Raw genomic sequence first — 72,089 nt, forward strand, 5'->3', positions numbered from 1 at the left:
TACTGTAAGTATCGATGCTACACACTTGCAACGAGAATTCCACTGTTAAATGCAGAGGAGAGAGCAGATAGGTGGAAAGAATACATTGAAAGCCTCTGTGAGGGTGAAGATTTGTCTGATTTGGTAGAAGAAGAAACAGGAGTCGATTTAGAAGAGATAGGGGATCCAGTATTAGAATCGGAATTTAAAAGAGCTTTGGACGACTTACGGTCAAATAAGGCAGAAGGAATAGATAACATTCCATCAGAATTTCTAAAATCATTGGGGGAAGTGGCAACAAAACGACTATTCACGTTGGTGTGTAGAATATATGAGTCTGGCGATATACCATCTGACTTTCGGAAAAGCATCATCCACACAATTCCGAAGACGGCAAGAGCTGACAAGTGCGAGAATTGTCGCACAATCAGCTTAACAGCTCATGCATCGAAGCTGCTTACAAGAATAATATACAGAGGAATGGAAAAGAAAATTGAGAATGCGCTAGGTGACGATCAGTTTGGATTTAGGAAAAGTAAAGGACGAGAGAGGCAATTCTGACGTTACGGCTAATAGTGGAAGCAAGGCTAAAGAAAAATCAAGACACTTTCATAGGATTTGTCGACCTGGAAAAAGCGTTCGACAATATAAAATGGTGCAAACTGTTCGAGATTCTGAAAAAAGTAGGGGTAAGCTATAGGGAGAGACGGGTCATATACAATATGTACAACAACCAAGAGGGAGTAATGAGAGTGGACGATCAAGAACGAAGTGCTCGTATTAAGAAGGGTGTAAGACAAGGCTGTAGCCTTTCGCCCCTACTCTTCAATCTGTACATCGAGGAAGCAATGATGGAAATAAAAGAAAGGTTCAGGAATGGAATTAAAATACAAGGTGAAAGAATTTCAATGATACGATTCGCTGATGACAATGCTATCCTGAGTGAAAGTGAAGAAGAATTAAATGATCTGCTGAACGGAATGAACAGTCTAATGAGTACACAGTATGGTTTGAGAGTAAATCGGAGAAAGACGAAGATAATGAGAAGTAGTCGAAATGAGAACAGTGAGAAACTTAACATCAGGATTGATGGTTACGAAGTCAATGAAGTTATGGAATTCTGCTACCTAGGCAGTAAAATAACCAATAACGGACGGAGCAAGGAGGACATCAAAAGCAGACTCGCTATGGCAAAAAAGGCATTTCTGGCCAAGAGAAGTCTACTAATATCAAATACCGGCCTTAATTTGAGGAAGAAATTTCTGAGGATGTACGTCTGGAGTACAGCATTGTATGGTAGTGAAACATGGACTGTGGGAAAACCGGAACAGAAGAGAATCGAAGCATTTGAGATGTGGTGCTACAGACGAATGTTGAAAATTAGGTGGACTGATAAGGAAAGGAATGAGGAGGTTCTACGCAGAATCGGAGAGGAAAGGAATATGTGGAAAACACTGATAAGGAGAAGGGACAGGACGATAGGACATCTGCTAAGACATGAGGGAATGACTTCCATGGTATTAGAGGGAGCGGTAGAGGGCAAAAACTGTAGAGGAAGACAGAGATTGGAATACGTCAAGCAAATAATTGAGGACGTAGGTTGCAAGTGCTACTCTGAGATGAAGAGGTTAGCACAGGAAAGGAATTCGTGGCGGGCCGCATCAAACCAGTCAGTAGACTGATGACCAAAAAACAAAACAACACTTGATCAGTGTTCTAGGATGAGTCATGTGACTGTAAGCTATCACTTTGTAGACTTACAGCTTGTTCCCGGTATATGCAGACACTAATTTTATGATACACTCATGCTCTTAAATTAAGGATAATTGCAGAATGTGGTGCCAGACAACGTGGTACTACACGAAACTAGCGCTGATAGCATAGGCAAATAGGGAACGTAGACGACACAGACACACTGTAAGTCCACGGTATCGGTGATAAGTTGAGAAAACCGTCCTGAAACACATGTGCTACAAAACGCAACTGTTTCCTGTGCACGTACTCCGACGTGAATATGGGATATGATCACCATGTACACGTCCACAGGCCGCACAACGGGTTGGCGTACTCTGGATCAGGTGGTCGAGTAGCTGCTGGGGTATAGCCTTCCATTCTTGCACCAGTGCCTGTCGGAGTTCCTGAAGTGTCGTAGGGGTTTGAAGACGTGCAGCGATGCGTCGACCGAGAGCATCCCAGACGTGCTCCATGGAGTTTAGGTCTGAAGAACAGGCAGGCCACTCCATTCGCCTGATAACTTCTATTTCAAGGTACTCCTCCATGATGGCAGCTCGGTGGGGCCGTGCGTTATCATTAGGAGGAACGTGGGTCAACTGCACCCCTGAAAAGGCGAACATACTGGTGCAAAATGACGTCCCGATACACCTGACCTGTTACAGTTCCTCTGTCAAAGACATGCAGGGGTGTACGTGCATCAATTATAATCCCACCCCACACCATCAAACCACGATCTCTATATAGGTCCCTTTCAAGGACATTAAGAGGTTGATATCTGGTTCCTGGTTCACGCCAGATAAAAACCCGGCGAGAATCACTATACCTGGACTCGTCGGTGAACATAACCTGGGACCACTGTTCCAATGACCATGTACTGTGTTCTTGACACCAGGCTTTACGGGCTCTCCTGTGACCAGGGGTCAGTGGAATGCACCTTTCAGGTTTCCGGGTGAATAAACCATGTCTGTTCAGTCGTCTGTAGACTGTGTGTCTGGAGACAACTGTTCCAGTGGCTGCAGTAAGGTCTCGAGCAAGGCTATCTGCAGTACTCCGTGGTCGTCTGCGGGCACTGATGATGAGATATCGGTCTTTTCGTCGTGTTGTGCACTGTGGACATCCCGTACTGTAGCGCCTGGACACGTTTCCTGTCTGCTGGAATCGTTGCCATAATCCTGAGATCACACTTTGTGGCACACAGAGGGCCCGTGCTATGACCTGCTATGTTTGACCAGCCTCCAGTCACCCTAGTATTCTAACCCTCGTAACGTCATCAGTATGTGTTCTCTGAGCCATTTTCAACACACAGTCACCCTTAGCACGTCTGAAAAGTCTGCACACTTACTCGCTGCACCGTACTCAGACATGCAGCAACGCCCCTCTGAGTATGTGGACTGCTGCCAGCGCCACCGTGCGACGGCCGCAGGTCAAATGCACCGTATGGTCATACCCCGAGGTGATTTAAACCCTCAAGCCGCCCACCAGAGCGTTGTTTCAGTATGTATCAGCATTATCCTTAATTTATGAGTATGATTGTAGTTACAAGTGGCGGTTTTAAACAAATACCTGTTTCTGCCGATTTTTAATGCAAAGCTGTCAGTGACTAGAGGCACGTTGGTTATGTCACTTGATGATGGATAATGTTAGAGACAGTACTTTGTGGGAATTAGTTCCATTGTTTCATCTAATTTACAGTTTTTATTTCGTTGAAATATCAGCAGGAAAATCTATAAACGGCAGAAGTAGTATGTAAAGTAGATGGTCTACAAATCGTTGTTCGACAGAAATAACATTAGAATTTCTAATTAATCCTCATATTTTAAATTAGTCTCGAAAATACTGGGAAATAGGTTGCGAGGTTCGTAATTGTCTGAAAAAGTGCTCTCGGTAATTTTTGAGCTGTTGTAAGAACTTGTGACAGTATCTTCAGTGTATACTGTCTACATTAAAAGGGTGCATTCATACCGACTCTACTTTCTCGTTGTCAGTAACCACCTATTTAGCGTGAACCAACCACTGTTAATGTTGTAGGATGATGCATAGCATAATTTTTGCTACATACGCTGCAGATAATCCACTTAAACAAGGCTGTGGACAGTCGCAGAGTAATGGTTCTTGCCGAGATACGAGGCATCTGTGCGATCAGGAGATCAGGAAGTAGTGATGTGCTGGCAGCGAGCCTGCTGCCTGAGTATAACAAGCCTTTTGGCGAGCAGCGAGATGCATGGCCATGACTCGTGGATTCTAAAAAGAGACAACTGGTGTTTTTTTATTTTTTTATTTTTTTACATATAACACAAAACTACTATCAAAGAATGACTTCCCTGCCAAGGTAGTGTCGATGAATGGTACAATCAACTGGTTTTGTAAACTATGCAACAAATAATAAAAGAAGGATTTGATCGAGTATATAAAGTTTAGGGATTGTACACTACAATGCTGTGCCAGAGTGTGGCCAACAGAAAAATTATTGTAGGTGCATCTTTGCTCTCCCTTTAGTCTTTACAAAGTACGATAGCGCACGTGGTGTAACGCGACAGGAAGAGGAGCCTGTAACTACTGGAGACAGAGCCACACGTTATTCGAAAGTATTAGCACAACACATGTTGTTGTGGTCTTCAGTAGAGACTGCTTTGATGCAGCTCTCCATGCTACTCTATCCTGTGCAAGGTTCTTCATCTCCCAGTACCTGCTGCAGCCTACATCCTTCTGAATCTGTTTAGTGTATTCATCTCTTGGTCTCCCTCTACGATTTTTACCTTCCACGCTGCCCTCCACTACTAAATTGGTGATCCCTTGATGTCTCAGAATATGTCCTACCAAGCGATCCCTTCTTCTAGTCAAGTTGTGCCACAATCTCCTCTTCTCCCCAATTCTATTCAGTACTTCCTCATTAGTTATGTGATCTACCCATCTAATATTCAGCATTCTTCTGTAGCACCACATTTCGAAAGCTTCTATTCTCTTCTTGTCCAAACTATTTATCGTCCATGTTTCACTTCCATACATGGCTACACTCCATACAAACACTTTCAGAAACGACTTCCTGACACTTAAATCTATACTCGGTATTAACAAATTTCTCTTCTTCAGAAACGCTTTCCTTGCCATTGCCAGTCTACATTTTATATCCTCTCTACTTCGACCATCATCAGTTATTTTGCTCCCCAAATAGCAAAACTTCTTTACTACTTTAAGTGTCTCACTTCCTAATCTAATTCCCGCAGCATCACCCGATTTAATTCGACTACATTCCATTATACTCGTTTTGCTGTTGTTGATGTTCATCTTATATCCTCCTTTCCAGGTCCTTTACTGTCTCTGACAGAATTACAATGTCATCGGCGAACCTCAAAGTATTTATTTCTCCTCCATGGATTTTAATTCCTACTCCGAATTTTTCTTTTGTTTCCTTTACTGCTTGCTCAATATACAGATTGAATAACATCGGGGAGAGGCTACAACCCTGTCTCACTCCCTTCCCAAGCACTGCTTCCCTTTCATGCCCCTCGACTCTTATAACTGCCATCTGGTTTCTGTACAAATTGTAAATAGCCTTTTGCTCCGTGTATTTTATCCCTGCCACCTTCAGAATTCGAAAGAGAGTATTCCAGTCAACATTGTCAAAAGCTTCCTCCAAGTCTACAAATGCTAGAAACGTATGTTTGACTTTCCTTAATCTATTTTCTAAGATAGGTCGTAGGGTCAGTATTACCTTTCGTGTTCCAACATTCCTACGGAATCCAAACTGATGTTCCCCGATGTAGGCTACATACATACCACATTACGCCACTTAAATCCACCTGATGATGGATGTTTAAACCTACGAAACGTGAAAATAGATAAATAGTGACTGGTAACAGTAAACTTTTTGTGTCAGTCCGAAAGAGCTGAATGTACATAGCTACAGTTTTGGAAGCAATGCATATCGAAGCGAACTTCATTTTCAGTCATGGTGTGGTTGGAAAATGTCACTTCAAGATGGTGCCAGTGAAGAAAGAAGTATTGCAGTGTTAAATGTTGCTAGGTATTCTTACTCTGAGTTTTAATGTTTTCCTCATTCACATTATTGTTAAATTGAAAATAACCAATGGTCCTATTTCCAATAGCAAGTTTCTAAATTGGATCAATTCTGGTTCAAAAGAAAATATTTTTTTGAGATTTTACATTTTCAAATGAATTATTTATATGCGTATTTGAATTCGCAGGGGTGAGGCACCATTATCACGTATTATTTTCTAATTTGTCGTATTACGAATTTTCTTAGGTCATCTACTAGATGCGTTCTACTCTGACTTCATATGTTTGGCCGGCCGGAGTGGCCGAGCGGTTCTAGGCACTACAGTCTGGAACCGCGCGACCGCTACGGTCGCAGGTTCGAATTCTGCCTCGGGCATGGATGTGTGTGATGTCCTTAGGTTAGTTAGGTTTAAGTCGTTCTAAGTTCTAGGGGACTGATGACCCCAGAAGTTAAGTCCCATAGTGCTCAGAGCCATTTGAACCATTTTGAATATCAAATGTTTCTTGAGGAAGGAGTTGAAGGTAACGGTGTAATTACGTAAACTTCATGTTGAGGTTTTTCCACATCAGACAACTTTACTTGTGCGACACTTCAGATCAACAGAAAAACATTACAGTACTGTGCGGTCGATACGAAGAGTACATCAGTGGTGCGAATCGATTACTGGAAAATAAAATCCGGGAGAGATCCGGTGTTCCGCGCTCGGTCCAGAAAGCACAGCACAGGCGAGGTCGGCAAACACAAATAAAAGCGTACGGCGCGGCTGCCCCGCGCCCGTGTCCTACGCCGGGTGGTGGCAAACGGAAGTGACGCAGGCCTGGGAACGGCTTGTTGCTCCCCGCCCGGCGGAGGCCACGCCCGAAGGGCAGTCGCACCGTCTCCTCCTATTTGTGTCCGCCGACGTCTCCCCTGCCGCGTTTTTTGAAACGAGTGGGCACTCCGGGTCTGTCCCGGATTTTATTTTCCAGTAATCCCTCCCAGCCGAGCTCTCGCAGAATCACCTTTGTGGTGGTTCATTACGTCACTCTGTCGATGTTTCTTGTATCATCTGAAACAGAAGAAAAGAGAGAGTTTTACCCAGGATTATAACAGATTACAAACAGTCCATAAAAATTGCCAAAAGCCTTTACAATAATCTGAAATATTTATAAAAAGATGACGATGTCGTTTACTGTCTAGTAAAATCTGAAGATCGAAAAGAATTACAAAATGATGTGAAAAAATTGGTAGTTCACCCTGACCAATAAAAGGTGTAAGTTTCTCTACGCTAGTGCGAAACAAATTCTGTTTAAATCGGCTTCCACAAAAAATCAAGAAATATAAAGGTTGTCAGTTCCAGCTAAGAACGTAAGAATTACAGTTAAGTACAATTTTATTTGAAATCACCACATAGAAAATGCTCTGGGGAAGGGGAAACAAGCAGTGTGTTTTACTGACAGAAGACACACTGTCCATCAACTTTAACGTGACCATTTGTCAAAGGTCCGACCAACCACCTTTTGCAGCGTCACTGCGAGACGTTGAGAAAGAGAGTCAGTGAGGTTCTGGAAGGCACCGTCAGGGATGTGCAGCCGTGCCCCGATCCAGGTGACCCCACAGATTCTCGATTGGTTTTAAGTCCGGGGAGACTGGTGGCCAGTGAAGTACAGTAAACTCATTCCCGTGCTCTTCAGACTACGTATGTACACTTTGAGCTGTGACATGTTGCATTGTCGTGCTGATAGATGCCATCATGCTGAGGAAAAGGGGTGGACATCGTCTTGATTGATTGTGTCTTCCAAAATCATGAAACCACCCAGGTGAAGGAGTATATAGAGGGTCTATACAAGGCCGATGTACTTGAGGTCAATATTATGGAAATGGAAGAGGATGCAGATGAAGATGAAATGGGAGATACGATACTGCGCGAAGAGTTTGGCAGAGCACTGAAAGACCTGAGTCGAAACAAGGCCCTGGGAGTAGACAACATTCCATTAGAACTACTGGCGTCCTTGGGACAGCCAGTCATGACAAAACTCTACCATCTGGTGAGCAAGATGTGTGAGACAGGCGAAATACCCTCAGATTTCCAGAAGAATATAATAATTCCAATCCAAAAGAAAGCAGGTGTTGACAAATGTGAAAATCACCGAACTATCAGTTTAATAAGTCAAAGCTGCAAAATACTAACGCGAATTCTTAACAGACGAATGGAAAAACTGATAGAAGCCGACCTCGGGGAAGATCAGTTTGGATTCCGCAGAAATGTTGGAACACGTGAGGCAATACTGACCCTACGACTTATCTTAGAAGAAAGATTAAGGAAAGGCAAACCTACGTTTCTAGCTTTTGTAGACTTAGACAAAGCTTTTGACAATGTTGACTGGAATACTCTTTTTCAAATTCTGAAGGTGGCTGAGGCAAAATACAGGGAGCGAATGGCTATTTACAATTTGTACAGAAAGCAGATGGCAGTTATAAGAGTCGAGGGGTATGAAAGGGAAGCAGTGGTTGGGAAGGAAGTGAGACAGGGTTGTATTCCCGATGCTGTTCAATCTGTATATTGAGCAAGCAGTAAAGGAAACAAAAGGAAAGTACGGAGTAGGTATTAAAATCCACGGAGAAGAAATAAAAACTTTGAGGTTCGCTGATGGCATTGTAATTCTATCAGAGACAGCAAAGGACTTGGAAGAGCAGTTGAACGGAATGGACAGTGTCTTGAGAGGAGGATATAAGATGAACATCAACAAAAGCAAAACGAGGATAATGGAATGTAGTCGAATTAAGTCGGGTGATGCTGAGGGAATTAGATTAGGAAATGAGACACTTAAAGTATTAAAGGAGTTTTGCTATTTGGGGAGCAAAATAACTGATGATGGTCGAAGTAGAGAGGATATAAAATGTAGACTGACAATGGCAAGGAAAGCGTTTCTGAAGAAGACAAATTTGTTAACATCGAGTATAGATTTAAGTGTCAGGAAGTCATTTCTGAAAGTATTTGTATGGAGTGTAGCCATGTATGGAAGTAAACATGGACGGTAAATAGTTTGGACAAGAAGAGAATAGAAGCTTTCGAAATGTAGTGCTACAGAAGAATGCTGAAGATTAGATGGGTAGATCGCGTAACTAATGAGGAAGTATTGAATAGGATTGGGGAGAAGAGAAGTTTGTGGCACAACTTGACCAGAAGAAGGGATCGGTTGGTAGGACATGTTCTGAGGCATCAAGGGATCACCAGTTTAGTATTGGAGGGCAGCGTGGAGGGTAAAAATCGTAGAGGGAGACCAATAGATGAATACACCAAGCAGATTCAGAAGGATGTACTGGGAGATGAAGAAGCTTGCACAGGATAGAGTAGCATGGAGAGCTGCATCAAACCAGTCTCAGGACTGCAGACCACAACAACAACAACAACACCCAGGGCATGCCAAGAAAACATTTCCCAGACGATAACGCTTCCTTCTCCAGCCGGGACCCTCCCGACGATTGTTGCTTTCAGACGCTTCAGGCCGTACACACCAATGGTAATCTGCCGTCTGATAAGGACACCTGTCGCCACTCAGTGGACCGCCGGTTCCGGTACTGGCGCGCAAATTTCAGCCTTCATTGCCAATGAACAGCAATTACACTACTGGCCATTAAAATTGCCGCACCGAGAAGAAAGATAAAGAAGAAGATAAACAGGTGTTCATTGGACAAATATACTATACTAGAACTGACGTGTGATTACGTTTTCACGCAATGTGGGTGCATAGATCCTGAGAAATCATTACCCAGAACAACCACCTATGGCCATAATAACGGCCTTGATACGTTTGCGCATTGAGTCAAACAGAGCTCGGATGGCGTGTACAGGTACAGCTGACCACGCATCTCCAACACAGTTCATCAGGAGTAGTGACTGGCGTATTGTGACGAGCCAGTTGCTCGGCAACCATTGACCAGACGTTTTGAATTGGTGAGATATCTGGAAATGTGCTGGTCAGGGCAGCAGTCGAACATTTATTGTATCCAAAAAGGCCCGTACAGGACCTGCAGCATGCCGTTGTGCATTATCGTGCTGAAATGTAGGGTTCCGCAGGGATCGAATGAAGGGTAGAGCCACGGGTCATAACACATCTGAAATGTAACGTCCACTGTTCAAGGCCCATACGCAGCAACGTTTGCTCAACGCTCGTTGAGAGACATTCTTAGTAGCCCAGTTGGGAGGGTCAGTTGCTTAACAGTCATTTGCCTGTACGCATATCCGCAGCCGCCATTCACCCCTGTCATCTATGGCCTCGATATACTTTAACCGCAGTGACACGCGAACAGTTTACATAATTAGCCGTTTCGGAGACGATTTCACCATTGGTCCTTGTGGACGTCAGATAAATCTCTGTTTCCGCATTACGACCGTGACTGCGCTGTTTTATGGATTCTCCAGCCATGCTTTATATACCGTCCACAGCCAGTGCTGGCACCTGCCGTCTGTGTCGTCTGCTAACAGTCATTTGATCTTGACCAACGCGAGCAGCAATGTCGCGATACGATAAACCGCCATCGCGATAGGCTACAATAGGCGATACTTTACGTCGAACATAGACGATGGTCGCATTAATGTGACTGGATCCTGTAGAATGTATAGCAAACATATTAAAGAGACTACACTTGTGTGTCCTCTTCTGGTGTACTGCTATTGAGGATTGACAGAGGACATCAAAAAAGTTCAAAGAATGATAGATCTTTAAACGGGATAGAGATTGACAAGGATACAATACGAAGTGGTAATCACTGAAACAAAGTGGTTTTTTTTACGCAATTAAATTCATCAACTGTTCCTGAAAATGATAAAATACGAAGATTGTTCTGAAAGTAAGGAACGATTGGTCGTGAAATAGAAACCACAGTGAAAATCGAAACTGTTTTCTTTGTACACCCAGCTACACCTTCCAGGTACTTCTCTACGTAGTCGCCGCTCCGACTTAGACACTTGTATGAGCGCTACACCAAATTACCAACACCATCGTCATAAAAGGCAGCCCCCTGTGCTTGACGATAATTCTCTACGCTGGTCTATAGCGCGTAGCCTGTGCCCAAGTGTTGTCTTCGTATCCAGTGTTTCATGTGAAGAGAGATGATACTCAGGACGAGCCAATTAGGACTGGGTTGTGGGTGATCGAACACTTCCCATCGAAAAGGCTGTAGGAGCGTCTTCACTGCGCCTGCAGAGTGCGGCTGAGAATTGCCATGAAGAAGGAAGTGCGTGGCAGTTGTGTTAGGTGGGCTGCATTAATTAAGGCGAAGCCTCTCAGCGGGTCCTCCTACTTTCTCGGGAGACAGTATTGTTCTAGGCACCTTTACTCGCTCACAGTGCGGTCACAACTGAAAAGAGCATCTTTATGCGATCGACGGACATACTAGAGACACTGCCCAAAATATCTCTGAAAAGTCTCGTCGGATTTTCACAGTGGTTTCCCTTTAGCGACCGATAGTTCCTCACTTTCCAAATGGCCCTCGTATGTAGTAGATAGCCACTTACATGGGCAGGAATGACCATCCTAATGAAATAAAAGACTTTAGAGCTCTAACAGAAAGGTGTTGATTTTTCCCATATGATATTCGAGAGTGGAAAAGTAGAGAAGATGTTTGGAAGTGTTCGCAAGCTCTGCCAAGCACGAATGTGTGAACTGGAGAGCTATCTTGTTGGTGTAGATGTAGATATCACTTTCCCCAAATCAACGCTACTAGTAACCAGTCCTTCCTGAAGCACTCTACGCAGTTGCGACATCATTAACCACGAATGTCAATCACATCGAAATAATGGTACAACAGATACTGTGGAAAGTATTTCAATTAAATGTCCAAGACGGTATTTGAAGACTCAAAATTTCAGAATAATTTTTTACCCTGACAGAATGATTTAGTTTCATTGCAGGGAAAAGAAAGCTGAAGTTTTATGGACATTTTGCATGAATGGGCTACTGACTGTTAATCAAGAATGTCTCCAACGTCATAAACGAAATCCAAGAAACTGAAGTACATCGGCTAGTCGACTCCCGAAGAGGGTGAACATGAAGTCACTTTTAGCCCACTGGCAACAACATGGGTGAAATACAGACAGAAGGTCAGATTTCACAAATTCGTGTCCAAACAGCTAACAGAAAGAAGGCTATAACTAAAGAATACATGGACATTAGGACTTCGACAGACACTCAGTCTTGCAGAAAGAAGAACAAGAAGACTCACGCTTCATCGGATTTTCACTGTCGTTTCCATTTCGCACCCGAAAAGCCGTCGTATCTATGTGTATTCATCTTAAACGTTTCTGTACTACCGTATTTTTCCTGCTGATGAGACCTCAAATTAAGTCACAATATGAAAACACTTTAAGCAATTTAACAAAAAATAACGGCTTGCGGTGGTCTCTGAAAAACCTGTTTATAAATTTTAGCGAGGTCACTCAGTCGAGTAGCAACCAAGATAGTTATAAATTGACGTAGTTGACTTAAGGAATTCCTTTCTATAGGAATCTAAACCGTTGTTTGAAGGGGCTTAAAATGAGCATAAACATGAAATTAGGGTTTTATTTTGGTAGAAATGCTGCGGTACGCTGCACCACATGTTTCTTTCAATATCTTTATCATGAAAAAAATAAATAAAAATGTACATAATGCACAGCACTGCAACGGAATACTTCTGGCTAGCAAACATACACAGATCCGAAGAGTATACTAAGTTTCGAAAGCAACACCTTTAAGACAAGCAATCCGAAAGTCACTCATGAAAAAAAAAGGTGTCAACAATCGAATATCCTTTTAGGACAGATTTTTTATCCTTCCTTGTATGTTATTATCTACAAACTGTCATCAGCCGAGAGACAGAGACAAAGATTTGACAAAAGAAGTAATCCTACTAACGGAAGTGAGAGGAATGTGAGGAGATACCTAGCAAGAAAGAGATGCCCGGAAAAGTGGAAGCGAAAATACGCCCGATAAGAGGGCACCAAACTCGAAAAATTGATCTAGTCCAGAAGATTCATTAACAAGCTTATCTAATTGGTTTCGTCTACGTTTTTGATGATGATAATGATGTTTAATTGAGCACATGGCAGCCAGGGTTGTAAGACTAGCAATGAATTTTTTTGTGAAACGAGAGTGATTAAGTCGTAAAACAACAAAAATTAAAATGTAACAGTACCCCAAAAACAACTATCAATCACACACACACACACACACACACACACACACACATTCCACATAAAAATATTAGAATCATGTTTATAATGAGTTCTGAAAGAAAAATTCATTGTGCTATAGGTAAGTGCAGTTGGCTGATGTTTGAATTAAAATTGGAGGCTCCAGCTGTTCTGCAACACACCAAAACCTCCAGCCTAAAAGCTTAGGCTGGAGTTCAGGTACTACATAAATTTTAAATTTTTTACCATATTCGTCATCAATAAAAAATAGAGGGCAGATTCCACCTTACATTTGCTTCTGCCCTTTCATCAAAAAGTACGATGCAGCAGTTAAAGTGTAGTGTTCAGTTATTTTTACACCACAGGCATCATAGATTAGAGGGGTCCTTCCACTAGAGTATGAGAACGTGTAATCCATGGTAAGAAAGTTCGCTTCACTGAGCATAGTGCACTGTCATTCACGGTGTAACGTGGCAATGTAATTTTGATTTTTGTGAGTTACTCTCCCCAATCACAATTTTTAAAGAAGATTTATCATTACGCAATACCGCATTCCACAAAGTGGTATGTAAGAGTTTGAATGTTGCTTGGAGATTTTATGTCTTATCAGCTGTGTGCTTGCTGTTTGCTGTTACGCTTTCGAGAAATCTGCAACAATATTGTCAAGGCGCTAGGTAAGTGGATATATTGATTAAGACCAGAGAATCGTTTTACTTCAGTTGCGCATTTAATATGAAGACAAGCTGTACTCAGACCAGTTACAGCTACCGTTAGCAGAGCCTGTTCTGTTGATGGTGCGAATGGAGCGGTCTACTGCCTGTCGAATCTCTGGCACAGTTCTGAAGCGAATCCCACGAAGTGGTTCCTTCATCTTCGGAATCAAATCAAAGTTACAAGGACTTAAGTCCGGGGAATATGGTGGATGGTACAGTACTTCCCAGTCCAATCGACCGAACAGAGCAGCCACAGCTTGCGCTGTGTGCGACCGCGCACTACAGTGCAAAAGGATGGGTTGGTTGCGCAGAAAGGGTCGCCGATTCTTTCGCAAAGCTGGTCGCAGGTAGTAATACTGTGCATTGACGGTCTGCCGTGGAGGAACGTAATGCGTTAGAATAACACCGTCACAGTCGTACACGAGAATCACCATAACTTTGACGATCCTGGGTCTCTGACGCACTTTTCGACTTTCGCGGCGACCCATAATGGCGCCATTCGTTGGATTGAAGTTTCAGTTTTGGCTCGTATGATGTGGCCCACGTCTCATCCAGTACTACGATAACGCGTGAGATAGCGTCTCCCTCGCGCTCAAAGCGCTCCAAGTGCGTCTGAGCAGCGTCGTAACGCATCTATTTCTGCATTTCCGTCAAGTCATGCGGAACCCAACATGATGCAATTTTTGCATGTCCAGGTGGTCCTTCAGGATACGAAGCGCAGTCGTATGGGTTTCGTGTGCGAGCTCACGAATCGTATGACGTCGGTCACTGTCCACTAACGCGGCAACAGCATGCACTTCTTCTTCAGAGACGCTGGGACGACCTGCCCGATGCATGTCTGCCACAGTTTGCCGACCTTCGTTGAAGGCTTTTACCCAACGTGCCACTGTCCTGTACGGCAATGACGATTCCCCGCACGCCTCTTGAAGACCTTGATGGCACTGTCTTGATCCAATTCCGTTGTTCCTGTTTCGAAAACATAGTGACACCGTTAAGTTAGACAGCTCGCTCACAAGTGACTGTGTTTCCCTCGATTGTGCGCACGTCGGTGACTTGGGACGAGAGAGTCCATTTACTCGGAGATAAGGTAGGTATGTCAACAACGTGTGCTATCAGCGACAATAGTAGATTCCATTGCATTGTGTCTCCACCACTATTTAAGTTCCAACCTACGTAATTCACTATATCATGGACAAATTAGTAAGGGATCAATACTTTCTACGCTACCAAAACTGGGTCGCTCTGGCCATAGGTTGTTCTCGTACGGTCCCAAAATTTAGTATGTCTCAGAAGGATTCGACTATTTTTCTGACTGAACAGAATGAGGACAACCCTCCTCGGTACCTAATAGAATAATGATAGTAGACAAGTCTACAGAATTCTAGTATGTATGGGCTCGATGAGTAGTCTAGTTCCTTACGAGTAAAATCAAAAAGAATCGTAAAGCCCTTGGTATACAGATACTGAGATGTCTTAAATGAACAAAGCAGCTTCGGAAATAATTCACCTACAGTAGCTGCCGAACCATGTTGGTATAAGCAGTACGTAATGCAGAGACCCATTGGTGAAAAAGTTGGCGTACTTGCTTGCTGATAAAATAACATTATATAGATACACAGGGTGAGTCACCTAACGTTACCGCTGGATATATTTCGTAAACCACATCAAATACTGACGAACCGATTCCACAGACCGAACGTGAGGAGAGGGGCTAGTGTAATTGTTTAATACAAACCATAAAAAAATGCACGGAAGTATGTTTTTTTTAACACAAACCTACGTTTTTTTAAATGGAACCACGTTAGTTTTGTTAGCACATCTGAACATATAAACAAATACGTAATCAGTGCCGTCTTTTGCATTGTAAAATGTTAATTACATCCGGAGACATTGTAACCTAAAGTTGACGCTTGAGTACCACTCCTCCGCTGTTCGATCGTGTATATCGGAGAGCACCGAATTACGTAGGGATCCAAAGGGAACGGTGATGGACCTTAGGTACAGAAGAGACTGGAACAGCACATTACGTCCACATGCTAACACCTTTTTATTGGTCTTTTTCACTGACGCACATGTACATTACCATGACGTGGAGGACGCATAAATCGGCCAGCCCATTCTCCTGATCTTACACCTCTGGACTTCTTTCTGTGGGGTACGTTAAAGGAGAATGTGTACCGTGATGTGCCTACAACCCCAGAGGATATGAAACAACATATTGTGGCAGCCTGCGGCGACATTACACCATATGTACTGCGGCGTGTACGCCATTCATTACGCCAGAGATTGCAATTGTGTGCAGCAAATGATGGCCACCACATTGAACATCTATTGGCGTGACATGTCGGGACACACTCCATTCCACTCCGTAACTGAAAACGGAAACCACGTGTGTACGTGTATCTCACCCCTCATGGTAATGTACATGTGCGTCAGTGAAAAACACCAATAAAAAGGTGTTAGCATGTGGACGTAATGTGCTGTTCCAGTCTCTTCTGTACCTAAGGTCCATCACGGTTCCCTTTGGATCCCTACGTAATTCGGTGCTCTTCGATACACACGATCGAACAGCGGAGGAGTGGTACTCAAGCGTCAACTTTAGGTTACAATATCTCCGGATGTAATTAACATTTTACAATGCAACAAACGGCACAGATTACCTATTTGTTTACATGTTCAGATGGGTTCTCAAAACTAACGGGGTTCCATTTAAAAAAACGTAGTTTTGTGTTAAAAAACATACTTTCGTGCATTTTTTTATGGTTTGTATTAACCAATTAAACTAGCCCCTCTCCTCACGTTCAGCCTGTGGAATCGATTCGTCAGTATTTGATGTGGTTTACCAAATATATCCAGCGGTAATGTTAGGTGACTCACCCTGTATAGTGCCGCAACACGTCAACCTGATAAGCCACATATATCACATATCTTCTACCAAAAATCACATTCTTGCAAATGATGTTTTTAATTCGAAAAGAAGCAGAGACTTTCTGTCTTGGGTCTGTTTTATGATGCCGCTTTGTTGCCTGGATTATCAGCAGTAGTTGGTCAAAGCGATGACACACGAAAGCGTTCAGTAGAAGCGTGGGAAATAACATTGGCCCAGACGCTCGGAGGATCTCGTTAGAGTTTGCTGCTCTCCCGTTTGCTAGGTAGACAGTGACTGAAGTGGAAGCCACTGTGCCAAAGGGGATTTTGGTAGCACGCTAGAGGCCAAGTTTTTTCAGTGATTTTCTGAGTTACTGAACTGCAACTCTTCCTACGAGGTGGCAATTATGGGGCACTTACTTTTGAAACAGAGGGACCACTGAGTCATTTTACAAGAATTTTCAACAATTTTGAATAATGAAGCATTACGAGCTAAGAAAAAATTAACGAGAAATTGCAGAAATGAGATTAAGGGTAAATTTGTCGTCGAAATTACGGACCATGTAGTACACTCAGGAAAGGAACTCTGCTAAATTGGAAGCAAAAGGAGACATGTCGGCCGAAGCGAGGAGGATACGGGAGGCTGACTAGCATAGGCAAAGAGGGTATTCGTCCGAAAAAGAACTCAAGTAGTTTCAAACAGAAGTCTAAATTTCAGGAATAAATTGCTGAGAGTGTACGTTTGGAGCAGAATAATGCATGGAAGTGACTCATGGATTGTGAGAAAATCGGGAAAGAAGAGAATTTCAGACGTGGTTCTATAGAAGGATGTTGAAAATTAGGTGCACTGATACGATAAGAAATAAGGTTCTCTGCAGAATCTGCGGAGGAAGGAACGTATGGAAAAACTGACGGGAAGAGGTGATAGATTGGTAGTATTTCTATGGTACTAGAGGGAGTGGAAAAAGTATAGGGTAAAAACTGTTTGGGAAGACAAAGAGCGAAATACATCCTGCAAATAACTGAGGACACACAATGAAAGTGCTACTCTGAGATGAAGAGCTTGGCCCATGAGAAGAAGTCGTGTCGGTCCGCATCAACCCATTCAGAGGACTGATGACCCCTCTCCCAAAAGAGGCTCCAGAAAGAGCTCTTTCGGAACTGACCTCAGCATTTCAAGTTTGGAACTAGCCATGTGGAGGTGATTACTTTGTCGGCCTGCTTGCACATCTGCACACGCTGCAGATATATTTTAGTGCAGGAGAATTAATATTCATCAAGTGTGGTTTAGAGAACGGTACATTATCTTTATGAGGTAGAGGCGGTATGTCGACGAGCATTTTTAATGATTATTGTTATCGTTAAGCAAGTCCTTATGGTCTCATAACTGATACTCAACAATGGTTTTAAACATTTGGCCACCTGTAATTTAGGGTGGTCCGTTGTCGTGGCAAATAAAAATTTGATTCGGCATCCACAGTTGTTCATTAGAATACATTACAGGTGACATTAAGATAGTTGTTACAGATATTTTTCTTAGTCATACGGACTGCATCAAACGTGAATCACAAACTATGCTGAATTAGTATTTATTGCGAATCTCTCGCCCTACGCAAAGCACCAGACGGCTGGAAAAAAGCACAGGTGACTGCTCTATACAAGAAGAGTAAAAGAACAGACCCACAAGGTTACAGACCAATATTATTATCACCGGTTACAATTCTTCATCATATTCTCAGTTCGAATATAATAAATTTCCTTCAGACGGAAAAACTTCTGTCCACAAATTAGCACAGATTTAGAGAGCGTCACTCGTGCGAAATTCAGCTTGTCCTTTTCTCACATGATATTCTGCGAACTGTGAATGAAAGGCAACGATCACAATCCATGTTCCTTGATTTCCAGGATGCACCTGATTCGATGCCCCACTGGAGACTGTTGAAAAGGTGCGAGCACGCGGAATAGGTTCCCGGTTGAGTGGTTCGAAGACTTCTTAAGCAATAGGACCCAGTACGATGTCCTCGACGGCGAGTGTTCATCAGAGACAAAGGTATCGTCATCAGTGCCCCAGTTCTTATTCCCTATATACATACGAGGTCGTGCTGAAAAGTAATGTCTCCGAATTCTTATGTGAAATTTCTTAAGGCTCTTTAAATAAAACAGACATTATTAACATTCTGCACCTTCATTCTTCCCGTCTACGTATTTATTTCTTAACATAGTCACCCTGGAGACGAAAATATTTCTATCAACGAAAGACCAGTTTGTTGATAGCGTCACTCCAGAATGTTTGACTTTGTTGACGGAGTCACGACCTAACTTCTGCTCGCACTGCTTCAGCGTGGTAGCCATAGGCTGTGCCTATGAAAGGTTTCGTGCCTTGTCAGTGCAATAAAATCTTCACGAGTTTCTTGCTGCGTCAAATGGCAATGTGAGCATGTTGCATACGATTCCACCCCATACTACTTTGAAAGTTAACGGCTCCCTAGCTACTATTGACAGGTATTTGATTTAAACTGATTTGTACACAGTTGGTTTAAATACTTCAGCTACGTGACAGAATAATTTAAAATATTCCAGATCTTTTCTGTAACTCTCTGAAATTAAACTGAATAAACTATGCTGATCAATCCGCAGAAAGAGTAAAGGATTATATGTACATCTGTCTGCATTAATAATCTATCCACAAGTTATTTTGTAAGTCACAGAGAAAAACGATTACCTGAAACACTCCGCATATCACTAGCGTCTATATTACGAATTGTGTCTTATGTTCTCAGTCAAATGTCTTGTTTTAACCTTGAAACTACATAACTGCATTCCATTTCTGAGGAGGCACTACAGATACGTTAATCCGATTTTGTCCAATATAAATGGTTTTTTGAAACCCTGAGATTGTGAAAACAATGGGTTTCTTTACAAATAACTTTCTGCTACCAGCCACTATTTTATATTATTTATGTTTTATACAATGCGTTTCGGGAAATGATCCCCATTTCCAGTTGTGTATTTGAAACTTCCTGGCAGATTAAAACTATGTGCTGGACCGAGACTCGAACTCGGGACCTTCGCCTTTCGCGAGCAAGTGCTCTACCATCTGAACTACCCAAGCACGACTCACGATCCGTACTCCTAGCTTTAATTCCGTCAGTACCTCGTTTCCTACCTTCCAGTTGTGTATTTCTTTGTATTATGCCATTTTTTCGTCATGTTTCGATTTGTGAGGTTCTGCTTTCTTCTGTTGACTTTACTGCAATATATAAAAAGCATCCGATTTTTAATTAACTATCGATTTTTATGAAGTTAGCGGCGAAATTTGGAAGACCTACAGTTTTCTTATGGTCCATTTGTGCAGAGTCTCATACATGTTATATATCACTCACAACTTTCAGTGCACAGTACACATCGAGAATAGCTTACATACACAAACAGCTACAAAGATGTTTTTAGTTTTAGTTGAGAGAGATAATGTTTTTGTGTTAGCAGAAGAGCCAACATCGTGTTACGAGTGGAGGCCGAAATGCACGCGTTTTAGCTCAAGCAGGCTAGCGTGAGGAGGGAAGAACTATACTGACGTGAGGTCTGGAACATGACAAGGAATGAGAATTCAGAAAGCGGACATAGTTTGTTTGATACTTAACTTTAATCCATTAATGATGAACATCGCTCTTGATGATACATGATTCACAATATTATCTGTTCAGAATACATTCTTGAAGTAATGATAGTAACTGAATATGGCGCCTTGCTAGGTCTTAGCAAATGACGTAGCTGAAGGCTATGCTAAACTGTCGTCTCTGCAATTGGGAGCGTATGTAGACAGTGAACCATCGCTAGCAAAGTCGGCTGTACAACTGGGGCGAGTGCTAGGGAGTCTCTCTAGACTAGACCTGCCGTTTGGCGGCGCTCGGTCTGCAATCACTGATAGTGGCGACACGCGGATCCAACGTATACTAACGGACCGCGGCCGATTTAAAGGCTACCGTCGACTAACTTTCAAGTTTTTCATTTAGTATTTCGTCTTCGTATTTTCTGTAATTTGTATGTATCTCCAGTTCTTTCAACAAATTCAGTTCGTGCCCTTTATCCATTTCACGCCCATTATCCATTTCAACACCAGGTACACAGAGCACATTAAAGCCTACACACGCAACAGAGACAATTGCTACAGACATACAAAATACAGGACGCCCATTTGAAAAAGTAAAGCAAAATATCAAAGTACTCCACTGATTAAATAGAGAGTATGAAATTGATTTTTTAGAAGAACTGGAGATATAAACAGATTGCCAAACATACGACGACAAAATGCTAAAGGAAAAACTTGAAAGTGAGTCGGTGAATTTCTTCAGATGCTTCGACAATATACGTAAATAAAAATACTAACACATAGGATAAACATCATTGTACAATAGATGTAAGCAAACTCTTATCCGTATTGTTAAGATAAATGGCTTCTGTACAGAAGCATATCTGTGGAGGACCTGTAACAATTATCTCTGTCAACTACAGCTAAAAATGTCTTTGTAACTGTTTGTTTATGTAAGTTATTATCGATGTGTACTGTGCACTGAATGTTGTGAGTGATTTATAACATGTGTTAGACTCTGCACTAATGGACCATAAGAAAACTTCAAGTACATGTTCTTCCACGTCGTGTAAAAAGTAAATAAAAGAAAATCTTGACTGTGTAACACCTTAATGAACCCATTTAGGAAAGACCATCATGATGTAAAGTAGGGAAAAGTTATCCTGACAGGTACGACAACTTTGCCGATGACATAACACCAGAAAGTGTTTTGGTAGAAAGGAAGAAGAAAGAAAGGTTATCTTTAGTTATTTGCCAAACATCGAAGTAATAATTGCAAATTAATACCATGAAAGGTAAGTCCAAAGAAATGTCGGTCAGAGATAATTTTTATGTGGAAGAGAGTTGTAAACGCAACGAAGAAATTCAGTGCGTCTACAATACTAATTTACGGAAAAAGTAAATCGCTTGCTAGCTATCGTGCTTCATATAAGTGAACGTATAGAAATGAATGGACGAAGATTCAAAAGACTATAATACACGTTTAGTCTCGAGTAGGAGACATTGACACGAATACATGAAGAAGATACAGTTACGCCGAGGGTTAAAGCTGTCGCAATTGTCACGATACTTGAAACCAACAGAACTGCCAGTGCTAGTTAACCGTGTGTGCGTGTGGCGTGATGTTTATAAAGTATTTAGCGAAAAGGAACAATAAAATTGTTCATCAAAAGTGGAAATTCAGCGTGTGGCCTCCATCATTCTATGAATATTTGGTAAATACTCATCGAAAGTTAATGAACAGTGCCTAACTTAGAAGTAAATTCGTGGACTGTTAGTTGTGACAAGGAAGGTGGACATAATAATATTACGACGCAAGATAATTAAGACATTGTTCAAGAGTATCTGTGGATCTCGCGTCATATAGAGCGAACAATTTTACTTAGCGACGAACAAACAACGACCAGTACGATCTGCAATCAAACTTTTTCCTCGCTTTTGGTGATGTGAACGATGCGCATGAGGGAAGATTCATCAATTACTGCACTAAAGTGTTCACTGAGCACATAATAATTCAACTTCAAACCATAAGAGACAATCAGAGTGCGCAATTCTCATTAATAAGGAAACTGTGCGGACTAGCAATCAAACTTCAATCATTACGCGAGGAACGATTTCTTCAGAGCATTTTTAAGATCTTGTCTCTCGTTAACCGACAGAGACATCCATCATCGCGCATCGCGTCTCGACTCCACCGACCGAGTTGTAGCAGTAACAGCTCCACGGCGTCGACAACACCAGCACACGGCGGAGAGGGGACGTCAGAACTGGTAACAGGAAGTTGTTGATAAACAAATGCAAATACAGATCAGCATGTAGTATACGAGATGGTGAAATGAGCTCTGCCTGAAACCAATGAAAAACGCATCGTGGGGTAGCATGTTGACTTGGTGAGGTTAACAGAGGAGGGACTGTGGAGAGTAGGGGGGAAGTAAGTGAAATGGTGGCGTGTGGAATGGAAGGCCCAGAGGGATAGCGCCGAGGTCAGGTGCCAAGCAGGGGAGAGGACCAGGCAGGGGGCGGGCTGGCCAATGGTTTCTCACCTGGCGCCGGGGTAGAGCACTGCCACTCGCTGCACGACCACTCGCCCTCGGGGTTGCAGATGCACCAGTTGCAGCCGTCGAACGTGGCGTCTGCGGGTGAACAAGCTGCAACACGGGAACACGAGAAGAATGTTATATTGATCGTGGCAGGCTTCTGGAGCTACAGCAGTATATGGCAGGGAGATCGTCCCTATTTTGATAAATCCGGGTCCTGCATTTATTTCTAAATTAAAAAAAAAATGGTTCAAATGGCTCTGAGCACTATGGGACTTAACAGCTATGGTCATCAGTCCCCTAGATCTTAGAACTACTTAAACCTAACCAACCTAAGGACATCACACAACACCCAGTCATCACGAGGCAGAGAAATTCTAAATTTAGAACTGGCTCTGGGTTGTTAGAAGTGGTCATATATAATACAGCTTTTGTTAAAACGCCCCATTCCCTGAGTCCCTGCAGCCCCCCCCCCCTCCTCGACTGTTTCCCTCCCACGTCCTTCCCTCCCGGACCCTCTTCCGCCCCCCCCCCCGAGCGTCTCTCTCCCCTCTCCTCCCCACCCTCCCTTACTCCCTCCTCCCCCTCTCCTCCCCACCCTCCCTTATTCCCTCCTCCCCCTCTCCTCCCCTCCTTCTTCCCCTCCTCCCTTGCCTGTATACCACTGGCAGATTCTCTCTGTTTGCTCATCGTCATCAGTGTACTACGTCAGTGTTGTGTTTGGTGCTGTTCTCCTGTGCAAAAGCTATGATTTTAATTGTGTGCTGGTCTTGTACATAGTGTTATTGTCAGTGACTGTTATGTGCTACGCCGTCCATCGGTACTTTTATGATCCAGTGTGTGGTTTTGTTTTGTGTGCGCTCATTTATTACGGTTTTTATCTCCTTTGTACAGTCGCCCCCTTTTTTTCTGTTCTCTTCCATGATATTTCCCCTTGTTTATGTCTACGTACCCCATATTGTCTCCATTATGTTATTTTAAATGTCTTTTATAGTATCATTAATGTCTTTTGGCTGAAGAGCAGCGCATATGCTGCTGCCAGCCCGCCCCAGATGGGGCAGTGAAAAAAAAAAACCCATAATGGTGGCAGGGAGTGACGCTTGACTGGAACTGATCATAACAAGCAGTTAAGGCATGAAATATATTCGCAGTTGCTAATGGGAACAACCATCAGCTGTATAAGGGAATGACTACAATGGAAATTTGATAAAAACCGAAGCCAAGATAGTACAAAATATTTTTTATTCAAGACAACCGGTATCAACAGTCTTTGCTATCATCTTCAGATCTGAAACTTTTTCTGTAGTAAATCATGTTCATTTTGCGCTGAACCTCACGCACAAGACGTCAAGTTTTATCCACTCAACATCTTGTTTTCCTACAAAAAAAAAAGGTTACGACCTGAAGATGAGAGCTAAAAGTGTTGAAACGTTTGTGATTAATAAGAAACATTTTCTGGGATACCCTCATGATGAGAAATTTCAATGAAAATTTGTAGCAGACCAGGGCTCCAATCCAGACATCCCGCTTTACGCCTCAACCGCTTTGGCCATCTGCGCACAACTCACGGCCAGACACGAACTTCCACATGCCGTCGTTCCTGTGTCGCAACCGGTGCTTGTACAAACATGATTTAATTCCCGCACAGCGGAAAACATTTTAATAAATACGATATTGCAGTGCCTGTGTTGTTAATAAGAACGGTGCAGTGTTCCTTTGGACATGCGTGACATACGGAAGTTTGGAGCTGGCCGTAAGTCATGCACGGATAGCCGACGTAGTTAAAGCGACCGCTGGCGTGAAGCGGGAAATCCGGGTTTGAGTCCCGGCCCGGCACGAATCTTCACTGTCGTCATCGCCCTACGGCTGCTCATATTCGCCGCTGCGAATACATTTCATATATTGCATAAACTCTTTCGCTGCAGTGCCTGTTCCTTCGGACATGCATGCACGGAGGGAGCATTGCTTCGTTCTCCTTAAGAACACAGGCACTGCAATATCGAAAGTAGTTAATGTTTGTTGAGCGATGGACGTATAGTTTCGGCCTGGCAACTGTGACCAGGACATGCTTATAATAGAAGGCAGCAACTTAGCGAGTCTTGGAGAATACCGACGGCGCTGAGGAACATAATGTGGGTACACAGAACTTTGTAATGCGGGCAGCCACACCCGTTAAACTTCATAATGAATGGAAGTAAAATGAACCAAATGATATCTGCAATTGGTGATTTCCTAACTGTCACAACCGGTTTCGCTGCGTTAAAAAAGCATCCTCAGGTGAACTACATAAGAAGGAAGGGACCCCATGTAATACATATGATCAATGTACTACAAGAATCGTTTAAAAACCCCTGCAATCGCCACAAGGTATGTATAGAGAATCTTTTAATTTTTTAAAATTAAAATTTTTGAGAAATTTAAGAAAGAAGTTCATTTAATATTTTTATAGATCCTATGTAAAGTATTTAAACAGGCAGTAAAAATAAAAATTAAGACGCGCTTGCAACAACGTCACATTAGCACTCCAAAAAGCCCCCAACGTTCGTAGTCAAAAATCATATCCCTGAAGAGGGGAAGTTATCAGAACAAATAAAACAGGACATCGGGGCGAAATAGTGCGGGAATGCACTACGGCAAAATGAGTGAAAACAAAAGACACAAATAAGGAAAGACAAAAATTGGGGCCTGCAGCAGAGCTAAATAACCACCTCCCTCCTTCCCCCTTGATGCTTTCTCACACCGCCCCTCTTCACTCATCCTCATATCATTATGAATAAATGTCAAGACTCTAAGCTTCATTGAGCGAAAAGCCGATAAGCGTACCCGCTTCCAATCATGAAATTCAGGACACTAAATTTAAACCACAACATACTGATACAGTTATTGATTCGTTAAAATTTTTTTGGCAGGCGTACCATAGTAAATGAAAGGTCACCTAACCATGACAGAATTTTAAGATAAAAGATAGCAAAGGATAAAGGCAACTTGAAACACCTTTTTCCAAAGCTGTTTCACAGAGGAAGACCGCACTGCAGTTCCTTCTCTAAATCCTCGCACCAACGAAAAAATGGCTGACATCGAAATAAGTGTCCAAGGAATAGAAAAGCAACTGGAATCACTCAACAGAGGAAAGTCCACTGGACCTGACGGGATACCAATTCGATTCTACACAGAGTACGCGAAAGAACTTGCCCCCCTTCTAACAGCCGTGTACCGCAAGTCTCTAGAGGAACAGAAGGTTCCAAATGATTGGAAAAGAGCACAGGTAGTCCCAGTCTTCAAGAAGGGTCGTCGAGCAGATGCGCAAAACTATAGACCTATATCTCTGACGTCGATCTGTTGTAGAATTTTAGAACATGTGTTTTGCTCGAGTATCATGTCGTTTTTGGAAACTCATAATCTACTATGTAGGAATCAACATGGATTCCGGAAACAGCGATCGTGTGAAACCCAACTCGCTTTAATTGTTCATGAGACCCAGAAAATATTAGATACAGGCTCCCAGGTAGATGCTATTTTTCTTGACTTCCGGAAGGCGTTCGATACAGTTCCGCACTGTCGCCTGATAAACAAAGTAAGAGCCTACGGAATATCAGACCAGCTGTGTGGCTGGATTGAAGAGTTTTTAGCAAACAGAACACAGCATGTTGTTATCAACGGAGAGACGTCTACAGACGTTAATGTAACCTCTGGCGTGCCACAGGGGAGTTTTATGGGACCATTGCTTTTCACAATATATATAAATGACCTAGTAGATAGTGTCGGAAGTTCCATGCGGCTTTTCGCGGATGATGCTGTAGTATACAGAGAAGTTGCAGCATTAGAAAATTGTAGCGAAATGCAGGAAGATCTGCAGCGAATAGGCACTTGGTGCAGGGAGTGGCAACTGACCCTTAACATAGACAAATGTAATGTATTGCGAATACATAGAAAGAAGGATCCTTTATTGTATGATTATATGATAGCGGAACAAACACTGGTAGCAGTTACTTCTGTAAAATATCTGGGAGTATGCGTGCGGAACGATTTGAAGTGGAATGATCATATAAAATCAATTGTTGGTAAGGCGGGTACCAGGTTGAGAGTCATTGGGAGAGTCCTTAGAAAATGTAGTCCATCAACAAAGGAGGTGGCTTACAAAACACTCGTTCGACCTATACTTGAGTATTGCTCATCAGTGTGGGATCCGCACCAGATCGGGTTGACGGAGGAGATAGAGAAGATCCAAAGAAGAGCGGCGCGTTTCGTCACAGGGTTATTTGGTAACCGTGATAGCGTTACGGAGATGTTTAACAAACTCAAGTGGCAGACTCTGCAAGAGAGGCGCTCTGCATCGCGGTGTAGCTTGCTCGCCAGGTTTCGAGAGGGTGCGTTTCTGGATGAGGTATCGAATATATTGCTTCCCCCTACTTATACCTCCCGAGGAGATGACGAATGTAAAATTAGAGAGATTAGAGCGCGCACAGAGGCTTTCAGACAGTCGTTCTTCCCGCGAACCATACGCGACTGGAACAGGAAAGGGAGATAATGACAGTGGCACGTAAAGTGCCCTCCGCCACACACCGTTGGGTGGCTTGCGGAGTATAAATGTAAATGTAAATGTAAAATGAAATAACATAAAACGTGAATCTATACATACCGTGTGGCGGTTGCAAGGATTTTTAAAAGATTCTTATAGTATTTTGATCATATATGTTACATGGGATCTTTTCCTCCTTATGCTGTTCACCTGAGTATGTTGTTTTAATGCAGCGAAACCCATTGTGACAGTAAAGAGATCTGCAGTTACAGCTGTCTTGCGGTTCACTTTACTTCCATTCATTATGAAGTTAAAGTGGGGTTTGAATGCAAGTAAATATGAACAGGCATGTACAAGGTTGGAAATTGTTTCCTCTGAGCAGGTTCGCAGATGACCTACGGAGAATGAGAAGATTAGAGCCGCCGAGTTTTACCGGCAGGGCATCTACAGGCGGCCGCAGGGCAGCCGCACTAGACTGAAGCGACGTAGATCTAATTGTTTGGTTCAAATGGTTCAAATGGCTCTAAGTACTATGGGACTTAACATCTAAGGTCACCAGTCCCCTAGATTTAGAACTATGGATGGCTAACTAAAAATAACTGATGACGATAGAAGTAGAAAGGATATGAATTATAGACTGGCAATGGCAAGAAAAGCGTTTCTGAAGAAGAGAAATATTTTAACATCGAGTATAGGTTTAAGTGTAAGGAAGTGTTTTCTGAAAGTATATGTGTGGAGTGTAGCCATGTGTGGAAGGGAAACATAAGCAGTTTAGACAAGAAGAGAATAGAAGATTTTGAAATGTGGTGCTAAAGAAGAATGCTGAAGATTAGATCACGTAGCAAATGAGCAGCTACTGAATAGAATTGATGAGAAAAGAAATCTGTGGCACAACCTGACTGGATGAAGGGATCAGTTGGTATCAGACATTCTGAGATATCAATGGATCACCGATTTAGTATTGAAGGGATACGTGGACGGAGAGGGAGACCAAGAGATGAATACAGTAAGCAGATTCAGACGGATGTAGGTTGCAGTAGTTACTCGGAGATGAAGAGGCTTGCACAGGATAGAGTTGTATGGAGAGCTGCATCAAACCAGTCTCTGGACTGAAGACCGCAACAACAACGACAGACATGGCACACTCTTTAATAACCTGATATGAGGCCAGGAAGACTGGTGCAGTAAATGGAAGAGCATTAAGTCCATCAACAGACAGTTTTAGACATGGCTGTTTCTCAGCAACCGTATACAATTTTGAAAACATAGGAATTATACAGCCAACCGTTTGCCAGTAATTGTTTGGTTCAAATGTCTCTAAGTACTATGGGACTTAACATCTAAGGTCACCAGTCCCCTAGACTTAGAACTACTTAAACTTAACTAACCTAAGGACATCACACACATCCATACCCGAGGCAGGATTCGAACCTGCGACCGTAGCAGTAGCGCGGTTCCGGACTGAAGCGCCTAGAACCGCTCGGTCACAACCGCTTGCAACTGTCTGGTACAATTGACCTAACTTTCGACACCTTCTAAGGGTGTCTTCATCGGAATGAAATTTTGAGAAACCGTAAAATTGTATCGCGAAAAAGCAATGGTCAGCTTTTAGAGCAGCTATGCTCAACTCAAAAACAGAATGCAATGCATTAAAGAAGAAATTACCAACTGTAAACAGAAACATATTTACAATCAACTACTTCATTCCACCACAAATGTTCACTTTTACTGAGTAATAAATAATTGTATGACACACAATAGTCTGGAACCGCGCGACAGCTACGGTCGCAGGTTCGAATCCTGCCTCGGGCATGGATGTGTGTGATGTCCTTAGGTTAGTTAGGTTTAAGTAGTTCTAATTTCTAGGGGACTGATGACCTCAGATGTTAAGTCCCATAGTGCTCAGAGCCATTTGACACACAATAAACCACATGCCTGTAATAGCATCATTGCATCAATAGCATAATTGCGAGGAACAACCAGTATTACATTATTGTTAAATAGCCTACAGTATCAAGTTTGTTTGTCTAAGGGGGTCGAACTAGAGAGTTTTCCACAGTTACACTGATAAAATGAAGCGAGTGTAGTTATTCGTGAATCGATTTATTAATCTATGATCAACGCTGATTTAATATATACGACGGTGTGCTAGTAACACAAATACCTACGTCGATGCCAATGAGATACGTGATAAGAAATGATAAGAACTGATGTCAGGAGACACCTCATGATGTAACGTGTCAATTGGAATATCTATTAGCTATACAATCATTAGCGTAGGAATGACAGTCAATCTGCATATATGTCAAAATGTTGTACAAAGCGGGTAGCTTGGAGGGGACCTGCCAGAGTTCTCATTGGCTGACGTGTCACAATGTTGAGAGGGATGTTGGCGGTGAAAGAGGTACTCTTGGGAGCAAGAGGGACGGAGGAAAAATAAGAACAGGCTGTCGATTAAGAAAGAGAGAGTCTAGATTTGTGCCATCGAAGAGTAAGGTTGAGTGCTGTGAATTTATTTATGTAGAAACACTCCGAGTTTCTTTTCGGATCTTGGTTAAAGGCATCTAAGAATAAGGGTGAAGCGAATGTATTGAAAACACGTCGCGGCTGGATCTTAGAGCGGATTCTGTCATCCTTCGTGTCACACTATATAATTCAGTGGCTGCTAATGTATTTCAATAATTAACTTTATTTACACGTAAAATTGCTTGTAGAACTACCATTCGGTAAGCGTTTAGAAGTAACTGAAAAATCATCTGTTCTTAAAAGTTAAATCTTTTGTGTTGCCAATGTTTATTACAAATGTTTCCCTGTTTGCTTATGTCCATTAACGTATGATTCGTGTAACTAGTTTACCCTGAATTATTTGACCGCAATTCCACCTTCTAATAAATTATTTGTAATACAGCAACAGGAAGTAAAGGAGAATGTGTACAGCTCAGTCCTAGGACTATTTTGAGCCATGCTTTATTCAGAGCCGTACATTTGCCTCTCTGTCACCCTTAATGTGCCTCCTTCCTTTGACACAATTAGGAGCTGCCTTAGTGGATTGGCAGACCCTGTAGCTGAGGTTGCACTGCCACTGCCCCCAGAAAAAAATTTAATGTTTTTTTCTTCATGCTGATACCCGATGGAGGAAAATTTTCGTACTATGCCTTTGCCGCCGTCTCAGAAATTACGTTAATATCCTCAGCTCTCCGAGTTGTACACGCCGAACGAAAGATCTCTAAGTAAATTCGACAACTTAGTACAACCGCTTTATATGCAAAAAATCTTTTACAGCTAAGTAAGTAAAAGAAATATTAAGACAAAGACTAATAAGTAGTCAGAATCCTAAAGTTTATTAAAGTTCTATTTTAAATTCAAAATTATTTGAACATCTTTGTAAGGACATAAACAAAACACATCAATAATTATTATTTAAATGTGAAGTCAGTTGGCTATCAGAGACTAACGCGCTAACGCATTACTTTTTCCTGAGCTAAGAAATATTGGTCTTTCTAACGAAAGAGCCTGCATCTATAATATGCATGATCACCTGTATATCATCACCCTGTTTCTATAACGCTCTTATTCCTCGGACATATCCTCACTTTTAAACCGACATTTAAATGGAGAATAAGTAACAGCGCTGGAAGTGGAAGAAAAAACTGAAGCGCTGATAAAATTAGATCTGAAGGAACTATTTTTGTCAAGTACCAGTCTCCACAATTTGCTAGTGTACACGAACACAATAATGTTCAACACAACCCTGTTGATAGATAGTCTGCGTAGAAATGTCGCTACAAACGCAAAAGTTTTCAAGAAAACCCAGATCGTTACTCATATAACGTTTCTATTAGTGGTCGGATTTCTGTCGACGTGAGTGAGGAACTGACTGACGTCTGTACGTTAGGAGAGCTCGTTAGAATTACCAACAGACGTGGATGTAAAATGTACGTTCAATGACCAAAACACTGCGTAGTTTCGAGTTCCTCTACATGATGATTATTGTGCATTATAAGTTTTGACACAATTTGTCACTGCCCAGTTGTGTGAAACAGTGTTCTCCGGATTAGTTTACGACAGTAGTAAACACAGAAACGGCATGATCTCAGGTTACAGCTGTCAATAATTTAATCTGCTGTTTACAATGTTGATACCTTGATGAAAAATCCAGGGTTCTCACTAATTTGTTCTGTAGTTTATTTTATCCTTGGTGACTACATAAAACCGCGGCTGTTTTTGAGAATATGAGCCGTGAAGTAACCAGCAACATCATTTTTTAAATAATAATTCTTCTTTCTCCATAAAGTGTTTCGAACCCAGGTCAAACGGCAGCGAGGATCTAGACAAAAATTTCATATTTATATCGTGAGACCAAGATGTTCTGTCTGAATTACGACGACGAGGTCGAATTCTCCGAAGTCTGACATGACACACATCAAAGGTTATGATGAACATCTTTTTATCAATATAATAATGTATGATTGTATTCGAGAAATCGTCGCTGTTGTCTAATGATGGACCAACTCCCGGAACTACTTATTAAGCATTAAAATAATTCATCCATATATTCTATAGCTGCTTGCAGTTTTCTTTCTCACAGCTATTTAAAATTTGTTATCTTGATTATAAGGCCCCAGCTGTAATTCTGTAGATTAATGTAGTAGTTATAAAGAAGATAAATGAGCCTCTCTTTTGGATTTCTTCCCCCATAAAACACGGACTACTATGGAAGTTGGCCTTACTGTCCCGCCTCAGCCTCCTATACGCTTCGTCTAGATCTACATCTATACTCTGCAAGCCATTTTATGGCGTGTGGCGGAGGGTTCTTCGTGTACAGCTGTCACTTCCTATCTTTCCTGCTCCAATCACAAATGATTCCGTGAAGAACAATTGTTGATGACATCCCGCGTGAAGGCTTATCATTCTAATTATCTCATAGTCTTTTTGCGACATATGCGTAGGAGGAAGCTATACATCAGTTGCCTCTTCTAGGAACGTACACACTGGGAATTGGGACAGTAAACTACACCGTAATGCGCGACTCATGTACCGTCTGCCACTGTAGTTGGACGAGCTTCTCCGTGACGCTTTCGAGTTTACTAAGTGAACCTGTGACGAAACGTGCTGTTCTTCTTTGGATCTTCTCTGTTTTCTCGATCACTCCTGTCCGGTCGATCCCAGCCTCACGAGTAATATTCAAGTATTCGTCGAACTACATTTTGTAAGCTTCCTTCTTCGTGGATGGACTGCAGTTACCGAGCACTCTTGCGACGAACCTCTTTCTGGCATTTGTCGAGCCTGCGATTACTTTTACGCGGTCATTGTACTTTAAAGCGCTTCGTGCGCATACTCCCAGATACTTTACTGATGTAAATACTTCCAGTAATTGATTAGCAATCTTGTTATCATCCATTAACAGTGTAAGTAGGTTGTTTAGGTTGTTTAGGTTTTTATGTTGGTAACGCCACGTGGCGCTCTGTATGAAAATCACTGACTGTGCTGTGTGCAGTCTGTGGCTGGTTGGCATTGACTCTGAGCACTATAGGACTTAACTGCTCAGGTCATCAGTTCCCTAGAACTTAGAACTACTTAAACCTATCTAACCTAAGGACATCACACACATCCATGCCCGAGGCAGGATTCGAACCTGCGACCATAGCAGTCGCGCGGCTCCAGACTGTAGCGCCTAGAACCGCTAGGCCACAACGGCCGGCTGTTGGAATATTCGCTATTGTAGTGTTGGGCAGTTGGATGGGAACAGCACGTAACGTTGCGCAGTTGGAAGTGAGCCGCCAGCAGTGGTGGACGTGGAGAGAGAGATTCCAGAAGTTTGAGCGGACGATCTGGACGTGTGTCCGTCAGAAAAAAAGAAATTTGTTTAATTGGATCTCACAAAATTATGTATATTGAATGACGTGCACTTCATTCACCATTCAGTGCACGTATTTCATATTTCTAATCCCAGCATTCTGGTACTCGGTAAAGTAATAATTCAGGTAATATTAATAATTTGTATGGATTGCCTGATTTATTTGACGATTTTTACAGCTTGTCTCACACTGATCTGTGAGAGGAGCTTGTAACAATAACAACTGTACCTATAATAATTTTTTTCTTTATGAATTTAGATAAATTTTTCTTTCTGAATTTATGTAAAGTAATATAAGTAATGTTTTGAATTTCTTTTTCTTTTCGTGTCATGTTAAAGAAACTGTAAACAACTTTTGAAATGAATGTTATTATTTATGTTAGATTTCAAGCAATTTGATAACCAAAGGGAAATGTATTTAATGTTAAAACTATTGTAAGATGTGAAAATTGTAATTTATACACTTGGTCCATACGTAGGTAATGCATTAGAATATGTGTAGTAGAAAACCTGTGGTGAATACCCTACCTGTAGGGGAGCGGAAAAAGGTGGATGCAGGCGAGCGCGGGAAAACGCACACTGGCGCGGTTCGGCACAACGGGCTCAGTAATACAGTCGGAGATGGGCATCGGTCAGAGGAACATGTACTGTACCGAGGAGGCTATCTAGGAAAAGTGGATTCCATTGAGCCTCGGATGGGCCGATTCCGACGACTACTTGGCATGGCTATATCCTTAGGCACAAAATTGGAAAGATTACGACGCTAAGAAGAAGAAAAGTGCCGATGCAGTGAGAGCCTTAGCCGTGCTTGTATGTGTGCTGTGCTGCCCGCTATTTCGCTGCCCGCCATCCGCCACACCGACGTGCACAGGTCAAACATTTATTTCATCTTTAGAAGTGTATCTGTGTGGACCAGTGTCGAAACTGTTTCTAACTGTTCAATAATAACGTGACTTTTATCAGAATCGCCTTAGCCGTTACTTGTCCTTATCATTGACCTAGACAGGGTCCTTACCACATATTGGGCAACCCGAGTATCCCGAATTGAAACTTTAAAGTTAGTTTTAAATTATCTGCAGACAAATCTATGCTATAAAGAAGTTTAAATTTAGGTGTGTTAATGCAAATGTTAGTAAAGAACAACAGATTGATTAAATTGAAAGATAAATTTTGAATTGAGTTAGCAATATTATTTAATTAATTCGAGACAGAAAGAATGATAACTAATTAATTCAGAAATAAGAGAAAAGAGTAGTTATCCACAGATTGATAATTTTGAGTGTTAATTTACCTTCAGGACTTAATAGTTTCAGTATAACGACCATAACAGTTTCAGCCCCCCCCCCCCCCTTTTTTTCTCTTGCCCATTCTTTCACATCTTTTGAAGTGTACTGATCAGATTTGAACAGCAAACTTAAGTTCTATATTAAACCTAAGTGTATTAGTGTTTTTCCAATTTTAATAGTGACATTGTATGTATGCTTTCAAAATTGCTAATTCTAGGGTAATCTATGCCCGATTTCAGTCTGATCAATATACAAAATGCAGTTCGTAGTAATCATTGCTGTGTGGTGTTGTGTATTTATAGCTCGTCCAATTTAGTACAAAAGGAAAAAACTTTAGTTCAGTGGATTTTTCCTAGGCCAAACTTTGCCATATAACGTAACAGTACTACGTGTTGTTATGCTTGTACATGCACACACTTGTACAAGGAAAAACTCACTCAATGCCTAATTAGGCTGGCGACCATATTATTAATCATTGGTAGTATCTACTGTGTGTGTACTTCTTGTCCATGCGAACGCGTAATTATACATTACATTAGCTTGACGCATCACTGTAGTTACTGACTGGATATAAGTCCGAATTGCTTCCATTAGGTACACGCGGTCAACTTATGTACTAAAATCCTTGTTTACAAGGTGAAGCCTGTGAACTTATTACAGTACAGGCTTTATCGAGTTAACGCACGTCCGACAGGGCGGTAGTGTTACAAGTGGCTTCCCGGTGACAGGACATCCAGTTGTTGTCGGTTACAAATTAATGTAAATACCGAACAGTGGATGTTCATTGGCACGAATAGTAATAAAATTCAGTAAAATAAACTGCAGTGTGAGTCAAGTATAATAGTGTGGTGTAATTGGCATTCAAAATGGACAGAAACGTAGACGGGGTAGATGCGCCGAGCGAAATGGAGAATGCGGCTAGCAGTAGCCGGAGTTTACGCGGCCAGATAACAGATGGCGTTAGCGGAAGACAATTGGCGTACATACAATACCATGAACACGTCAACGAACAGATTGAAATGTCGAGATCGCCTCGAACACAGCAAGGGACAAAACAGGAAGAAGAGGGTGACTTTGTAGATGATAGTGGGTACGTGAACGAATCCACTGACATATTTGATTCACCACAGATAAAGAAAGAACCGAAAGAAACTTTTGAAGTAGGATCGGAAAACACAGATTCCATAGAACAAAACAGTGTAAAGATTTTAAGCAAGAATGACTTATTTGAACAATTAACCAAACAAATTGCAGGACAGACTGAGCAACTTAAAACACAGAGTAAACAGCTTCAAAAACAAGTCGGTAATCAGGTTAATCAGCTTAAAACACACGTTGACGAGCAGCTCAAAACACAGAATGAACAGCTAAAAACACACGTTGACGAGCAGCTCAAAACCCAAAGTGATCAGATTAAAGCACAGGTCGAAGATCAAGGAATTAAAATCAGTAAACAAATAGAGCAGGTAGAACAAAAAGTGGGAAATTTAAGTTCTGTGGTAAATAATCTGAAATTTGAAATTGATACTATTAACAAAAATATGGATACTATGCAGGAGGAAATTGGTAACATTAACAGTAGATTCGATGTTGAAATTCTCAACATCCAAGAGAAAGTAGAACCTCTGGTTGAAACTAAAGTAGACGAAAAAGTTTTCGGTCTTAAAACTGAGATCGTAAACGAATGTCAACACGGAATATCTCAGTTGAAAAAGGTAGTTTTAGACACTGAAAGGGATTTAGATAAAAAAGTAACCGGATGTGTTCAAAATTGTACGAAAATTCAAGGCAGAATTTTTGATCTGGAGAGCAAAATAAAAGATAGGCCTGGTGTTGTCTGTAATGGCACACCGATTACGAAGCTATTAGAAGGCGAGGAACGCTTCGATCCAGCCAAGAAACATAACGGGTGGCATCCATTAGATTTTATCAAAAATTGCGAGAGAGTATTTCCTGAGCACTTGTCTGATCAGGAAAAGATAAACGTTGTAATTAGCGCCTTAGCAGGTGACGCTAAGCGCTGGGGAATCAATTTAAATACCGAACGAATGACGTTCGAAGAATTTAGGCAAAGATTTACAGAAGAATATTGGTCTGAACAAAAGCAGGACCATTTATGGCGCGAGTTCATCATGGCCAAACAGCATGATAATAGGGGCAGGAATTCTTTGAAAGATTTCTGTGAGTATTGGTACCGGAAATTGACACATTTAAGAGGCCGAAGATCAGATTCAGAAATTGTCTGGGAGCTATATAAAAAGCTTCCGGAGGATTCAAAGAGGTATGTAGGAAGCAATCATCGCAGCTTCCAAGAATTTCTCGAAAGAGTCGAAGACGAGGATCATTGGCGCGAAAGTCGGGCCAATTATCAAAATTTTGGTAACCGTAATAACCGACACAATGACGAAAGAAATGACGGCGATGGATTTCGCGTCAATAGGATACAAAGAGGAAGAGGCAGAGGAAGAGGCAGAGGAAATTATACAGGTCGCGGTCGAGAGTATACCGCGCAAAACAATAACGACGCGGGAAACTAATTTCCGCGAACGTTGCGGGCCAAACGGAAGCGGACAATACATACCAGCCCCGATTTAAGAAAAGATACCGGACCGACCGCAATGTAATGAGACAGGTTAGAGACAGGCGTGAAACGACGCAACGTGTTGTGGCGAGACAAGCGTCAGGTGCGAGCCAGCATGAGTCATCTCTGCCGCACAGAATACTACAGGTTAACAGGCGAGTGGAGCATCAGAGGGCAACGGCCCAGCCTAGCGGAACATCTGTTCAGAGAGAAGCCGCTTGCAATACGGCCGCAGTAGGTGCGAACATAGCCGTAAGAGATAATGAAAATTTTACGAGTGATAATTCCGTGGCAAAGGAAACAATAAATGAGACTGTGAGTACACAGAGAGGTGCGATTAGCAGTGTTTGCAATGAGGTAAAGGGCGATAATGAATTAGCAGAAGTAACTGATTGGCGTGTGCAGATCGACGATCTGTACAAGGGCCTAAAGCAATGTGAGTGGGAGGATTTTAAGAAGGAGTATGAGGCGACGAAATTAGATGGTGGAAAGAGAAATAGTAGGGACGTCCAAAATGTGACGTGGCCCAACTTTGAAGAAGGAAGAATAAATAGCGCCGCGCAAAGTACGCGTGCTGCTAATAGGACGCAGATTAATAATAGGAAGGAGTTGGAGGATGAAATCCTCAGCATTGACGAAGAAATAACTTCTGCTAACAGTCCGCCAATAGTACAAGCTGCTACCGAGAGGCACCATGGAGAAGGGGCAGATGATTACCTGAAAGTAATTAAAGTCCACGAGGACTACACTGAATATGAAGTCACAGTAGATGTAAATAAAGCTGAGGATGAGGCCGTTTTGCCAAAAGAGGAGATTGAATTAAAATCCAAGCCTGACGACAATACCGAGGAAGAACTTAGTGCCTGTCTCAGAAAAGCTTTTATGTTAGAACCTGATAGCAATCCGGAATGGTCGGATTCCGACGATAGTTCAGATGATGAAACATACGCAAATACAGACAAAATTGAATCTACTAACTTTCCCTGTTGTGCAAAAGTAGCGTACTTAAATGAATCTGGTGTTGAGGAAGAGAGTAGTGATGACTCTAGTGAAGATGAATTTTCAGGTGTAAAAGAAAGTGAATATACTTTTACTGAAAGAGGATATGAGAAAATCAGTGAAAATAAAGGGGATGCAGTTAAGTACGATATTGTACCTAACGATGACGAAGTATCAAAACAAAATCCAGACGTTGAAACCGAACAAAGAAAGAAAGAGCCACCTGACGACTCAGTGTTTATTTTGCGGAGAGTTCAAGTAAGCAAAGACTTTGAACTCCAGAAGCCTAAGAAGCCACCAGACTTAAGTGACTGTTTTATGAACTGTAAAAGACTGTCATGTTAATAAAGAGGCGAGCAGGGGCAGGATGCTGTATTAGTATATAATATTATTATTATGCATGACTTTATTGTTACTGTAGCTCAGTGTTATTTGAAAGTGAATTATTGTTTTGTTGAATTAGAGCCTGGGGCAGATTCATATCGGATTTTGAGAATGTCATGAACACATTACATCATGAAACTACAGGATTCCCACCGGAAGAAATTTTGTTAGGTAGAAGTAGTAAAAGTTTAATTGAAGAAAAATTAGAGTTTCCACCTTGTACAAGTTTGGGATTGAATCAAAAGAAAGAATTGGTAATAAAAAGGGCAAAGCAAAAAGCTGAATCTAGATCTAGAAGACACGATAAAAATCTAAAAGTTTCAAAATTTAAAATTGGAGATTATGTTCTTTTAAAAACCCACGAAAAATCTAGTGAACTAAACCATGAAATTTCAAAATTTAAATATATCTATAATGGACCATATATAATACAGAATATTCCACACGATAATGCTTACTACCTGATCTACCCAAAATCCAAAAGACCTTTAGGTGTAAGAAATATTGTGGACTTGAAACTGTATGTTCCCAGGAATGAGTAATTGTGCTGTATCTTATGCTGAACCCAAGTTATTTGAAATGTAACTAATCTTTGTAAATGTCTGTATACCATTGAAAGTTTGCTAATGTAGTTATGTGAGTTTCAGATTACCAATTGTACTGTAACTGTGAAAATGTATGGAGAAAAGGACTGAAAAGAAAGGATAAATGCTATCAGCCAGATAAAAGGTGGAACTGTCAAAAATGAAAATGGGCAGTGTATGAACCATAATATGAAGGACTGCCAAATACCAATGAGGGCAGATCAATAGTCAATGGAAAATTGTAAGTGTGATCCAGGAGATGTGACAATATGAAGTGAAAAGGACTGCCCAAATCCGCATAATAGGCAGCAAATATGTGTAGATAATTTTCTGAAAATTTTGTGTGTGTGTTTTGTTTAGTAAGTTAAGAAATGGACTGCTATTCAAAACAAGCAGCGACAAATTATCTTATAGTGTATACAAAATATGCATTTGTTTTTGTAGTTGAATATTTGTATTCCATAATCTGAAATTATTTATTGAAGAAGTTAGTAAAAATGATTAAATTGCTATTTTAGTAATGTTATGATGGGAAGTCGGACTGTGCAAAAGGCACTTAAGTAAATAACGAGAAATTGGTCTTGGTGTGTTGAGAAAGTATAAACCTATATACAGTGAGTGAAAGGAAATGTGTAGTACAAATCTTCTTGGACATTTACGTAAAGATTCAGAACCAATGTATAATTGTTAGATTTAGTGTTCCCATAAAATTTAGACTTAAGAAAATTTTCTGGAAACAGGGGCATGTGTAACAATAACAACTGTACCTATAATAATTTTTTTCTTTATGAATTTAGATAAATTTTTCTTTCTGAATTTATGTAAAGTAATATAAGTAATGTTTTGAATTTCTTTTTCTTTTCGTGTCATGTTAAAGAAACTGTAAACAACTTTTGAAATGAATGTTATTATTTATGTTAGATTTCAAGCAATTTGATAACCAAAGGGAAATGTATTTAATGTTAAAACTATTGTAAGATGTGAAAATTGTAATTTATACACTTGGTCCATACGTAGGTAATGCATTAGAATATGTGTAGTAGAAAACCTGTGGTGAATACCCTACCTGTAGGGGAGCGGAAAAAGGTGGATGCAGGCGAGCGCGGGAAAACGCACACTGGCGCGGTTCGGCACAACGGGCTCAGTAATACAGTCGGAGATGGGCATCGGTCAGAGGAACATGTACTGTACCGAGGAGGCTATCTAGGAAAAGTGGATTCCATTGAGCCTCGGATGGGCCGATTCCGACGACTACTTGGCATGGCTATATCCTTAGGCACAAAATTGGAAAGATTACGACGCTAAGAAGAAAAGTGCCGATGCAGTGAGAGCCTTAGCCGTGCTTGTATGTGTGCTGTGCTGCCCGCTATTTCGCTGCCCGCCATCCGCCACACCGACGTGCACAGGTCAAACATTTATTTCATCTTTAGAAGTGTATCTGTGTGGACCAGTGTTGAAACTGTTTCTAACTGTTCAATAATAACGTGACTTTTATCAGAATCGCCTTAGCCGTTACTTGTCCTTATCATTGACCTAGACAGGGTCCTTACCACATATTGGGCAACCCGAGTATCCCGAATTGAAACTTTAAAGTTAGTTTTAAATTATCTGCAGACAAATCTATGCTATAAAGAAGTTTAAATTTAGGTGTGTTAATGTAAATGTTAGTAAAGAACAACAGTTTGATTAAATTGAAAGGTAAATTTTGAATTGAGCTAGCAATATTATTTAATTAATTCGAGACAGAAAGAATGATAACTAATTAATTCAGAAATAAGAGAAAAGAGTAGTTATCCACAGATTGATAATTTTGAGTGTTAATTTACCTTCAGGACTTAATAGTTTCAGTATAACGACCATAACAGTTTCAGCCCCCCCCTTTTTTTCTCTTGCCCATTCTTTCACATCTTTTGAAGTGTACTGATCAGATTTGAACAGCAAACTTAAGTTCTATATTAAATCTAAGTGTATTAGTGTTTTTCCAATTTTAATAGTGACTTGTATGTATGCTTTCAAAATTGCTAATTCTAGGGTAATCTATGCCCGATTTCAGTCTGATCAATATACAAAATGCAGTTCGTAGTAATCATTGCTGTGTGGTGTTGTGTATTTATAGCTCGTCCAATTTAGTACAAAAGGAAAAAAACTTTAGTTCAGTGGATTTTTCCTAGGCCAAACTTTGCCATATAACGTAACAGTACTACGTGTTGTTATGCTTGTACATGCACACACTTGTACAAGGAAAAACTCACTCAATGCCTAATTAGGCTGGCGACCATATTATTAATCATTGGTAGTATCTACTGTGTGTGTACTTCTTGTCCATGCGAATGCGTAATTATACATTACATTAGCTTGACGCATCACTGTAGTTACTGACTGGATATAAGTCCGAATTGCTTCCATTAGGTATACGCGGTCAACTTATGTACTAAAATCCTTGTTTACAGGGTGAAGCCCGTGAACTTATTACAGTACAGGCTTTATCGAGTTAACGCACGTCCGACAGGGCGGTAGTGTTACACGCTTGGCGCCAGGAATTTTCTTTATTTATGGGCGAGGGCAGCAGTCTTCCTAGCAGCCATGATGGCTTCCCGTTTCCCATCCCTTTTTTGATCGCCAGGGTAGCACGGTGTGTCGTTTGAACATTCAGTAGTGGCCAAAGTTTCTCCTGTTCTCAGTTCCCCAACCTGCCTTACCAACCTTGTAATCGCTATTTCTGCTCAATTTTAACGTCGCGAGGTCGCCTCCCTGTGAAATTCCGGCCCTTTGATTGGACAGTTCAGGTGCGCGCCCGTTTTTCGCGGGCGGGCGCCAACCGCCCTCCGCGGATTGGTAGTGGACAAAGGGGCAGTAGTTCAGTTCTAGTGTGACCGTGCCGGAGACCGGAGGAGCCGCTTCCAGGAGATGAAGTTCGGTAAGCATGAGCGCCGACGTGAACTGTAGATTCGCGCCCTGCGGCTCAGAAGGAACCTGATGGGCCATTACGAATAGTTTCGCGTTTTGGGGGTTTTATTGCTTTAGTACGGGAGGCTACCGAGCGATTAACGCACAGTAGCATCTTCTTAGTCTTTGGCTAATTTCTGGTGGTGGTCGTTGCACGCCTGCAACCCCTTCCTTTACTAAATGGGATTCTATTTGATAATACGGCGATCGTTACTAAAATTCCTTCCCTCCTTCTATCGTGGATAATACGGCGATCGTTACTAAAATTCCTTCCCTCCTGCTATCGTGGCGTGTTATGAACGTACGTTAGGGCAGGCTGCTGAAATCGAATATATCTTCCCCCCCACCCCCGTTTGGTTGTATTATTGTTCGATTCTCAACTGTTTAATAAATGAGTCCGTAAATCTTACATTCTCTCTCTTTCCTTACGTGAACTCACCCCTAGTGAACAGAATAATGCGGAACTATAGCGGTTGCTATAAGGTCGTGCAGGTCTCGCACCACTAACGATAGTATAATTATAAAGATTCAATATCGCGCGCCTGGCATGACCATTGCACGCATGGCATCGATAACAGTAGTAATCATCTTAAACAATTCCCCAATGATAAACTGGGAAGTGTTCACGGTTCAGTGTGAGTACGTGAGCACTAAATCCACTGGATGTGGTGGAAGTAGTGGCCTCCGTTTTGCCTTGCTGGTTTAGATAAAAAAGTATCAAAAATCGCAGCCCCTACACCAAGGAATAATATCCTGTAAAATAAAAAACGAGCCACCACTTTTAATATATTATGCCTTTTGAACGCTATTAAGGTAAATACATTATTTGTTCTCTATCAAAATCTTTCATTTGCTAACTATTCCTGTCAGTAGTTAGTGCCTTCAGTAGTTGGAATCTTTTATTTAGCTGGCAGTATTGGCGCTCGCTGTATTGCAGTAGTTCGAGTAACGAAGATTTTTGTGAGGTAAGTGATCCATGAAAGTTGTAGGTTATTGTTAGTCAGGGCCATTCTTTTGTAGGGATTATTGAAAGTCAAATTGCGTTGCACTAAAAATATTGTGTGTTAGTTTAGTGGTGATCAGAAAGAGTAAACAGAGAAATGTTTGAGTACGTTCAGTTTTACTCAGTTGTCTTTGTATCAAATAACGTAGAAGTTTACCAGCACAGTAATTCATAATTTTTCTAAGGGGACGTTTCAACAGGTCACTGTTGGCTCAGCTGGTAGAGCATTTGCCCGCGAAAGTCAAATCTCCCGATTTCGAGTCCTGCTCCAGCACGCAATTTTAATTTGGCAAGAAGTTTTACAGCAGCACGCACTCACTACAGTGTGAAAATTCATTCTGAAACAGTCTCTCAGGCTGTGGCTAAGCCATGTCTTCGGAACGTCCTTTCCTTCAGGAATGCTAGTCCCACAAGTTTCGCAGAACTTCGGTGAAGTCTGGAAGGCAGGAGATGAATTACTAGGGGAGTAAAGCTGCGAGGACGTGTCCTGAGGCATGTTCGGTTAGCTCAGTGGGTAGAGCATTGCCCCTGGAGTCCAAGTTGCTGGGTTCGAGTCCCGGTCCGGTACGCCGTTTTAATCTTCCAGAAAGTTTCAGTGCGGGACTGTATGGAACGCCTTCCGGAAATCAAGGAGCATGGCGGCGACCTGCGTCTCGTGGATGAAGAGAATGAGGCGTGTTCCACACGATCGTTTTTTTCGGAACCTATGTTGATCCCTGTAAAGGAGATTTTGGACTCTAGTAACCTTGTAGTACGCGAAATAAAGCGGGTTCCAAAGAGCTACAACGTCAGCGATATAGGCCTATAGTTTTGCAAGTCTCTTCGACGACACTTATCGAAAATGGGAATGACTTGTGCATTTTTGCGATCACTCCGTCCTCCAGCGACGTAAGTTACATAGCTCCTAGAAGAGGAACTAGTTGTTTCGGGTAATTAATATGTAGTCGACCTGGCACCCCATGATTCAAATAGTTCAAATGGCTCTAAGGACTATGGGACTTAACAGCTATGGTCATCAGTCCCCTAGAACTTAGAACTACTTAAACCTAGCTAACCTAAGGACAGCACACAACACCCAGCCATCACGAGGCAAAGAAAATCTCTGACCCCGCCGGGAATCGAACCCGGGAACCCGGGCGTGGGAAGCGAGAACGCTACCGCACGACCACGAGATGCGGGCCACCCCATGATTTCAGTAGTCTTTTCTCTGTTCAGAGATTTTCGTTAGTGTCTCGAAGGTCCCTTATTTCTGAATCCGTCATTCTGACGTTGGTGCGACTATTTAAAAGAGGAACCACAGTACGTTATTACTCAGTATGACAATTTTTGAAAAAGAAATTTTGCATTTAGATCTTCACTCTGTCATCCTTCGTTTCGATACCTTTAAGCTAGCAAAGCTTATGGACTTTGATCCGTTTACTGATGTAAAATAATATCAAAACTTATTAGGATTTTTTGTGAGATCGATAGACAGATTTCTCTTTCGAATTCGTTGAACGCTTCTCATTTGGCTCTCCTGAAGCTAATTTTCGCTTCATTAGTTTTGTTTGTCTAAGAGGCTTTGGTTACATATTAATCACTAGTGAAGCTCTCTTCTTTTTCTAACACTGCTGCCGATCAGGGGCGGGCCATCCCAAAAAAAAAAAAAGTTCAAATGGCTCTGAGCACTATGGGACTTAACGTCTGAGGTCATCAGTCCCCTAGAACTTAGAGCTACTTAAACGTAATTAACCTAAGGACATGACATACATCCATGCCCGAGGCAGGACCGTAGCAGCAGTCACGCGGGTCCGGACTGAAGCGCCTAGAACCGCTCGGCCACCGCGGTCTTCCCATCCCTCACAACATAACTAAGAAGCGTTGTACAATACTCTTGAACTTTGTACATTTGTAGTCAACATTTTCAGTCTCAGAGATCAATGTTTCGTTCTGACCGCTCGGGTAATCTGAAACCTGTTTCTTGGAATTTTTGTGGTAAGTTCCTATGGGACCAAAATGGGCCCTATGCTTACACAGCACTTAATCTAACTTAATCTAACTTACGCTAAGGACAACACACACACGCATGCCCGAGGGAGGACTCGAACCTCCGACGGGGGGAGCCGCGCGGACCGGTGCAAGTCGCCCGAGACCACGCGGCTACTTCGCGCGGTCCTGTTTCTTGTCGCACTTCCTAAGCGGAAATATCTTCCTTCAGTTCTTGGAATTTCTATTTACAGCCGTATGCAATGATGCTATAAAAGCCTAACTATAACTGATTTCCTGTTCATCGTTCACTGAATTGAAACGTCAGCCCCGTTTGTAAGCAGGAGACGTAAGATGTTACCTTGAAGGGCCTACTCTCTAAATAGTAGCGCAAGGAAATTTGTGAATAAGACATTTATAACAATTTCATACTGTTCCCTGTCCCCGCAGCTCTTCCTAATCACTTAACTCTCTTCGTCTACACCGAGCGAGGTGGTTAAAACACTGGACTCGTATTCAGTAAGACGACGGTTCAAACTCGTTACCGGCCATCCTGATTCGGGTTTTCTGTGATTTCCCTAAATGGCTCCAGGAAAATACCGGGATGGTTCCTTTGAAGTGGCGCGGCTTTTTCCTTCCCCGTCCTTAAAACAGTCCGAGCTTGTACTCCATCTCTAATGACCTCGATGTGGACGGTCGATAACCCTAATCCTCCTCCCTTCCTTTCCAGTCGATACCTGAAAAGTTAAAACGTCAACCAAAATAAATGCCGTGTGGCTAGGGCCCCCGTCAGGTAGACCGTTCTCCTGGTGAAAGTCTTTCGAGTTGACGCCACTTCGGCGACTTGCGTGTCGATGGGGATGAAATGATGATGATGATAAGGACAACACAACACGCAGTCCCCGAGCGGAGAAAATTTCCGACCCAGCCGGGAATCGAACCCGGGTCGTTAGGTATGACATTCCCTCGCGCTGACCACTCAGCTACCAGGAGCGGACTACGTCCACTTAATACTATAACATAACCTGGAAATTTACACACAATCTGTCCCAAGTTATGGCTCAAATGTTCCACCACTATGGCTCATGAGGCAAGAGTCTATAAAGAGCGGAAATGTCAAACGTAAGTGTCGTTTTATAATATAGTGTGTTTTCAGTGCTGTTATGTTCTCCTTACTCTGTTGCATGTCCCTAGACTCGTTCAGAGTACCAATTACTGAAGAAAATGTTGAAAACATTCGCTTCTAGATGGCGCATGGTAGAAGAAAGGTAAGTAAGGACTTTGTTTCGAAAGATTTAGAAGACTGTTGAGTCATCTGAAGCTATGAAGCCATTCCACATAATCAAAATGCATACAAACGGCTTCTTTGGTTTTAAAGATGTTGCGGGAACATTGCTATCGATGGTAGGGCCTAATATCTCTAAGCGCAGTATGATCCAAGTGTCTCATACACATCCATCTCATGTAGCAATTAAAAATGTTTACTCTGAAACAAAAGCACGCAAAAACGCCAACATCTTCAAAGCACGCTGATATACTCGGAGTGCATGCCGTACTTAGTCTGAAAGAGCAGTCACGTTCCTCAGTTGCAAAATAGAAAGATGGTTCAAATGGCTCTGAGCACTATGGGACTTAACATCTGTGGTCATCAGTCCCCTAGAACTTAGAACTACTTAAACCTAACTAACCTAAGGACATCACACACACACATGCTCGAGGCAGGGTTCGAACCTGCGACCGTAGCGGTCGCGCGGTTCCAGACTGTAGCGCCTAGAACCACTCGGTTACCTCGGCCGGCGCAAAATAGAAGGACCAGTAAACGATATTGCCATTTCTTCCTCAATAGCACAGGGAATTCTACAGAAAACACACTGATCCCAGGAATGGATCTGTGTAAGAAACAGAAGTCGGTGCTGAAAGTTTTTTCTTGAATTTAAGTTTTTCGTCTCTCGTAGAAATTTAAAAGATCGGGAAAATGTTTTTGTCCACTATAGTTCTACTGATTAAAACATAACTGCTATATTTCTGTTCTTATTATACCACAAATAAAACGTAGTGTCTCGGTATTAATGGTCCGTGAAACTAAAACTTTCTGATAGTCACTTAGAACGAATCAGTTCTCCGGTATGACATTTAGACCGAGTCATTTCGCTACTCTGGCGCTTTCAAAATTCTTAATAAATTGTATATTTTCCAATGCGTTTCATTACTTTTTTCAGTAAAGTGGTGAGCAGAATAATTCTGTGGTATCTGAATACCTTCTCAATTTCTTAGATACAAATAGGATATTCATTCTCTTTGGTTCCCCTAATAAATGTGAGATTTTGCACTTAGAACTTCTGCATTTCCACTCTTCATATACCTTCACACAATTTATTTCGCCAGCGAAATTTGTATTAATCTTACTAGATATTGTATTGTGAAGTTCAGAGGATCCATATCCCCCACCTTTCCAATTAAAACAGGCTTACGACATGGAGACGCTCTTTCGTGTGTCCTCTTCAACCTTGCATTAGAGAAAGTGGCTCGGGAGAGTGATTTACATCTATACAATGGTCTCCGATTCGAACACAGTGAAGTAAAACTCTTGGTTTATGCAGACGATATAGTGTTGCTGAATGAAACCGAAGAAGAACTGAAAGACATGTACAGATCTCTCAGGCACAGTGCCGGCAAAATGGGGCTTTTGATTACCCAAGAGAAACCGTATATATGGAAATAGGTCGAGTCATAAACCCAAATCCTTACTTTGAAATTGACCAGCATTCTAAATTCAGAAAAGTTCTCCAGTTTAAATACCTTGGATCACGTTTCAACAGTAAAAATATCATAACAATGGAGATAAATGAAAGAATAGCCTCAAGGTCAAAATATCTGTACTCACCAAACAGTCCACTAAAAAGTAAAGCTTTGTCAGTCACCACAAAGATGAAGATATACAACACTATCATCTGCCCCATAGTACTGTACGGTTCAGAAAGGTGGACACTTACAAAGAATGGAAGAGTAAAACTGAATGTTATCGAAAGAAAAGTAATGAGAAAAATCTGGGGACCTGTCTTGGAGAATGGTGTATGGGGAATTCGAAAGAGCAATGAAATTTATCAGTTAATGAAGCAACCCACTATCATCCAGAAATTAAAAAGTAGGAGACTGCAATGGGCTGGATATGTGGCTAGAATGGAAAACAACACAATCACCAAGAAAGCATTTGAAGGAACTCTCCAGGCAACAAGACCATTGGGCCGACCCCGTACAAGGTGGAAAGATAACACAGAGACGGATATCGCAGCACTAGTAATTTGCACAGGGTGGAGAGGGGCTGCGAGAGATAGAAGGCGGTGGAAGCAGATCGTTGATGCAGCGCGTGGTCTACGGGGCCTGTGATCGCTGAGAAGGAGAAGAAGAAATTGTATTGTTTGCGGCTATCTTCATCATCACCATCATAATCATAATCATCATCATCATATCATCATCGTCACCGACGCCATCAGCAGCAGCCACTCGACATCTAATGCTGTACTCATGTAAAGCCTCCTCACCTGTACGCATTCATAAGACTGCTGGGTGTTCTATAATATCATCTGCCCTCTTTCAACTGGGTCTTTTGTCTGCCTTTCTTGGAATCCAACAAAGAGCTTCCATACGCCATCCACTATCGATTCGTCTACCTATGCGTCCCACTTACCACCATCACATTTTCATTAGGCTTCTAGTCACGTCTTACACTTCCAGAGCCATCTGTTTGTTCTATTTTCTGTCCTGCTAATTCCTAACACGCCTTCCTCAAATACATATACCAATCCATAATTCGTAACACTATCACGAACAGTTAAACAGTGAACTGCATTTGTAAAAAGTATATTGTGCCGAAAATTTAGAAACGTTTACGTTTTGATGGGATAGGCATTTCGTTTTTATAGTTAAATGTGGTCTACCATTAAGAAAGCTTAAGAATCATTGGTCTAAATTGTTGAATTGTGAGACTGAACTATTGATTACACTTCCCATTCGCAGAATCGATTAAATGGATCAATGATAACAAAATCAACTAAAAAAAAAGCCATGCCGAATGGAGCTACCACGGTCGAAACAAAACCTTAAGGACAGAAACAGCTAGACAAATGTAGATAATGTGTTCATTTTAGTCGGGTTTTGCAAATAAAATCTTTTTTAAAGTCATGGGTTTGCAAATGGTTTTATTCATTTTTGGAAAGTATCTTATGAAACTAGTGTAGAATTTTTTTGTTAGGATGTCAGTTTCGAGCTACAGGATCATTTAGAACTACAGGATCACCGTCAAACCATTAAAATCTCCTTAGCATGTAAATACATAATCCATCACGATTCTGATGATTATCGGTCTTAACTGTGTAACAAGTACTGTTCTATTTTTATTTTTATTTGGGATGGGAATTTATATGTGAAAACGTAATCCTGCGAATTCTGGCACTGACAGTTTTGAGTGCGGGACATTCCAAATAACGACAGAAGTGACATACATTGTAAATCTTGCCTTTCGGCGGGCCCTGGCATTTGATGATAATAGAGAAGTGTTTGAATACGTGTTGACTTTCCAAATTGAGCTGTTTGGTCGTATCCACGACATACGTTCAACCTGTAAGTTTTTACGTATCTGACACATCAAGATAATAAATTATGAAACAGCTCTGAGCCTAAAATATTTTGAGTTTTAGATAAATTTGTCATTATTAGTTTCATACTGGATTATAAAAAATTATGATGAAGTGATGCTTTGTTGCCTTATGATGCTCTTGTATATCGAAACTGTAAATACAACAAAATATTTACTTGACAACTGTCAGAGCATTTTCTAAGAGTTTAACAAAAGTTCTTATATTACTACTAAGCGACCGATAAATACTCGTATTTCCAGGAATTGAACACTGACTCCCTCTTACAAGGCAGTAACATTGCTGACAGGACTCCAGCAGTGACATTGCTGGTCGGACTTCACCAGTAATATTGCTGATCAGGTGCCAAGAAGAATCTAATAATTCCATCTCGACAGAAGGCAGTGCTGACAGGTGTGAACATTTCCAAACTACCACAGTATCAGAATAAGGCATGGCTGCAAAACACTTACAAGAGGTATTTACAGAATCATGGAGAAAAAAATGGTAGGAATAGGAATACACGAGGAAATAGTGACTCTACGAATTATCAAAGAAGATAGGTTGAAGATAGGAAAACTAACTTTTATAGAATTTGCATCTTTGGAAAAGGCGTTTGCCAATTTTGACTGGGGTACACTCTTTGAAAGTATGAAGGCAGCAAGAGTGAGATAGGGGTAGATAAGGATTATCTGCAACTTTCAGAAACCAGACTAGTTATATGAATCGAAGGACATGACAGAGAACCAGTGATTGAGAACGGAGCGAGACAGGATGTTATTCAATGTGTACATTATGGAAGTAGCAAACGAAATCAGTAAGAAGTTTTGGAGGGGAAATGAAATACAGGGAGAAGATATAAAAACTTCGACTTTTGACGATGCCAGCAGAACTGTGTAAGAGACAGCACGAACCTGGAAGTGCAGTAGATCGGAATGGATGGTGTTTTGAAAAGAGGTTATAAGACGAATATCAACAAATTAATACAAGGTAATGGAATGTAGTCGAGTTAAATCGGGTTACGTTAAGGGAATTAGACTAGGAAATGAGATTCTAAAAGTAGTAAATGGTATTTGCTATTTCGGCAACGTAGTAAATGATGACAGACCAGACAGACAGTCAATAAATGCAGAGTAGTAAATGCAACACAGGTATTTCCACAAAAGAGGAATTTGTGAACATTTAATATAAATTTACGGAAGTGAAATGTGGACCATAAGGCCGGCCGCGGTGGCCGAGCGGTTCTAGGCACGTCAGTCCGGAACCGCGCGACTGCTACGGTCGCAGGTTCGAATCCTGCCTCGGGCATGGATGTGTGTGATGTCCTTAGGTTAGTTAGGTTTAAGTAGTTCTAAGTTCTAGGGGACTGATGACCTCAGATGTTAAGTCCCATAGTGCTCAGAGCCATTTGAACCATTTTGTGGACCATAAGCAGTTAAGGAAAGAGGAGAATAAGAGGGTTTGAAATGCGGTCCTGCAGAAGAATACCGAAGATTATATGGGTAGATCGAGTAACTAATGAGGAAGCGCTGAGTCGGATTGGAGAAAAGAGATGATACAAGTTGATTAAAAGAAATGGGAAAGTTGATAGTGCACATCCTGAGGTATTAAAGAATTTGGGAGGTAAAAGTCGTAGAAGAAAACGAAGGACTGAAAACAGTAAGCGTGTCCAAATGGATGTAGGTCGCAGAAGTTATTGGGACACGAGGCGGCTTGGAGAGGACAGTCCAACGTGGAGCGCTGCTTCAAGGGGAGCTGGAATACCGAAAAGCGGCAAAAAGTCACATTTTCAGTTTTTAAGTCTATAAAATAATTTGGAATTTTCTGCTTAAAATGATGCAGACTTTCTTAATAAACTGTAATTAGAAATGTTTTTATTTCCTTTTCCAAAATGGTACGTGCGTTCAGGAAAATTACCCTACTTGTGATGTGTACGCACTCAAACATTCGCTTTTCCGAAAACATTAGGTATAAAAGGTATGCATCTACATCTACATCTACATCCATACTCCGCAAGTCACCTGACGGTGTATGGCAGAGGGTACTTTGAGTACCTCTATCGGTTCTCCCTTCTATTACAATCTCCTATTGTTCGTGGAAAGAAAGATTGTCGGTATGCCTCAGTGTGGGTTCTAATCTATCTGATTTTATCCTCATGGTCTCTTCGCGAGATATACGTAGGAGGGAGCAATATACTGCTTGACTCCTTGGTGAAGGTATGTTCTCGAAACTTCAACAAAAGCCCGTACCGAGCTACTGAGCGTCTCTCTTGCAGAGTATTCCAAATTCAAATGGTTCAAATGGCTCTGAGCTCTATGGGACTTAACTGCTACGGTCATCAGTCCCCTAGAACTTAGAACTACGTAAACCTAACTAACCTAAGGACAGCACACAACACCCAGCCATCACAAGGCAGAGAAAATCCCTGACACCGCCGGGAATCGAACCCGGGAACCCGGGCGTGAGAAGCGAGAACGCTACCACACGACCACGAGATGCGGGCTGCAGAGTATTCCACTGGAGTTTATCTATCATCTCCGTAACGTTCTCGCGATTTCTAAATGATCCTGTAACGAAGCGCGCTGCTCTCCGTTGGATCTTCTTTATCTCTTCTATCAACCCTATCTGGTACGGATCCCACACTGGTGAGCAATATTCAAGCAGTGGGCGAACAAGTGTACTGTAACCTACTTCCTTTGTTTTCGGATTGCATTTCCTTAGGAATCTTCCAGTGAATCTCAGTCTGCCATTTGCTTTACCAACGATCAACTTCATATGATCATTCCATTTTAAATCACTCCTAATGCCTATTCCCAGATAATTTATGAAATTAACTGTTTGCAGTTGCTGACCTGCTATATTGTAGCTAAATGATAAAGGATCTTTCTTTCTATGTATTCGCAACACATTACAGTTGTCTACATTGAGATTCAATTGCCATTCTCTGCAGCATGCGTCAATTCGTTACAGATCCTCCTGCATTTCAGTACAATTTTCCATTGTTACAACCTCTCGATATACTACAGCATCATCCGCAAAAAGCCTCAGTGAACTTCCGATGTTATCCACAAGGTCATTTATGTATATTGTGAATAGCAACGGTCCTACGACACTCCCCTGCGGCACACCTGAAATCACTCTTACTTCGGGAGATACAAATGCATTTCACTCTTCTGTTGTAGAAACTTTGATATTTCGTTTGGTGCCATTCTCATAGAAACTAGCTGTGTTTGCAGTACAGTTTTCGATCTGTGAATTAATGTTTTAAGTCTACAGGTTCTTTTTGCACCTCGTTCAGAGTTTGTTACGTGTCTTCTTACTACTTTTGTTGCTTTAGCGACTTAGTTTCTACGATGCCTTCAAGTGTATAGTTATTTAAAAAGCGTAAGTTCTGTGGGAACTGATTTACGGACACCTTCTGTGTAAGTGATTCTGCTGAGATATCTTATCGCTCTCGCACTATAGACATGTCTTCTTAACAATAGCCCACTTCATAAACTGTAATTAGAAATATTTTTATTGCCTTTTCCAAAATGGAAATTCTATCCCAGTGGCTGCTATGCAAGCAAACCAGCTGATGTGTAGAGGCTTGGGGCATCCTCATCATCCCAGAAGATGTGCAAAACCCTTGGTAGAGCACTTGCCCGCGAAAGGCAAAGGTCCCGAGTTCGAGTCTCTGTCCGGCACACAGTTTTAATCTGCCAGGAAGTTTCATCTCAGCGCACACTCCGCTATAGAGTGAAAATTTCACTGTAGAAACATCCCCCAGGCTGTAGCTAAGCCATGTCTCCGCTATATCCTTTCTTTCAGGAGTGGTAGTTCTGCAAGGTTCGCAGGAGAGCTTCTGTAAAGTTTGGAAGGTAGGAGACGAGGTACTGGCAGAAGTAAAGCTGTGAGGACGGGGCGTGAGTCGTGCTTGGGTAGCTCAGTTGGTAGAGCACTTTCCCGCGAAAGGCAAAGGTCCCGAGTTCGAGTCTAGGCCCGGCACACAGTTTTAATCTGCCAGGAAGTTTCAAAACCCTCATAATTTGTGAACTCGTGTGCCTAAGAATTTATTCGTTGGGACAAAAACTAAAAACGGGGGGGGGGGGGGGTTCACTGATGCTGTTATTTCGTCTAGGTAGGTTAAAGGTCGTGGAAAGGCTTGAGATTGTTCCTGATGTTAACATCAACGAAGGTCTTCAACTTCTGGACAAAGTGCGAATAAGCAAGAATCAGTATGGATGATGATGTTTGTTTTGTGGGGCGGCCGTACAAATTCCCAACCTTTGCTCAGTCCAAACTCGCCACTTTCATGAATGGTGATGAAATGATGAGGACAACACAAACACCCTGTCATCTCGAGGCAGGTGTAAATGCCTGACCCCGCCGGGAATCGATCCCGTTCTCGGGAAGCAAGAACGCGACCGCGAGACCACGAGCAGCGGACGGATCAGTATGGAGCTGACTGTAATATAAAGAAATCAAGGGCAGCTATAAGAAGAGAGCTTCTAGGCGAAGAAGAACCGTAAGATGACGCTGATAGCTTCCCTGGACAATTCTGATATTGAAATAAAAGTTGTTTGTGGATCTTCACAACACATTATGTTAACCTCATTTTCAAACTTCAGAAATATGTACCTTTATCTCACAAATTACAAAACCAATGACATTCAAATTTTCAGAAGTGCTATAAAATAGTTAAAGGGTGCCACTGGACTAGAATCATGACAGCGACTGGCTTTTTATCTCAATAAGGGAGATTTATATGAAATTCACCCAAATTAACAATGCCTAAAAGATAAAAAATTGAAAAATATTATATCAAAAGGAGCACTGATTGTAGTTCAGTGAGCTATAATACATGTTGAGAACAGCTGCCAAAATTTCAAATTCTAGGTATATCAGTTCTAGAGAAAAAAGTACATAAATTTAGCTAATTTAACATTGGCGAGATAGGGCGTTCCGACGTCCGTCAAGGCAGTTTTTGGACTGAAGACCATAACAACGACGAGATCGCTGAAGACTAGAGCAAACGTTATTCAAACGATAAACGAAAAGTCCTAGTCTTCGGCTTTCAAGGTCATCTTGAGGCATTTACTATTGTTGCCAAAGAAGTTACAGTGTTTGTAAATGATATTCGAAAATAAGTTACACATCTAGATTTAAGCAGAAACGTGCAGTAAATAATATCTTTGACAGTGTGGTGGTAATGCACTGTAAAAAGTAAAGAATTGAACAGTAAATCAACATAAATGGAGTAAACTGGAAAACTTTAACACAAAACTGGAACAGCAAGCCTACATAAGAGTTTATATTAATAAACAAAAGCAATGAAATAAAATAAAATTAGTACTTGATAAGGGTACTTCAGGAGGTATAAAACATGGAGAGCGATAAACAAACCAATTGAAAGGAGAAAGAATTATCAGTGTAGCCTAAGAATATATGAGCATTTTAAACAATATCAGTAAGATCAACAGAAGTGAATAAATACAGGAAAATGGAGAAGTGTGAGGGAACATACAGTAAATGCCATCTTTGTGAGTGTGGTGGTACTGCATTTAGAAAAGTAAAAAGTTGAAACAATACACAAATATAAAAGGAGCGAACAGGATAAACATTAACACTATACTCAAACCACTTTGCATTAAATAAATAAAACAAGTAAAATAAAAACAGTACTTGATGAGACAACTACAAGAGGTATTAAACATGGAAAGTAATAGAAGTAACAATTAAAAGAAAGACTTAACAGTTGTTACTAAAGTATATACGGATTACACAGACCATTGTAATAAGGTTAAAGAACACAGTGAATACAGGAAAATTGGCCAATATGTAGGAACAGACAGATTGGGAAGTAATGAAAAACAGAGGGGATTATGTAAAGTTTAGGAGAGGAGAAGTGTTAAGCTGTGTCAGGTCATTTAAGATTAGATCTGGACCGTAAGCTAGATGTTTGTTAATTTTCAGAGTTCCCAGCAGGTTGAGTTTTTGGCCTTTGTTTGCTAAGTGAAGGACACGGCACTCTGGCTGGTAGTAGTGACCTTAATTCAGTACAAGCTCAGGAAATGTGGAGTCGTTATTAAAACGATTGGTTGCTACCAGTTTAACAGAGAAAATGCTAACGCAGTTACGATGCGGCTCATTCACATTGTACTCCTTTCAGATTAAGCTGATACGACAGCTCCCTACTTAGCAATCATATACAACCGCTCGCTCACCGATAGATCTGTACCTACAGATTGGAAAATTGCTCAGGTCGTACCAGTGTTTAAGAACGGTAGTAGGAGTAATCCATCGAACTACAGACCTATATCATTGACGACGGTTTGCAGTAGGGTTTTGGAGCATATACTGTATTCAAACATTATGAATCACCTCGAAGGGGACGATCTATTGATACGTAATCAGCATGGTTTCAGAAAACATCGTTCTTGTGCAACGCAGCTAGCTCTTTATTCGCACGAAGTAAAGGCCGCTGTCGAAAGGGATCTCAAAGTGATTCCATATTTCTAGATTTCCGGAAAGCTTTTGACACCGTTCCTCACAAGCGACTTCTAATCAAGCTGCCGGCCTATGGGGTATCGCCTCAGTCGTGCGACTGGATTAGTGATATCCTGTCAGGAAGGTCGCAGTTCGTAGCAATAGGCGGTAAATCATCGAGTAAAACTGAAGTGATATCAGGTGTTCCCCAGGGAAGCGTCCTGGGATCTCTGCTGGTCCTAATCTACGTAAAGGACCTGGGTGACAATCTGAACAGTACTCTTAGGTTGTTCGCAGATGATGCTGTAATTTACCGTCTAGTAAGGTCATCCGAAGATCAGTATCAGTTGCAAAGCGATTTAGAAAAGATTGCTGTATGGTGTGGCAGGTGGCAGTTGACGCTAAATAACGAAAAGTGTGAGGTGATCCACATGAGTTCCAAAAGAAATCCGTTGGAATTCGATTACTCGATAACTAGTACAATTCTCAAGGCTGTCAATGCAACTAAGTACCTGGGTGTTAAAATTACGAACAACTGCAGTTGGCAAGACCAAATAGATAATATTGTGGGGAAGGCGAGCCAAAGGTTGCGTTTCATTGGCAGGACACTTAGAAGATGCAACAAGTCCACTAAAGAGACAGCTTACACTACACTCGTTCGTCCTCTGTTAGAATACCGCTGCGCGGTGTGGGATCCTTACCAGGTGGGATTGACGGAGGACATCGAAAGGGTGCAAAAAGGTCAGCTCGTTTTGTATTATTACGTAATAGGGGAGAGAGTGTGGCAGATATGATACGCGAGTTGGGATGGAAGTCATTAAAGGAAAGACGTTTTTCGTCGCTGCGAGATCTATTTACGAAATTTCAGTCACCAACTTTCTCTTCCGAATGCGAAAATATTTTGTTGAGCCCAACCTACATAGGTAGGAATGATCATCAAAATAAAATAAGAGAAACCAGAGCTCGAACAGAAAGGTTTAGGTGTTCGTTTTTCCCGCGCGCTGTTCGGGAGTGGAATGGTAGAGAGATAGTATGATTGTGGTTCGACGAACCCTCTGCCAAGCACTTAAATGTGAATTTCAGAGTAATCATGTAGATGTAGAAGTAGATATGCTCAGCTTTCGCAAAACGTACCACCGGTATGCTAGCCTACACGAATGTAATCGGAAGTGTGCGAGTAGATTCTGAAACGACGGCTGTAGTGCTGGAGGAGCCAGTGGGAGTGCTCACCTGCTGCTGTGCAGACGAGAGCGGCGAGGGCGAGAAGCAGCGCCGGCAGCGGCCTCATCGCAGACAGCGTCCCCCCCGCCGAGTGGGACGGAGGCGCGTCATCGGCTCTCCGAGTCCCTCGCCTCGTATATATATATATTGCCCCGCGGCGCACTCCAGTAGCGGCCTGCAGCGGTATCAGTGGGTGAGCCATCGTCTCGTCATATGACCTCTTGTCATCGGCTGCGGCCGCCCACGAACGTCTGCCTGTCTCTACCCGCAGACTTCTCGCCGATAGTTTGTCCTCGTCTTTGGCAAAGGGAGAAAAAAAAAGAGAACGACGAGGAGCAGAGGTCGTCATTAACTGTCCAGACTCAGGGACGCAACTGTTGTTCGTGTCCGCGGTATCTTCAATGCGATTCTGTCTGTTTTAATTATTCGGGAGTTGACCGTCTGGTTTTAAACTTTCCTTGCTTTTTGCGTTTAATTTGATTGGGAAACCTTTGAGATTGAACTTAACATATACATGGATGGACATGAGAAATGAAAGGTTGCAATAAATTTTTCACCTGTGATTATTACTTTACGTATGAAATATTCTGTTGCAGATTAATAAAAATGAATTACTTTGAACATTCTAAAATAATTATTCAAGTTTTAAATTGAAAGGCCTCTGTTGGATTCCTTTCATGTTAATTTCTTAAATCTATTGTCATTTACGGCATACATTCCACTTCTAAATTTACTGTGTTGTTTCTGACTATCTGGGAGGAGACTGAGCAGTGGAAAGTGTTACTTTTACACATAATCAAGAACGATCTGTCACACTACTACACTTTAAAACACAGTTTATATGTAATTCATGTCACACAGTCTCATATGGAACCTACATCCGCTTTCTTTTATATACTGTATATGATAAGATACTGTCATCCCCCATCCCTTCTGTGTGAAAGGATGAATGAGCAAATGTATTTCTAGTTGCATGCTTGATGGTAGCAGACAAGCCGATCTGCTGGAGAACAGTAGGACCAATGTTGGAACAGGTAGCTACACTTTCTAAAAGCAAAGAGGTTTCTACTCTTGGTACGGCCCTGTCCGGCCCTCGTCATGTTGGTATAGGAAGCTGCCTCTCTGGTCACTTCCGTTTGTATCTGTGAGGTACCCTCGGTAGGGGCCCACGCCATTCTGTCTGCAGCGAGTGTCTGATGTGGTAAGATCTCCGGCTAAGCGAGTCTCTGCTATGTCCGTAGAACAATGGATTTCTTAAGTTCAGCCTAACTGAAAACTTAAACACCTTTATTTCAGGTTTAGATCTAAAATATCTTATGTTATCTTAAATTGCAACGCAGTGTAATTCTAGTGTGAAGTTCAGAATATCTTGCAGTAGTTGCTTTGTCACTACTTTGTGAGTAAAGTGGAACCATGTGTTGATGATCCGTAACTCTAACTAAGATCATCAATCTTAAATGCGAATGTGCGTGAGATTATAACGTCTCGTCTTGACACCCCACATGGGGTGTACTTTGTGAGACCAGTACCATGTGCTTATACAATTGTTTGACCCATCAGGTTAGTAGTAAGACGATAGTAACCAGTTCGAGGTTTTTCTTTTGTAAATTGCGTTTCGATGTAATTTATTTTAATTATCAAAATTTTTGTGAAGTTACACTCTTTGTGTAAACCAAATTGACCACGTGAAGCATGTGGTGTAATCATCAAAGTAGCCCTCAGCTATTCTATGTGGGAAGATTTCACAGAGAGTTAGTATGAATTTAGTATAGCAGTGTGTGGTAATTTCATGACAGACAGGATTGCGCTACGAACGTAACTTCTTTGTGTGAAAATTGAATCGGTTGGTTGTGGTTAATTTCCTCTTGCATATATTTCAGCGTTCTTCGTGTGTTGTTTTATGAATGCAGTGTTGTATGCAGTCTCCCAATCTTGGCTCCACATTTGATGTGTTCCATAAGATTACAAACTCACATTTTCACAATCCTAATTAAGGAACCAGTTTAGTTATGAATCAAGTTTAATATGCTGAAATTTTAACGGAACAATGATCAATGTTTAAATAAATGTCCAAATATAAACTGATTTATTTCTTTTTATTTAAATTATCTTTATATATACATATACAGGGTGTTACAAAAAGGTACGGCCAAATTTTCAGGAAACTATCCTCACAGACAAATAAAGAAAAGATGTTACGTGGACATGTGTCCGGAAACACTTAATTTCCATGTTAGAGCTCATTTTAGTTTCGTCAGTATGTACTGTACTTCCTCGATTCACCGCCAGTTAGCCCAATTGAAGGAAGGTAATGTTGACTTCTGTGCGTGTGTTGACATGCGACTCTTTGCTCTACAGTACTAGCATCAAGCACGTCAGTACATAGCATCAACAGGTTAGTTTTCATCATGAACGTGGTTTTGCAGTCAGTGTAATGTTTACAAATGCGGAGTTGGTAGATGCCCATTTGATGTATGGATTAGCACGAGGCAATAGCCGTGGCGCGGTACGTTAGTATCGAGACAGATTTCCAGAACGAAGATGTCCCGACAGGAAGACGTTCTAAGCAATTGATCGGCGTCTTAAGGAGCACGGAACATTTCAGCCTATGACTCGCGACTGGGGAAGACCTAGAACGATGAGGACACCTGCAATGGACGAGGCAATTCTTCGTGCATTTGACGATAACCCTAATGTCAGCGTCAGAGAAGTTGCTGCTGTACAAAGTAACGTTGACCATGTCACTGTAAGGAGAGTGCTACAGGAGAACCAGTTGTTTCCGTACCATGTACAGCGTATGCAGGCACTATCAGCAGCTGATTGGCCTCCACGGGTACACTTCTGCGAATGGCTCATCCAACAATGTGTCAATCCTCATTTCAGTGTAAATGTTCTCTTTAGGGATGAGGCTTCATTCCAACGTGATCAAATTGTAAATTTTCACAATCAACATGTGTGGGCTGACGAGAATCCGCACGCAATTGTGCAATCACGTCATCAACACAGAGTTTCTGTGCACGTTTGGGCAGGCATTGTTGGTGATGTCTTGATTGGGCTCCATGTTCTTCCACCTACGCTCAATGGAGCACGTTATCATGATTTCATATGGGATACTCTACCTGTACTGCTAGAACATGTGCCTTTACAAGTACGACACAACATGTGGTTCATGCACGATGGAGCTCCTGCACATTTCAGTCGAAGTGGTCGTACGCTTCTCAACAAAAGATTCGGTGACCGATGGATTGGTAGAGGCGGACCAATTCCATGGCCTCCACGCTCTCCTGACCTCAACCATCTTGACTTTCATTTATGGGGGCATTTGAAAGCTCTTGTCTACGCAACACCGGTATCAAATGTAGAGACTCTTCGTGCTCGTTTTGAGGACGGTTGTGATACAATACGCCATTCTCCAGGGCTGCATCAGCGCATCAGGGATTCTATGTGACGGAGGGTGGATGCATGTATCCTCGCTAATGGAGGACATTTTGAACATTTTCATGTAACAAAGTGTTTGAAGTCACGCTGGTACGTTCTGTTGCTGTGTGTTTCCATTCCATGATTAATGTGATTTGAAGAGAAGTAATAAAATGAGCTCTAACATGAAAAGTAAGTGTTTCCAAACACATGTCCACGTAACATATTTTCTTTCTTTGTGTGTGAGGAATGTTTCCTGAAAGTTTGGCCATGCCTTTTTGTAACACCATATATATCACCGGTTGTCGTAAGATGACTATTAAAAGATTATAATTAATGTTAGTCTGGTTGGGAATTTGGTAAGCTAGACTGGATACCTGGTGAAACAGTTGTTCAGTAATGCAAGGTCAACTTCCCCAGATAGCTCACAGCTTTTAACCTGCTTTTATTGTCTTGAATATCAGCACCGCTTTCAGAACAACTTAATGCATCAACATTACAACTTTTATTCAAGTACTAAAACTGTTTGTACGACAATGAAAATATTATTGTCCATCGAACTTAGCAAACATTTTCACGTTGCAGTGGATTTTTGTTTAACTGGATATAACCCCGACTAGCTTTGAAGCATAAGACTATCCTTACGATATGAAAATGTTTTCTTTTTTTATATTGCTAGGCTCTCATGAAAATTATCCAGTTCTAAATACACTTTACGATATGTTCGGAATGTATCACTTTTTTGAATGAAAATTTACGGAAGCTGCAGCTTGTATCTACCTGTGAATGCACAAGATAAAATCTACTGTCTCCTTCTTTCTGCATCTGGAATGCTGTGAAAAGAAACACTTTATTATTTTCGTTCACCTCCCTTTTTAGGATGTGGTCGTTATCGCGATCGTATATTTAAATCTGCCGCTACTGCAGACGCTCGCAGCGCAGCTCCGCACCGCTAGCGATATCCAATAAAATGCTGAAATTTCTTAAATAAAATGGGTAATGTCCAGTGCGAACTTTGCAATAATTGAGACAAACAGATTTTACTACACTCCTGGAAATTGAAATAAGAACACCGTGAATTCATTGTCCCAGGAAGGGGAAACTTTATTGACACATTCCTGGGGTCAGATACATCACATGATCACACTGACAGAACCACAGGCACATAGACACAGGCAACAGAGCATGCACAATGTCGGCACTAGTACAGTGTATATCCACCTTTCGCAGCAATGCAGGCTGCTATTCTCCCATGGAGACGATCGTAGAGATGCTGGATGTAGTCCTGTGGAACGGCTTGCCATGCCATTTCCACCTGGCGCCTCAGTTGGACCAGCGTTCGTGCTGGACGTGCAGACCGCGTGAGATAACGCTTCATCCAGTCCCAAACATGCAAAATTGGGGACAGATCCGGAGATCTTGCTGGCCAGGGTAGTTGACTTACACCTTCTAGAGCACGTTGGGTGGCACGGGATACATGCGGACGTGCATTGTCCTGTTGGAACAGCAAGTTCACTTGCCGGTCTAGGAATGGTAGAACGATGGGTTCGATGACGGTTTGGATGTACCGTGCACTATTCAGTGTCCCCTCGACGATCACCAGTGGTGTACGGCCAGTGTAGGAGATCGCTCCCCACACCATGATGCCGGGTGTTGGCCCTGTGTGCCTCGGTCGCGTGCAGTCCTGATTGTGGCGCTCACCTGCACGGCGCCAAACACGCATACGACCATCATTGGCACCAAGGCAGAAGCGACTCTCATCGCTGAAGACGACACGTCTCCATTCGTCCCTCCATTCACGCCTGTCGCGACACCACTGGAGGCGGGCTGCACGATGTTGGGGCGTGAGTGGAAGACGGCCTAACGGTGTGCGGGACCGTAGCCCAGCTTCATGGAGACGGTTGCGAATGGTCCTCGCCGATACCCCAGGAGCAACAGTGTCCCTAATTTGCTGGGAAGTGGCGGTGCGGTCCCCTACGGCACTGCGTAGGATCCTACGGTCTTGGCGTGCATCCGTGTGTCGCTGCGGTCCGGTCCCAGGTCGACGGGCACGTGCACCTTCCGCCGACCACTGGCGACAACATCGATGTACTGTGGAGACCTCACGCCCCACGTGTTGAGCAATTCGGCGGTACGTCCACCCGGCCTCCCGCATGCCCACTATACGCCCTCGCTCAAAGTCCGTCAACTGCACATACGGTTCACGTCCACGCTGTCGCGGCATGCTACCAGTGTTAAAGACTGCGATGGAGCTCCGTATGCCACGGCAAACTGGCTTACACTGACGGCGGCGGTGCACAAATGCTGCGCAGCTAGCGCCATTCGACGGCCAACACCGCGGTTCCTGGTGTGTCCGCTGTGCCGTGCGTGTGATCATTGCTTGTACAGCCCTCTCGCAGTGTCCGGAGCAAGTATGGTGGGTCTGACACACCGGTGTCAATGTGTTCTTTTTTCCATTTCCAGGAGTGTAGATAAATATATCTTAACAGAAACAATTAAAATCTTTACACACCTTTTACAATTCCACCTACAAATGGCGTCGATCATCGACTTATGACAAATGAAGACTACGTAAGAGCCTAATGCAATGTCACGGGTTCCTCTCACATTCAGTCCGTGCAGAAGACAAGCGATTCTATTACAATATATTGCCTATTTATATCTTAATTAATTCTTGTACGGTCTTTATCATTTCTCATTACATATCGTTTCTTCTGTGGCGGTTTTCACATTCTCCGCCATAGATAGTATTTCACACTCTTTGAATAATCATTTATAATAGCAAAATTAATAATTATCCTTTTCGTGACAAAATTAAGTGTCCTTTTGAAATTCAACTAACAGAAATACATATAAATTATTTGTTACAGTGAACATTATACATCGAAATGTTCTTTTAACTTTCACTTTGGATGTGTGCTGCTAGAGAACGTTACATATCGATTAACGGGCACTTGATGTACCACTGTGAGGGGCTCTTTTCTGACAAACAGATTTACAAACTTTTACAGCTTAATTACAGACTTAAATCTATATGTAACATCTCTACTGAAGTGAATGGAAGCGCTATAAACGATGAGTCACCAGTAGCAAATATAATATTCAATAATAATATCTTTAATATAGTACAAATTATAAGAACAAACAGTTCAAGAGCAAGTCACAGCTGTAAGTTGAAAAAGTAACTCTCACAAAATTCAGTTATATAAAGGTACCACCAAATTTGTAAGTGGGCCGTTTAGGTTCTTATATTGGTAACGCCACGTAGCGCTCTGTATGAAAATCACTGGCTGTGCTGTGTGCAGTCTGTGGCAAGTTTGCATTGTTGTCTGCCATTGTAGTGTTGGGCAGCTGGATGTTAACAGCGCGTAGCGTTGCGCAGTTGTAGGTGAGCCACCAGCAGTGGTGGATGTGTGGAGAGAAATGGCGGAGTTTTGAAATTTGTAAGACTGGATGTCATGAACTGCTATATATATTTTGACTTTTGAACAGTAGTAAGGTAAATACATTGTTTGTTCTCTATCAAAATCTTTCATTTGCTAACTATGCCTATCAGTAGTTAGTGCCTTCAGTAGTTTGAATCTTTTATTTAGCTGGCAGTAGTGGCGCTCACTGTATTGCAGTAGTTCGAGTAACCAAGATTTTTGGTGAGGTAAGTGATTTGTGAAAGGTATAGGTTAATGTTAGTCAGGGCCATTTTTTGTAGGAATTTTTGAAAGTCAGATTGCGTTGCGTTAAAAATATTGTGTGTCAGTTTAAACACAGTCATGTACAATATTTCTAAGGGGAAGTTTCAACTTCTCCTCCTGAAATTAAGAAAATTATACATTATCTAATGAAAGCTCATCTGGTTTTGATGGTGTTTCCAGTAGAGTATTCAAGATTTGTTCCATGTAATAAGTATAGCGTTCTCTGTAATGTTTAATGCATCACTAACTCAAGGCATTTTTCCAGAAAGACTGAAATATGCTGCTGTAAAACCCATATTTAAGAAAGGTGATGGAAGAGAGGTCGGTAACTAACGACCTGTTGCACTGCTGACAGCATATTCCAAACTTTTTGAGAAACTGATTTGTTCTAGAATAGCCTCTCACCTCACTAACAATAATATCCTCAGCAAATCACAGGGTTTCACTAGAGTTGCCACTTACATGTTCAATCACCATGTTTTACAAGCGCTAAATAATAAAATAGCGCTGACTGGTATTTTCTACGACCTGTAAAATGCATTTAACTGTGTGATTCACAGTGTACTCCTAGATAAATTCAAGTTTTACAGGATTGATGGTACAGCCAACCAATGGACAATGTCATATCTAGCCAAAAGAATACACAAAGTTGTTCTTAGTAATTCAACCAATATAGTCTGAGGACGTAATTCTGACTGGCGAGAAATAGTATATGGGGTTCCTCAAGGCTCAGTCTTAGGTCCACTATTGTCTTCGTGTCTGTTAACGATCTTCCATCTAACATACAACAAGCAGAATTAATTCCTTTTGCAGATGACACTAGTAATAAATCCAAAGATTCACACAAGAATAGAAGATATGGTAAACAATGTGTCATTGATTGGTTTTCTGGGAATGGTTTCACCCTAAATTTTAGTAAGTCACAGCGTATTTAGTTTTACACATCTAGGGGAACTACACCGATGATAAGCGCAACACAAGGTGAGGAAATAATAAATAGTGTGGAAACTTCTGAATTCTTTGGTGTCCGTATTGATGAGAATTTAAACTGTAGAAAGCCTAGTTTGGAGCTCCTAAAACAACTTAGTTCAGCGACATTTACACTTAGAATCGTTGCAAATCTTGGGCAGAGATAAATCAGTAATATGGTATGTACTGCACATTTTCATTCAGTAATGTCATATGGAATAATGTCCTGGGGTACGTCATCTTCAAGTAACCAAGTCTTCATTGTGCAAAACCCTACTCTAAGAATAAAAATGTGGTGCTCACTCACGATCATCTTGTAGACATCTCTTTAAGGAGATGGGCATTCTGACTATTGCTTTACAATGTATTTATTCCCTTATGAAGTTTTTGGTAAATAATCCACTACAGTTCAAAAGAAACAATGGTATATATAATTACAATACCAGAAGAAAAAATGACATTCATTGCTCCACATTAGCGTTGCATTAAGCACAGAAAGGGGTGTACGATGATACAACAAAGTTTTTTGATAACTTAACGAGTGATGTAAAATGTCTGACAGACAGCAATATAAAATTTGGAAACAAACTGAAAATGTTTCTCCTTGACAGCTCCTTCTGTTTGTAGAAAAATTTCATTATTGTAACGTTTAAAGGGTGGTGAGTAGGAATTGCTCACTCAAGTGTGTGTTAAATATTCGGCATGTAGCCGTATTTACAAATTAATTTGCAATGTGAATGTACGTTCCACATCAGTGCGATTTATCGTACAAAATGATCCATGGAACATAAACTATTTTTCCAACGATCTTTTATGAGGAGCAGGTAGGAGCGCGGTGAACTATACTCATTTAGAGGTAGGGACGTCAGAAAGTAAGACATGTCGTTCTACACGAAAACTATTGCGGAACAAGAGTGGATTATTGTCAGAAGGGAGTATGTGTTCCAGGGTTCCTGCAGACACGACGCTGCCGCGTTACGCTGAACCGGTGCATCACATTGATGCCAACAATTTGACGAATCCCGCGCTCAGGTGGGTCATACTGATCCTGAAGAAGAGAAATTTCTTAACATCGAGCATGGATTTAAGTGTCAGGACGTCCTTTCTGAAAGTATTTGTATGGAGTGTAGCCATGTATGGAAGTGAAACATAAACAGTTAATACAAGAAAAGAACAGAAGCTTTTGAAACGTGGAGACACAGAAGAATGCTGAAGTTTAGCTGCGTATATCACGTAACTAACGAGGATGTGCTGAATAGAGTTGGAGAGACGAGAAATTTGTGGCACAACTGACTAGAAAAAGTGATCGTTTGGTAGGGCACATTATGAGACATCATGGGATCACCAACTTAGTATTGGAGGGAAACTTGGGCGGTAAAAAAAGACCAAGAGATGAATACATTAAGCAGATTCAGTAGTTACTCAGAGGCGAACAGGCTCGCTCAAGATAGAGTATCATGGAGAGCTGGATCAAATCAGACTTTGGACTGAAGACTACAACAACACTTTACCAAATTTTCTCATTCAATATATATTCTTTTCCTCATTTATGTGTGAATCTGCCATTTATTACAATGTAAGATCGTTTTCTGACTTAAAGAATGACCCGAAACTCAAACGCTTGAACCTAAAAGAGGAGAATTGGGCTTATTATTTATGTATCACATGACATTCAGTGCCGGGTGTCTCCAAGGAGATGCACGGCCCTCCTTCGATGCAGCTCTTTTCATTTAAGCAAAGGGGCTGCAGATTTAAGGGAACTGGAATGTGTCAGGAAAGAAAGGTATTCGGAAGAAAGTGGTTGTGTCCTATAGTAAGCAACCAACGCCAGCGTTTGTCTAAATTGAAAATGGGAAACCAGAGAAAACCATTTTCATACCAATTCGCCACCCAAATCCAAGGATTGCTAGCTGAGCTGCTCAACACGCAGAGCTACGCCAAGTGACTGGAGAATTTGGAAAAGCTTGTTGTTATACATTGTTTTAAAATACAATAAAATGCATCACAACAAAAGATTGAATTCTGACATTGCATGTTTCTCCTTTAATTGCGCATGTTTAATCATTTGGTAGTGCATGAATGCATGCATATTTTAACATCTAATTGTGCTTGGATTTGCTGGCTTCAGTTGTTATTGTATTACAGGAGCATAAATAAATTTTGAAAGAAAGAGAGAGGGAGGGCTGTACGGCGCAAGAGGCGGTTCGGATGGTTTAAAGCAGTACGCCGTAAAAATAGTTTAGAAACGAATGAACTATAGAATGTACTGTCATCACACACTCCTTTCGCTCTCCACAAACCTCTCCTCATCGTTCCGTATCGGAAATGTTTTTCATAACTGAATACCCCACGGATGACCAGATTGGGAGTAATTTTGTCATTTGCGCCCGTAATGATAGAGTATTATGCAAATATCTGAAAGAAATGCAACCATCGCCATTGGGTGATATTTTTGTTGATCAAGGTGATTTTTGGCCGACACAGACAAATCCAAGTGTATTTGTATGCACTGATCTTAATTTAATGTTATTTGCAATGATACCGACTGCTACACTGCCTTGTGAAATACTGAAATATTGCAACCCCAAAGTTCTGGCAGCCTTCGAATAACGACTCCAGCCCTCCTATAGATGGAAAGATAGAAAGTTAGATAGAGAAAAAGGTAATTAAGCTCTTATAGTAGTGCGTACATACTTTTAACTTCCCATAACACTAGCGGGCGAATCAAAATCGGTTTTGCTGGCGCGGGGTAGCAGCGTGGTATGAGGCATCTTGCCACGGATCATGCGGCTTTCCTCGCCGGAGATTCGAGTCCTCCCTCGGGTGCGGGTATGTGTGTTGTCCTTAACATAAGTTAGTTTAGATTAAATTAAGTAGTGTAAGCTTAGGGATCGATGACCTCAACAGTTTGGTCCCATAGGAACTTACCAAAAATCGATTTTCCTCTTCTTTCTTGTTACAAACATATCCATAAATTAGAAACTATCACAACAGCACACTGTACAAAAACAATAAATGGTAGCACTTACATTAAATTCAACTGCATGTGAGAACTGAACTGATTAAGAAAACACTAACTGAGCTCAAGCAAAGTCAACAACTGGTCTTGCCTAAAATAGGGATGGGCGATAGCCGATTGTGCTCTGGATGTATAGACAGTTTAAATCTATCGTTGGCCTTGCTGACTACCGATAGTAGGTACCTCTTTTCCGTCGTATGATTGAAAATCAATTTCACTACGTGGCAACCAGGTCGTGTGTAATCTCATTTAGAAGATAGGGAGGATTCGACTACCTGGAGTCTCCCCCCCCCTTTTTTTTTTGGCTGCGTCCTCGTGTATACCAGTGGTTCTCAACTTCTGGGTAGTGACCTTGTTGTGGTTGCAACATGACTTCAATTTAATGACTTCAAATGGATAAACCAGAATTTGCAGCATGGTCGCTAACGTACGTTTCGTAACAATCATCTGCTGTGATAGAAAAGTAACACGGAAGTGCAAGGTTTCGTGAAAGCACATTGTAAAGTCGCTCACTTACAGATGTAGAACTTACTTGTAGTGATGAATATTTAATTTAAGCCTGTCGAACACCTCAAATACCCGAAAACTTGCAGCGGAAAGAAGTGACACGATGTTTATCGAACACTGCCCATATCTGCGGAACGGAACTAGAGCTGGGAGGGTCACTAAATCCTCAAGTTAACCACTGTTCGGTTTACGGGGAGAGGGGAAGAACCAAATTAACTTCCGGGTGGGAACAGTGGTGCGGGGGCAGCGTCTTGAGCAGTACTGACAACTAAGTTTTCGTGCTGATCACCAGCTGTGGTAAAAACATCTCACGTAACTAGAATTCGTGAAAGGGCATTTACAAGGTGCCTACGTTGAATGTGAGACAAAATGGCTGCAACAACACACACACACACACACACACACACACACACACACACACACACACAGCCCATGTGCAAGACTTCGGGCCACAGTTACTGGAACGCATTTCAGTAACTGTTCTTCGAACAAAACAATATATCGCCAAGATTGGCAGCAGTGAGAGAAGGTACGAAGTACAGCTGATCCAGACCGCGTGAGCTCACCTCACATTGTAATTGACACACTGTGTTGACGTTGCTTCTATTTTCGTAGCTCTGTGGATTGATCGAGATTCCCACAAAATCATCGTTGCTTGTCCTATGTTTCATTGCTCATTTCTTTCTTGTTGTTAATTGTGATTTCCATGTAGCGAATCATTGTTATTGTGATAGAGCGTTATAAAATAGTTGTAAAATATCTTCTAAAAACTGGTACAATAGTCTGTAAGAAAATACACTAAATATTGTCTCAATTAATTAAAAAGAAATGCTGTTTTCTTTTGAAACTGGATGAAAGTGAATGAAACAACCAGCCCATAGCATGTCAGAAAACTAGGCATTCTGTAATACACAAACATAGGTCTAAGAAAAGTGAAACAATTTGTATTGACATTGCGTAATTCCTTGTTTAACATTAATTCTGAATTGAATAGAACATAGATTATTAGAATAAATACACCGTGTTTGCGATGATAGACGGAAAACCTGAAAACAGTTTTCGGTAATCGACAGATAATTAAATGAACAATATCCTATGTAAGTTTGAGAAATCCGAAAATAGATCTCACTCTTTACAAATTGACTATACCTTGGACTTCGCTAAACGAGCATAATTCGCTTGTGAGTGATGTCCGCAGTGCGAAACACTGTTATGCGAAACATGTTTCTCTGTGGGAAATCACGTAAAAATAGCGTGAAGCTTTCCATTCCCAAAAAATACCGAAACACATTTTATATAAAGTAGCAGTATTACGTATAATACTGTACATTATTTTTTACATGTCCAAATATATTTGTTTTTACTTACTCCTCAAAATGAGTGCTAAATAAAGAAGACGTCTAGTTAAACGAAACATCTCTGTACATGTTGATTAATGGACAGCTTTATTGAATTCATGCTGGGTGAAGACGACAAATCTAAAATGGAATTCATAAATAGCTATTTCTAGGCCATAAATTAACACCAGTGTTAGAAGTCACTGAGAATCTGGAACGTCGTCGGTCCTTCTCGTTATCTGAGGGGTTGCCGGCTCGGTAGCTCAGCGTGTTCGGTGAGTGGGCTGCCTGCCCTCTGTAACCAAAAAACAGAGTGAAAGAATCAACAATGAACTGGAGCGGGTGTTATGGCCCGACCGTCCAGATCAGATGTCTCGAACATTAACAAACAAAATGAAAAAAAAGTGGTCAACGCGTGTAGCTGCCATGCACAGGGCCCGGGTTCGATTCCCGAGCCGGCCAGAGATTTTCTCCACTCTGGAACTGGGTGTCGCATTGTCCTCATTATCATTTTGATGACCGACACGCAAGTCACCCACTGTGGCGCCAAATGAAAACTCCTGCAACACGGCGGCCGAACTTCCATGGGTGGGGACTCCCGACCATCAGTACCATAAGATCATTTCACTTCATTTTTTGCATCGTCGCCGAGCATGTGGGTGCGGAGGTACCGGAGACAATTGCAACGTGAGGAGTGTCGCTAACAGTACAGCTCAATACTGCATTGTCGCCTGCATTGTCATTTGTTGGAGCCTCTATTGCAAAAGGCGGAAGGTCATACAACAGCGAGTGACTTGTTGCCCAACTACTCGTACAGCACCTGAAGAGGCCTGTCTGCTCAGAAGGCGGTGTTTGAATTGGTTCCAAAAAATAAAAAAAATAAAGCAGTGAGAAAACTCGTTATGCGCTCTTGAAGCGATTCCACCTTTTACAAAATTACATTGTGTATGGCTCGCTATGCGAACTACTGTTTATAGAAGGTGCTTGTTAAGCGAAGCTTCACTGTACTTCGTTCACTGTAATAATAATACTAATGTAAACATTACGCTATTTATTCTTTCGCGTTTTCTGTTATCTCATTGTCATTTCTCTCCTGTGGAGCATAAGCCATACCATAGAGAGGAAAGTCAATAGCAATAATGGTAAGATTCAGCGTTTATACACAAATGCACAACCTTTTATGGGTACAACTGCTCTTTGACCGTTAAGGACTAAAGTCTCTCATTTGTACTATTTAAATTCATACATGACACTTATTAGGATTTTACTATTTCTAACAGTTTTTATTCACTGTGTGACAGCAGTGAAAGTTGTCACGGGTGCCACTTAGCCAGATAAAAGTAAACAAGGTTTGCAGGTCCTACACTACAGTAAAAATACAGCTGTTTCAATGAGATGGTGGTGTCTATTTATTAATAATTTGTGAAATCTTGGTTATACTTTTGAGTCACAAATAACTAAATCATTTTTTAACAAGTGCCTATTTCTCTTCTTAGTTTTTATGTTCACCATTGCAGAGAAGACTAGTTCACATAGGTAGGAAGTGACGAAGCGCACTAATAATTATAAAGCTTCCCTTGCTAGCTGCGGTTATTCTTACTTTCGTTTCATCCAGAGGATGTCAGTCATTTGTGAATTGAATTGTATTTTAAGAATGTCATCAGCAACAAATTTTATACGTTTTTTTTCGTCCTCGTGCCCAGATCTGCCAGCCGTACTGATATATACAGAAGATGATTTAGTGTTCATCTGTGCCAGTTTTCAAGTTTAGTTCTGGGAAGTAACTTAATACTTTCTCCTACAAATTATGGAAGCATTACGTCATGCAAGGAATGCGAGAACTTCTACAAGCGACTCCTCCATTGCAATTTCTTCGACAATCGCCTGAACGCAAGGGAATGAGACAAATATCATTTTCTGTAAAGACATTGACCTCAAACGAAGTTTTGCAAGGAATCCTTTAATTTTATCCTTGGGCGTTATACGTTTTTTTCTCCCTGGTAAGCTCCTGTTTAAAATTTTTAGGTGGTGAAAAAGATGAGGAGAACTGCTAATTTTAATAACCAAATCACGGCCACAAATTTAATTCGCATATCCAGATTTAGAATCT

At 41.6% G+C, this 72,089-nt stretch overlaps 1 long non-coding RNA gene across 1 annotated transcript; it reads right to left on the reverse strand.

Moving 5' to 3' along the window:
* Window positions 1-6,304: 6,304 nt before the first annotated feature.
* LOC126100876 (uncharacterized) lies at window positions 6,305-57,207 on the reverse strand. Its single transcript, XR_007522221.1, has 3 exons — window positions 57,051-57,207; window positions 22,601-22,705; window positions 6,305-6,779 (listed from the first exon to the last, which is right to left on the reverse strand). It is a non-coding gene; the product is annotated as an uncharacterized LOC126100876 (long non-coding RNA).
* Between the last annotated feature and the right edge of the window lie 14,882 nt (window positions 57,208-72,089).

The sequence above is a fragment of the Schistocerca cancellata genome, chromosome 9, assembly GCF_023864275.1.
Source record: "Schistocerca cancellata isolate TAMUIC-IGC-003103 chromosome 9, iqSchCanc2.1, whole genome shotgun sequence".
NCBI lineage: Eukaryota > Metazoa > Arthropoda > Insecta > Orthoptera > Acrididae > Schistocerca > Schistocerca cancellata.